General features: G+C 39.6%; 1 protein-coding gene across 1 annotated transcript; it reads left to right on the plus strand.

The window, feature by feature from the left end:
- Positions 1-33247: 33247 nt before the first annotated feature.
- cyp1b1 (cytochrome P450 family 1 subfamily B member 1) lies at positions 33248-50113 on the plus strand. The gene is made up of 3 exons (XM_002933878.5): positions 33248-34025; positions 36443-37524; positions 49142-50113. Exons 2-3 carry the CDS (start codon positions 36452-36454, stop codon positions 49719-49721), a joined length of 1653 nt encoding a protein of 550 aa, XP_002933924.1. The 5' UTR covers positions 33248-34025; positions 36443-36451; the 3' UTR covers positions 49722-50113.
- Positions 50114-52875: the final 2762 nt, after the last annotated feature.

The raw sequence follows: 52875 nt of genomic DNA on the forward strand, positions 1-52875 counted from the left end.
AAATCATAAGTTCAAAATGGACGAGACTAAACATAAAATAGACAGCGTTTTGGGCAAATTGGGTTATCTGCGTGAGTAGACATGGCCGGGATGAACCAGGGTAGTGACCACAATTGCCCTGATTTTTCATTTTCATATGTTTGGAGCTGGTATTATCCCCTCATTAAAAAAAGAGAAAGAAGAAGGGAATATTAGAAGAACAAATGACCCCTACAAATGTTATCAATAAATAGAAAAGATCCCAGATCATGGAGAGCACTAAATGGACAGTTCTGAGAAAAATGAGTCCTCTTGGGTCAAAATGAAGGGAAAGAGGCTGCATTAAATGTAAAAAATGTTGTTATATAGCAATAGTTACAAGGGGCATTTGCATACTTAGCAGTAATGGCGCACATATTTCCAGTCTCCATTTTGTGAGTTTCCTACAGGAAGAGTTCCCTCTCCACCAATGGTGTAAGCACCCTGGGCAGTGCCTGTGCTAATCCTGCAAAAATAAGCACCTCCTTCCTAAGCCCAGCCTTACGGCTCTTATAAAGGGAATTTACTTTATTTGGTCTTCTACTAAGTACATAGAAAAAAAAGTAAATCACCTTTTATAGAAAGGGGAACTCAATGGAAATAATTCTCCTAACCTAGGACAGAACGTACCATATGAAACAATCTCAACATCAGTCTCTGCAAAATGAGTCTCTCAATACAAAAACACAGATGTTTCAAGCAGAATTATACTAATTAACTGTAGTTAGTTTGCTTAAAACCAAGCTCTGTGAACATCCTCCAAAGCTTCAGAATGCAGGTGTTGCTTTAAGTGGCAGTCTGGTTACCACTTTTACAACAGACCACATAGTGATTAAGTGTATTTGCTTGTGAGTATTAAATAATCTCTTTTTTCAAACCTGCTGGCAGTGGCGTAACTATAGAGCAAGCAGACCTTGCAGCTGCGGGGGGCCCAGAGCACAGGAGAGCCTCAACCGCAGGGTCTGCTTCCTCTATAGCTGTAGCGAATCCCCCGGCCACTCTTCTGCTAGAGAGCAATAGGCAGGGCACTCGAGCAGCTGGGTGAGGAGTGGGAACATGACCAGTTGTAGGGGTTGCAGTATGCAACTACAGGGCTGGGGCACTCATGTCATTGGAATAAGCTTCATCTCAAAGAAATAAGAAACTTCCCAGATATAATGGTTCTTCATTGTTCCCCACTCAGCAATCCCTCATTCTAGCCTACTAGTAGTAGTTTTTGATGGACAGATAGCTCTGTTACATCAGCCGTTGTTCTCCCTTTATCTAAGTGATGCTTTAAAGCTTTTAAGAAAACTGACTCCAATATATAGCCTGCATGTAAAGACAGATTGCACCAAGAAGAATTGTGAAGAATAACAATTATTTATTTGTTATGAAAGCAATATTTGTTTATCCCTATTTTATTTTATTTCGCACAGACCAGTTAATGGGTGGAGATCCTGAACAAAATCCAGATAGGGGATAAAAAGGTAACAAAACTTGGTCTAATTGGTTTTGGGCACATGAGAATGCAACAAAGTTATCACAGATTTTTAGGCATGCAACTTATCAATGACATTTAATAGGTAAATCTTATACTTGGAGGACTGCTGAGTGGGCACTCCTGTAGAGAACATGGGACTCCACAAACATATAGAGGGACCAGTCATTGCTGGAGTCCTGATAACCAGTATTAACTATTTAGTATAACAAAGGGGGTCCCAAATGTTGCAAGTTTATGGTCATTTCAGTTGGAAAATGGTTTTCTAGCGGCAGCTCTTCTGCAGGGATATTATAAAGTGAATAATAGACAAGGGTAGCAGAGTCTGTATGGTTTTATCTTTCTATGGATGTCACTCCTGAATAGGATAGCACAAGGGTTTCAGGCTCCCTGTTATAAACCTTGCATTGAAATGATATTTAAATCTATGTTAATGTGACAGATATACATTCTTCTTCTAAACTTCAAGCACAAATTCACATAGTAGTGCCTATGTAAATACCAAGTGCAAAATTCACATGGATCCATCAACAAGCCCAGGCTTACAACCAGCTACTTCTGAGCTGCAAACCATGCTAAATTCACCAAACCTACAAATTTACTCATAAGCACCAGCTCTTCACCACCTGCAGCCTGTAACCTCATATCCCAATGACAGTATACAGGAAGTATGTTGACAGTTTAATTGCCAGACAAACACCTGCACTGGTCTGTCTACAATGAGCACCTTGGCTGATACCATTGATTACTCTTGAGCTGCCCAATCGCAGTGTAGATGATCTGGCAAACATTATGGCAAGCATCTGGCTGGGTTAGTACTGAATAAGGTAAGGGTAGGTAACAAAAATGCAAATATCAGGCAAATTAATTCACAGAATATCTGACAAGACCATGGTGGTTTCTTTGCCTGACTTTCAGAAAACTATGTGAAGAAAGAGATCAAATATGAAGTCTTGTGAAAATGGAACTGGTAGGCTGGGAAGGACATGCCATAACATGATTCAAATAGGGCATATTCATACTGAACTAGATACTTGTGAACTGGGTTAGAAAAAGACATTGAACTGGATCAGAAAAGGACAAGGTTGCAGAGAGGAAAATGATTCAGGCTGGTAGAAAAACCCAGACTACAACAAGGCAACACATACTGTACAAGATGAGGCAAAGGCAGTGGATCAAGACTGAAGTATAGACAACAGGCAGGAACAAAATGGGCACCAGATTGGCACTGCAACACAGAAGAAACTGAATGTAATGTCTTGGGTTATTTGTACGAGGCTCACTATGTTTGTATGTAATGATGAACTGTCTCTTATATATGTATACCCAGTCAGTCACTAAAGAGTGTGTCACTTTTGCCTAGAGGCCATTTGGTATTTGAAAATTGGTATCCCAATTAGTAAAAAATGATAAAAAATCTAGTTTCTTTTCTTTATATATCATACCATGAGTGATATAACTCTCTGTTGCTTATCATGCTCTAAACAGGCTGTTAGTAGCCCAATCCAGAATAGCAACTGAATGAGGTTGTTGTTTATTTTTTTAAGCATCTAGACATTTGCAAAATAAGTGCCTTTTGTTTGCAATGTGTGTTACAGAGGATTTGGAAATCCTGTTCTATTCATTTTAGTGTAGTGTTGAATGGCTGGTTTGAGGCTTAATCCATCCTGGCTTCACTCTGGACTGGCGAAGCCAAGCACCATTGTCAGACTGATGAGACTTAACTGCAAATCATCAAAAAAAGGAAACGCACAGTGGGTTCTAATTTGCATGATAGTTGTGTTAATCTGTGGGAAAACATGGAAGTGACCCCCTAATTCCTCAAAGTTAAAGAATTGTTCTTAAAACTATCTAGTTAACATATTGTGGCAAGCAGAGGTGGGTAAATCATATGAATGTTTGGAAACTTCCTTTTGTGGAGTTAATTGCCATGGTTCATCAAACCTTGTGTTTTCGGTCCAGCAGCCGGTCTTGTGATGAACTAGGAGAACAGACCTCTCATCATTATCCCTCTGTGGAAAACAAAGAAGCAAGAAGCAGCGGGACAGCCACTCATCTGCATCCAAAGAAAATTTGACCCACTGCACTGGCCATGGGTTACTGCCAATGAAAGAAGAAAGTCAAGCTCCAGTAACTTTTAATGACAGATCTTGTTAGGGTTAAGAAAACAGCTTTGTTCTCCTGCTGTGATTAGATTTGAATGGGACACAATCAGGCTTGTGGTTACAGGCTGCCTCTTTGTACAGACTGATGTTAATCAGAATGATCCTGGCCTGGAATACTTTAGCTTGAAGCTATACCCCGATAAATAAGTGTGGCCTTTCGCCTTACTTTTCAAATACAAATTTTTATTATAAATAAATAGAAAAGATTTCCAATTCTTTATTCACACAAATGCAAAGCACACAGATGTATATTAGGGACAACAGAGTTTAGGATGCAAAGATGAAGAAAGAATGTAAAAAGGAAGAATGCAGCGAATAGACTATGTAAGTAATAATATTCTGCTGCTGTTTCTTAGTTGCTAGTATTTATTTACAATATCGTAACTCACATGGTAGTCAAAATGAGTAGAGATGGTTTAGTCTTTGATACCTTTGGTGCGCACAGTATACAGATCTCACCATTTAGGGCTACGACACACAGTGCTACTTGTAGCCAGCTTCTTGTCATGGCTACAAAACGCCAGAAAATATCCTGCCATAGAAAGCTCTGAGAACAAGTAGCTGCAAAGTAAGTGTATCACCCTTAGTGCTGCACACTGCACAGTAAGGAAACTCTTCCTTAGAATACAGCTACAGCTGCTTTACTTACAGAGCCTAGCTATGGACAGATTTACTAAAGGTTGAAACATTTTTACAATAGGAAAAAAATAGTTTCCTCCCAATCTTCACGTACACTTTGCATAGATTTAACCATTTTTGACTGAAACAGCTCACATAACATGTAGAGGGTTTTATGGTGCAGCCCATGAATAAACATGAAAATAGATTGTGACTATAAGACCTAGGCCACATAGTGATGTATACCAGTAATTACCTTCACTCATTGCTACATTGCTGGAGAACAGACTAATAGAAGAAAAAATCTCTTGTGGGAGGCTTTTTACATTTATTTAATGATAAGGGACTTTCTAACGTTTTATTATTTAATCCTTTTGTGTTTTGGGTAGGAATAAGGACTGTTGGTCTTGTCTTAAGGCTTTGGAAGGACATTTAAAGTTATTGCAATTTGTTTTATTAAGTTATCATAATACTGTAGATCCTTTCCTCCAACCATGCTTAGGCAGTGAGGCTACTAAGTTAAAAGTTGGATGGTAAATGTAATGTTACATATATAGAAGTAGCCAGAACATATAGTTTGTCACAAATGGCAATGAGATGATCTGTTATGGCCTGGGACCATCACAAAACCTATAAATAATGATAAAATATATCTTTATAAATTGTTTCTGATCAGTTACATCCAGTGCTTAGTGATAATACTTCTTAGAAATAATATACTTACAAGAAATAATATACCCCAGGGTTAAAATATCAGGATATAACAAGTCACCTTGGAGTTTGTTTTTTTTTTTAATAAAAGCCTTGAATCTTTACATAGTCATAGAACTCCTCTCTCTCCTATTGTAGTTGCTATTAATATTCTTTATTTCTACAATGCAAACAGGTTTTTGCTGGGCTTTGTAGAGTTTGTTATTATTCCTATCAGTCCCAGCACTTAGCACTCAATGGGGGCCCTGATGGGTTTTGGTTTATATGTTATAAATGTCTTTCTTGTACAGGTATGGGATCCATTATCCAGAAACCTGCAATAATAAAACAGTACCCTGTACTTGATGGTAACTAAGCTGCATGAATCCATATTGGTGGCAATGCAATTCTATTGGTTTAATTTAGTGTTTAAATGATTTTTATCAGACTTAAGGTATGGAGATCCAAATTACAGAAATATCCCTTCTCCAGAAAACCCCAGGTTCCGAGAATTCTGGATAATAAATCCCATACCTTATCCCCGTACAAGAAAATCTCTTCAAATACTTTTTCTGTGGTTAAAATACACATTCTTCTTTATCATGTTCTCTGCCCTTTAAAAAGGATAGAACATCTAATATACGTTATATGGAATAAATATCATATTTATAATAATCCTGTCTCAGGGAACACTGCACGCACAGGACTTATGTTGACATAAAGATATGCCTTTTAGGGAGAGACTTATGTTTCAGCTGTAACAGCAGCCTTTTCTAAATTCATCTCATAATAATTCTAGTTTGTACAGAAAACATTTCTTATTGTATCAACTTATTTATATTGGGAGATTTACAGCTTTACAGCTTTATTTTTTTTATAATGCGAGTAAATGACAATATACATTTGTTCCCTTGTATTCAGGTCAATTTGCCCTGTAATCAGAGATACCAGAAAATTCAGTTAGACAGCCTAAATGTTACCAGTGCAATTTAGCACCCTGCATTATATTGGAAATTCTCTGATTTCTAATCATCTAGTAACCCTATTTTGATGAGATATACTATCTTATACAAGAAAAGTTTGTTAATTAAATTAAAAAAACTGAGCTAAGTACACCAAACACTACCAAGTAGTTAAGCAATAAATAAGCAATAGCAGTTATGTTACGTACACACAGGCACTACTGGTGAAGAACCAAAACATTTCATCAGCCTGGTAGATTCCATTGTTTCATTTGGTGCCTTTGGGAGGACTCACCATTTCACAGTAATTTTCAGTAAAATATTTTCTTTTACCTAAACTAAACTATAGGGTTCTCTCAAATCTTGTTAAATATTGTGATAGTGAATTGTTGATATTCAAGTTTATTTGGAAAAAAAAACATAGCCACAAAAAGAAACAGATTATGCTTAGACCAGTAGAACTGGGAGGCCTCAGTGTCCCATCTTTAAAAAATACTGCAAAGCAGCTCAAATCCCATGGCTGGCCCCTACGGCATTCCCACATAAATAGGCAGAATTTAAATTGTACTTCTGCATTACTTTGGATTTTTCCTGGGACACATAAAACTTCATCTATCAAAAATCCAGGTGTGAAAAATACCCTGCATGTTTGGGCATCAGGTTGTCCAAATCTTCAGAACCCAAGTCAGAACTGTTATTTACAGCCCATAATCTAGAATTCCCACCCGGTTACTTCCCCATAAGCTTTCTTGAAGGTGGACATATCATACATTTTGTACATTGAAAGATTTCCTTATGCCCTCAGGCCTAAAGCTCTGCATTTTGTGGTTGTTAGATGCACTGAAATCTCCCATTTTTAAAAGTCTGAGGCAACAATGCCCTACTCAGGAAACGTATTTCTTTGAAAACAAATGTAACCACCGTCCTGATATATCAGATCTAATGCCTTTACTATGTAAAAGTTTAACCTTACTTGAGACTCCAGAATAACAGAATTGAAGCAACCTATTTCCTCAACCTATTTGCCGAAATCGCCTGCGCAGCGTGTGCCATCCCACAGACGACTTTTGCCAGTGGGATGGCAATCCGGGGAGATTAGTTGCCTGTGAACAGGGAGATTTGTCGCGGGTGACTAATCTCCCCGTGTGCCAGAGCCCTTAACTGTTAATGTTTGGACTGGGTCTTTTCTGTTTTCTTTCTTATTCATTACATGTTTGGTTAATAACCCTGACAGTGGAATTTAACATGCAAAACACTGCATTTAAAAAAAAAAATCTGCCTTTAATAAATATGCCCTTAGTTTTTTCACTTACAAATTGGATATATTATATGAAGTATATTTACTTTACACCATTTGCATTTCAAATATTTACTAAGATGGCAAAACAGAAGAATGATCCCTGGAAAGCTGATTTAACTTAGTGATAATAAAGCACAAGACACAGGTTACTTTTACTTATACAAGTATAGGATCCATTATCTGGAAACACAGATATACAGATAGCTCCAAATAACAGGAAGGCCATCTCTAACAGACTCCATTTATTTAGAATTTTTTTTAAAATGATTTCCTTTTTCCCTGTAATAATAAAACAGTACATTGTACTTGATCCCAACTAAGATATAAATAATCCTTATTGGAGGCAAAACCAATCCTATTGGGTTTGATTATTGTTTAAATACTTTTCTTTGTAGACTTCATGCTGATTCAAATTACCAAAATACCCCTTATCCAGAAAACCCAAGGTCCTGAGCATTCTGCATAACGCGTCTGATTTCTACATTGAAACAATACAATTTAGCATCTCCGATATCTTTGATGATAAAAATACTGGCTCAGCGCTCCTGAAAATGGGATGAGAACACTTAATGGTCACTGTCATAATTTTATATACAGGTATGGGATCCCTTATCCGGAAACCCAATATACAGAAAACTCCGAATTACGGAAAGCCTGTCTCCCATAGACTCCATTTAATTCAAATAATCCAGATTTTTAAAATTGATTTCCTTATTTCTGTAAAAAATAAAACAGTGCCTTGTATTTGATCCCAACTAAGATATAATTAATCCTTACTGGATGCAAAATAATCCTATTGGGTTTAATTCATGTTTTATTGTTTTTTTTAATAGACTTAAGGTATGAAGATCCAAATTACAGAAAGACCCCTTATCTGGAATACCCTTAGTCCCGAGCATTCTGGATAACAGGTCCTATACCTGTATATATATATATATATATATATATATATATATAACTGTGTAGCCTCATGCATACCAAAAGCGAGCACTTCAATGCCTTAATATTAAATCATAGCGTGATAACACTTGATTGAGATTTTTTTTAAGGCCATGAAGGTCTGATTGATAAGCTACATAAAGGAATTTTGCATCACTTTTGACAAAAAAAGATGTTGATCATAGATCATGTGTAACAGCATTTTTTCTATAATTTTTTGGGTGGCAAAAACTCAACTACAGTAATTGTGAGTATTTGGCGCATTTTGTAACGTGATTTTGGGGCAATGTTTTTCTCTATTCAAAAAATATAACCCTAAAAGTTACACTTTTTATTGCCCTTCTCCAGTTGATAAATATAACCCTAAGGGGCACATTTACTAACCCACGAACGGGCCGAATGCGTCCGATTGCGTTTTTTTTAAAATGATCGGTAATTTTGGACTTTTTCGTATTTTTTGCGATTTTTTCGGCGTCTTTACGATTTTTGCGTAAAAACGCGAGTTTTTCGGTGTCTTTACGATTTTCGCGTAAAAACGCGAGTTTTTCGGCGTCTTTACGAAAGTTGCTCAAAGTCGCGATTTTTTCGTAGCGTTAACACTTGCGCGCAAAGTCGGCCCTTTTTCGTAGCGTTAAAACTTAAAAGGCGTGAAACGCAAGTTTTAACGCTACGAAAAAATCGCGACTTTGCGCAACTTTCGTAAAGACGCCGAAAAACTTGCGTTTTTACGCAAAAATCGTAAAGACGCCGAAAAACTCGCGTTTTTATGCAAAAATCGTAAAGACGCCGAAAAAATCGCAAAAAATACGAAAAAGTCGCAAAATGTTTGTTTCCAATCGGAATTTTTCCAATTCGGATTCGAAATCGTGTCTTAGTAAATCAGCCCCTAAGGGTGATAGGTATTTGTATCCTTATTTGCTATTTGATTGTTATTATAACATTATTGTATTCATTTTTATGTAGAATATCTATTGTGTAAAACATTTATCTTTATGAGAGATGAACCTTATTAAAATTACACTTAAAGAAAATGCCTGTATTCTGAATTATATTATTTTTCTGTTTGATTTTTATAATAAAGGTTTTTTTACCCTTTGGATTATTTTATAATCAGTGCAGCATTTTGCAGATCTACATGTTGTCTCTGAAGTATAACAAACGGTCCAGTCAAAACTGTTTGTAATTCTTTCCATATGTTGCAGTTTTAGTTGTGTTTTTTCAGCAAATCTGTCTCCCCATGTAGAGTATAATAATCAGAATGATTTTTAGCAAATAAAAATTACAGCTGGTTGAATCAAAAGACATATCTGAAATTGTGAAATCTGAATACAGTTAAAGACCACCAGATACAAAGAAAAAAAAACCATAATATTATCGCACCTTCTGATTTTTTAATTGAGAAAAAGAAATCAGCATCAACCCCAAGTCATTTTTGATTTATTCTAACAAAAATAATTTCAAAACAAGTTAAAATGCTGCTTTCATTTATATTGTATATTTCTGATTAGCATTTTATCCCAGTTAGTATAATATATTGCTTATTAGGTGCTTAATATTAACAAAATGTTCAGCAAAATCAAATGTATTTTTTAAAATATATCATCGTTTTTGTCCCACTTGGGATACTACTAAAGAAAAAGTAAAGATTTAGAATGCAACATGATTTTATAAAAAGTCCCATCATCCAGCTCCCAGCTGCAAAATGCTCATGTTCTATGGGCAATAAAAGAATATAATAATCAAATACATTAAAGGAACATTCCAGCTGGTAACTTTTGTAATGATACAATTGAAAAAGGAAAATATGTGCCTTTGGCACTGACATTTATTACAAGGCATCCCTTCTCTCAAAATATACAGCAATGTGTTCATTTGTTATGAGGATATAACCCTCTTTCCCAAGAGCTGTTGGACCATTTCCTTGTAAATAAAATAGTTTAACTCAGATATTTAAACTTAACAGCACAAAAGTAGAATCATACCCAATAATGTCTATATCTGAGACAGAATGTGCATCACATCTACTCACGAGCAAGGGGCAGATACATTATCCAGAAAGCTGGTATCCAGAAAGCTCCAAATTACGGGAAGGCCATCTCCCATAGACTCTATAATAAAACAGTACCTTGTACTTGATCCCAACTAAGATGTTATTAATCCTTATTGGGAACAAATAACCCTATTGGGTTTATTTAATGTTTAAATTATTTTTTAGTTGACTTAAGGTATGGAGATCCAAACTATGGAAAGATCCCTTATCTGGAAAACGTCAGGTCCTGAACATTCTGGATAGTAGGTCCCATACCTGTATTCCTATACCGTAGCAATACACTGCAATATTGGATCCAAGCACAGTATAAACTTACTTTTCTCTGTAAAAAAATTATAAGGACTTCATTTAAAAAAATGTAAAAAGTTGGCTTCAGTTAAATGTTCATACTCAAGGCTGCTGGTCAAGGTAAAATAGAGATTCTGTAGCTGAAATTGCTTTTCTACTGGCGTTTTCCCCAATGTGCTCCAGCTAAAGTCGCTGTTGGCATTCTACCAATGCTGCTCTACCATTTGTCACGTAGGAGGCGGCAATCTCTACCTTGGGGAATTAATCCATTTTGACTGTCTCGCCTACGCTGTTTAGCAGCCGTGCCCGCAAACAAAAAACTGGATATGCATGATGGTTTTGATTTTACGAATTCATGTGAAAAATGCCCTGGCTATGTCAAAGAGGACAGAGACACCTTCACGGCCTGCTGACTACGCTTCTGAAAAACTTTATAACAGTCCGACAGACAGAGGGGAAAAAAAAGAAAGAAAGAACCCAATGCAGATACCTTAATAGGCATCACATCTGCGAGGTCATTGGAATATTTCAAGCAACTTCCACTCTCATTAGTTTGGCATTTATCACAGGCATGCACTTATCTTTTGTAACTTTGCAGTGAAATGGTCTGAGAAAATTCCAGGAACCAATAACCCAGTGCCTTTGGGTCAGTCTGGTATAATGAGTCTTCAGTGCATGTGTCCTCTTGCTTTTCTGTGCAGTATATGTCTGTGTCAACCTCTACTGATGTGAAACAGCATCTTTTATCCTTCTAATACTGTGCTTTCTACAATGCATTTCTCATTATTCCTAATTAGGGTTGCAAAGCTGTTGGTCACCATTATGTAGAAATCTGGCATTCCTAGAGAAACTAAAAAGCTACACTGCTCCTCCACGCCCAGCAGCTTCCTTCTCTCTCTTTATCCTGCTTTTTCCTTTGTATATACATATAAATTATACAGGGAAATGATACAAAGTATTGTTATGAGTTGTCTTTTTTTTAATGCTTTATTTTAACAATAAAGACAAACAAGAAAGAAAAATAATGGCAGAAATCAAAAGTAAGCAATGGCATACAATTAGGGTTGCCATCTGTCTGGTTTTGACCCAGACTGCCCCGTTTCGGTAGGGCTGTCCGGGTCTAAGCTACATGCCCATTTTTCCCAATTTGGAAAACCAGGCAGGATTCTCTAAGATTGACATGGTGATTGGCGAATTGCTGATCGCTGCGCCATAGCCCCGCCCCATGATGTTGCGGCCTGCCCTTGTGACATCATGCCCCACTACCCTACCGGAGTTCCCAGCCAGGAGAGATGGCAACCCTACACGCGTTACACAGTAACAAGAGTGTAAAGACAGTTGAGCAAAGTACACATGGTATTGCTAATAAGATTTATATCCTGGGGTGTGTCCCTACTAACAATGATGGTAAGAAGGTTGATGTTCAGGAGGAAATAAGGAGACAGAGAGAGGCTTCCAGAGCCCAATTATATCCACTGAGTTTCTATCCAAGATGTCCATATCTTCTCAAATTTGGTTGTCTGACCCCAAGCCTTGAGTTCAATAGAAGGAAGAGACTTATTGACCAGGTTATCCCAGCGGTCGACTATGAACCTTGCCCTTCCCACTACATATATGGTGTAAAATGTGTGCACAAAATAATTTTTTGGCACGCATAGCTGAGATGGAATTAGAAGGAACATTGGTCCCCACATGTCCTCCTACAAACCCCTTGCCTAAAAAAAATTATAGGGGACCTGTGAACAAACTTTTTGGTTGAGCGAACTACAATTAATTGGTCCTAAATACATAGGTGTTCCAGTTACCACCCAACTTACCTACACATACAAGACTGCTCTGGGCCCTATCGTCTCCTCAAAGTTCCACTTTGTTTAAATCTACCTTAAAGGAATACTGTCATGGGAAAACATGTTTTTTTCTTTCAAAACACATCAGTTAATAGAGCTTCTCTAGCAGAATCCTGCATTGAAATCAATCAATTTTTTTATATTTAATTTTAAAATAGCACATGGGGCTAACCATATTCTTCAGTTCCTAGGGTCTCACAACCAAGTGACCTGTGCTCTGATAAACTTCAGTCGCACTTTACTACTGAGCTGCAAGTTGGAGTGAAATCCCCCCCCTCCCAGCAGCCAATCAGCAAAACAATGAGAAGAGACCAAGATAGCAGCTCCCAGTAGATATCAGAATAGCACTCAATAGTAAGAAATCCAAGTCCGGCTTGGGACTCCTCCAGTTACATGGGAGTAGGAGAAACAATAGGTTACCTGAAAGCAGTTGCAATGTAGCACTGGCTCTTTCTAAAAGCTCAGACTCAGGCACAATGCACTGAGATGGCACCTACATGCCAATATTACAACTAAAAATAAATACATATGTTGGTTCAAGAATAAAACTTTAAATGATAGAGTGAATTATTTGGTATGTAAACAGTGTCATTTAGATATAAAAATTACACCATAAAAATTGTGACAGTATTCCTTTAAAGTGTTTTGAAAGACCTGCATTTCTTGGAGATTGAATAAAATAACATGTCTATAAGGTTCAACCTTTTGCTTTTAGTAGCAATAACATTTACAAATACATTTAAAATAATTTACATTTTTTACTTATATTACTTACATTACTTATGTATATTGTAAAGTTACTTTACCACATTTTCTTTCCTAAAGCAAAACATGTTTTATTTCATGATTTGGGTGCAGTTTGCTGGAGTTGGGTGGAGTTCCTCTTTACTCTTCTACTATGTAAACAATTCCAATCGTCCCCAGACTGTTACTATACTAATAATGTCCCTTTTGAGTACTATAGACCAATGCTGCGCTGCACTAGGTCCCTTTTTATCGTGGATCTGGCTTTGTCCCATTTAGGTTGTATGCAGTCTGTATACCTTTAAATCCTAGGGGCACATCAATCATCAACATTGAATTTCTTGTGCCACCCAAATGGCAAGTTGTTTCAAAATCACCCTGCTGCTCCTGGATAGATTAAGTTATTCTACATAATTATGTGTAATCAGCAAACACTAATACAACCACCAAGAATTTGGGTTAAGCCTATTACAAGGTACTCTACTACACTGTCATGCAACACTGGCTCCTCTAGAGAGAAATCATGAAGCACATTATTAAAGCCCCTTTCAACCTAAATATTTTCATTTTTTTAATGGACGCATATGCTAAACCTGTAACTACTTACTGCCCATTGCTAGCGAAGCAGCAGCTTTTTTTGTCTTGTTTTTGCTTTTTGCTTTACAGCACTTGTAATGTTTATAGTACCTAAATAATTTATCTTTTACCTCTGTTAGATGTTCCTATTTATTCAGTTTTTAAAGGTACAGGTATCGGACCCCTTATCCGGAAACCCGTTATCCAGAAAGCTCCGAATTACAGAATGCCCGTCTCCCATAGACTCCATTTTAATCAAATAATTCAGAATTTTAAAACTGATTTCCTTTTTCTATGTAGAAATAAAACAGTACCTTGTAATTGATTCCAACTAAGATATAATTAATCCTTATTGGATGCAAAACAATCCTATTGGGTTTAATTAATGTTTTATTGATTTTTTAGTAGACTTAAGGTATTGAGATCCAAATTACGGAAAGACCCCTTATCCCATTCTGGATAATGGGTCCTATACCTGTACTTAAAGAAAGCAGTTTAGCCTTAAACAGTTGCTGAGATTTTAAAAAAATAATATGTTAAACACATGCTTAGTAGAGAGTGCTTTTTTGTAATTGCTTTGCATAGATCTTCCTATTTAAGGGCAGGAAACAACTATTTTACTGCGGGGGGTAATAAAAAATTGCTTTTCTCAGTGTTCTCAGTGCTCTTTTTCAGAGACAACTGCAAGTACTGTGATTACATTTTACTTCTGTGTTCCTATCTTAGTATGGTACTAATGCATGGGCAATAGGGACAAATTGGAAAACTTTACTCCACAGCACATGTGCACATACCCAAGCCCAAGCTTGGGCAACTGGAGGGTAATTAAATGTTGGCATGGCAGGATGGGAACCTAGATGGACCTCATAGGAAACTGAAGTCTATCTTTGGTTGTGTAAATGCAGGGCTGCCATTGGCTATCCTCCTCCTACTGTCCATCTGGCAGGAACCCAGGACACACCCACCCAGTGGAGATTCCGGGGCTGCTGCCACCCCCAATCTCCTGCTCCACGCTTGCAACTTAAGAGTCAGAGCGGGTCCAAAAGGGGGCTGCATCATTAGTGCAGAGATTGCTAATGCGTTCTCTGCACTGGAAGAGCCAAATTTTTGTTTTGAAAAATGAAAATTCATTTTTTGCCTTATGTTTGAATAAAAATCCCTGATGCTGAACCAAAATACAGAACTGGAAAATCTGTATCAACTGTAGGGAGTTTTGAGTGCTAGCAGTTCAGTATCAATCTTTACTTGTGTGAGTCTCTAGCTTGTGCCTACTTTACACCCTGTGTAATAAATAACTCTATAAATGTATTCTCTAACTTTCCAAAACAAGTTGCAAATTGAATTTCAGAGAATCTTTGAATGAGAATCCCAATTCATCTGTCTGAACTATAAATCCATGTTCTTTGTTCCTGTATCTGGGGCTTAAAGCCTTAAGGTAGCCATACACGCTAAGATCCGCTCACTATCTTGGGCTAATTTGGTCGTTTGGGTATCAGCGTCCATCTGTTCGTGGACCACATCAACGAGCTGATGGGGTACCCGATCCAACTAAAAATCAAACCTGCCCGATCGAGATCTGCCCGATTTCAGGCCAGATGTTGGTCGGTCGTTAGATTTCAGGCCAGATGTTGGTCCGTTGTTAGTGCCCATACAGGGGCCGATAAGCTGCCGAATTGGTCTAAGGGACAGATATTGGCAGCTAGAATCGGCCCGTGTATGGCCACCTTTAATGTTTTTTCATGGCACAGAGCTGTTTAATATAAGTATGTTTGTTTACAGTGTAATTCTGGGAAGCCAACATTTGCACAATAATCTCAGCATGTTTGATAACAGCAAGATGACAGTGTTAATAAGAATGATTCTTATTGGTTAAGCCACTTGATTATGTAATTAAATTAGAGCTGCCTACTTTAGAGAGCTAGGGTAAAGCAGGAATGTTTTGATGACGGTTTACATGCCCTTTAATATAAGAACTATTACCTGGCACACTTTATTCATCTGATGTAATTAGTAATTATGTTGGTAATCAATAACAATTTTGAAATCAGCAAAATAACAACCTAATTGTAGGATTTCTGCAAAGAAGCTGTATCAGTAACACTTGGCAAGGGCATCTAAGGTCGTTAAAGTAGAAACTAGGAAATTATTCTACAGGAATACCTTCAGGGCAGAGGATATTTTTAATAGATTAATCTCTCTGGTTGGCACTGCCGCTGATGAATGTGTACGTGATTAATGGCATAAAAAGCGCAGAATAAACCAGGTCTTACCAATAATCCCTAATGTCTCGTCAACTCGAAGCAATGTAGGACTGAACTGTTTGGCAACCCTATTGATGCCCAATATCGCTGATTTATGAGAATGGCATAATAACATCACAAAACTAAAGTTGGATATTGGTTTGGCTGAAACCTTCATTTAAAAAAATTAAACAATTTAGCAAGTGTATTTATGCAATTATAATTAGTTGCAGTTTTTAGTTATTGCTCGATTTCAACCAATTTGCTATTCATGGTCTATTTGTAATGGGTTACAGCTCCAGGTATCATTATTACTATTATTTTTTATATATTACTGACATGCACTTTACAAAGCATGTTCATCATTTACATCAGACCCTGCTCTAGTTGTTGCAGGACTGCAAATCCCAGCATTCCCCAGCATATTATTAAGGATCAGAGCATTATGGAAGCTGTAGCTGGGAGATGGATTTTCAAAGCAACACTACAATATAATGTTCCCAGTCCCTCCAGGGCCAGTAATGCAATGTATATTAGAGGATACGCTCTCTTTTCCTGGATCCCCTCTAAAGGCACTAATTTTCTGTAGAAAAAGTTTGATTACTGGCAAAGCAAAATTGCATGGTTATTTTATTATCTTCAATTTATGATAGGGTTGATTCACTATAGAGAATCTTCTGGCATCTGGGATGCCACTATAGAGAGCTAGGGGGCACCAAAGAATCATTTTGAGGGAAAAAAATTACAGTTCCTGTTAAAGTGGAAATTCACCTTTATGTTAACTTTAGCTTGTTATAAAGTGCTTAATTCTTAACAACTGGTCTTTATTTTTTATTTTGAATAGTTTTCAAATTATTTGTCTTACTCTTTCCAGCTTACAAATGGGGGTCACTGACACTAGTAGCCAAATAAATATTGTAATTATTACTTTTTATTACTTCGCTTTCTACTCAAACCAGTGTGGGACTGGCCAACCAGGATACCAATAAAACTCCCGGTGGGCCCAGGTGTAAGTGGGCCCTCCTGCTCCTAACCATTTGGCCTGCTTCATGGTCATTCCCTATATCTGAATGAGAATAAAGAGGAGAAATAGATGGAAGAATAGATGCTAGCATGTGAATTAAAGGGACTTGAGTAACTGAGTGAGGAAAGGAGGAAAAGTAGTTTGGAGAATGGGCACATGGTCTAAGGATTTCTGGTGGGCCCTGGGGCCCCGGTACGACACTGACTCAAACCCTCTCCTGTTCATATTTCAGTGTCTCAATCAAACCACTGGCCGGTTGCCATGCCTGTATTTGTGGTGAGGCCACAAAGGCCCAGGCCTAGGGGGGGCACAATTTTAGGGACGGCATGCCGCCCAGCTGCACCTGAACTATGCTCACATACAGAGCACTGGGACGGGACGCGCACAAAACTTCAGCACTACCTGTCCCCAGTGCTCCGTATGTGAGCTAAATGGATGCACATGTGCGTAATCCTGGGTGGGGGTAGGGAGGTGGAGAATGGGGGCAGCCTCTGGGCAACAAAACTGCAAATCTGCCCTTGATGGTTGCTAGGATAATTTGGACCCTAGCAACCAGATAGGTGCTGAAATTCCAAACCGGAGGGTTGAACAAAAAATTAAATAATTAAAATACCACAAATAATAAAAAATTAAGTCCAATTGCAAATCATCTCAGAATATCACTCTCTACATGATACTAAAAGTTCATTTTCAGAATAGACTACACATTCTGTCCCTCACTCACCTCTGTATCTTGTCCCATGAATTATAATTCCCAGTGTCACATACTTGGGGTTCAGGGTAAATTGTGGCAAATCCTTCATTGTCCCACTGATTACAATCCCAGTAAAAATGAAGCCCCCGGATAGCATCTCTGAAATATATCAATACTTTGTGAATTCAGCGTTGTGACCTCTGCAGTAACCTACTTCTTAATCACAAACCATGTTTAAGGGGTATACAAAAGGACATTTTGGAACTTATAAAACTTTACTGTGAATTTGCCCATTAAACACTGCATGGCACAAGCCCCAGCTATACCCTAAGCCTAGCTCCGGCCTTTCTATACAATTCAGCTAAGCCTCATATTATCTAGATTTTAGCTCTCAAGGAAACTTGCCCTTAGGGTGAAGACACACTGGGCTACTAGTAGCAGCTACTTGTCACTAGGAATCCCGGATTCGGTTTTGGATTTGGGCCGAATTCAGCCTTTATTTGAAGGATTTGGTTTTGACCGAATCCGCGGTTCTGGTCGAACCAAATCCGAATCCTAAGTAGCATAAATTAGCATATACTAATTAGCATTCAGAAGTGTTAAATGGTAGGGGGAAAATTTTTTATTTAATTTGAACCCTTCCCAATCCTAATTAGCAGAATCCATCAGGGTGTGTTCAGTTCATCCCTACTTGTCACGGCTACTAAACTCCAGAAAATCCCCTGCCATAGACAATACTGAGAATTTCCTCTGCTAAAACACACGTAGAAACAATTATCAGTAAATGATTAGCATTGTCTATTTTAGTAGCTACGACAAGTAACTGCTGCTAGTAGCTCCATGTGTCTTCACCCTTAAGGTCACCACCATTGTCTCCTAGTCATTTTAGGGCTGTGGCACATGGGGGAGATTAAGCGCCCACGACAAATCTCCCTTGTCACGGGTGATTAATCTCCCCAAAATGCATGATGGCATAAGCAGCGCCGCGTTTGAAGTTGCCTTGAGAGGAAACTTCCGTGATTTCGGGAAATCGCGGTGCCGCGTATGCCATCCCACCGGCGATTTACATTTTTGCCAGTGGGATGGCATTTCGGGGAGATTAGTTGCCCACAAGCGACTAATCTCCCTGTGTGTCACAGCCCTTAGCCATCCAGGTTTTTTTCTTTTTATCTTTCATAAAGCTATTCTACTAATAAAATACACTGACCTAATGTAATCAGAATACCAACTATAGGTTGCCAGTTTCCCTTTCCAGCTTCTTAATTATCCTTTCCATAGATACAGAGAGCAGATCTCCCTCTGTGGTCCATACCCAGCATTCACTTGCCCTGTTTCACAGCCTGAAAATGTTTGTTTAGTTTCTATGTTCTGTGTCTAAGGTTTTAATGTGGTGCTTTTATGGGTGATTGAATATGCCTTAGGGACTTGCATGAAATGTCATCATAAAAGAGGATGTTATCCCCATCATTTTTAGGTTTCAAATTCCACCCTGATTGATATGTGTCCAACTATAAGCAGCTGCCGTTCTGGGGAAATGCCCCAGAAAGACACAATTTGTGAATTGCTCCTCAATGGAATAAAAGCAGGAATTGTTTCCTTTCAGTGCTGATGTTGCTGTCAGAGAAATGAACTATGCTGCAATTAAAGAAAGAGAATAAAATGCAATAATATTATAAAGGCACAATGCTGAAATGTGATGAGATTTTAATCATCTTAGCTAATTTTATGAAGAACTAAAGCTCAAAAGTATAAGATAGAAATGATATAACATCTACATAAAGACTTCAGAACCAGTCCAGAGTCAGTAAAGCTGTAGCTTCCATCAATCCCAGGTACAGTCAGATGATCCCAGTGGAGCCAATAAAAGGGCAACCATTGGGGTTTTTAACCTTGAAGCAATTAAGTTGCAGGTAAAACTCAGTCCTTTAGTTAAAGGAACAGTAACACTAAATTGTTTTAAGTAACAAATCTATTCTACCCTGCTCCAATAATTGCCCTATCCTGCACACAGTTTATTATTTTGAATGCTTTATTAAAACTCTGCTTCCAGTCTTTTCAAATACGGCGATACAGCGTTATTCCCTCTGCACAATCCACCACGCCCCTGGTCCGGACTGGGATACAAAATAGGCCCTGGCATTTAATGAACAGAGGCCCAAACAGCCCCCCACCAGCCTAATAAATAGTAACTGTCTATGGCATCTTACAGCAGCCCCTCTGGCATTTGCCAGAACCCACAGATTGCCAGTCCGGGCCTGATTGGCTCACACAGTGATGGGGGAAACAATAAGGCGCTGTAAGGTGCCCTTAAATATAGACAGTCATTATAAGAAATAGTAATCGTAATAGTAATAGTAATTGTTATTCCAATCTATGAGTTGCAACTCCAAAGAAAATCAAAATATAGTAGAGATATACAGTGTTATATAAGAAACATCTTTTTTAAGTCTGAGTAATATACTATTTACTATGAAAAATTGTCTCTAAATCCAATTGCAATAACAGTAATATCATGAGAATGCAAAATCACTGTGTTATGTCATGTCATCTATATGTCTTTAAACTGTAATACTTACCTTTACCCTAACCCTCCTTTTCTTTCTGTACCCCCAAAAACCTGAAAATTAATAAAAAGTTATTTGAAAAAAAAAAAAAGAAATAGTAATCACTAGTGATTTTATGGCATCTGGTTACACTTGTTTTCACAAGTGAGTGTCTTTGTGCCAGTAATTAAACTTGTGGTGAGCAGAGTTACTACCTATTTGGTCCCTTGAGGTGTCCAGGGTTTTCTGGCAGATGACACTGGAAAACACTGCACCAAAACTCTGCACCAAACATATTTCATCCAGAAATGTTATTATCTAAGGCAGTGATCCCCAACCAGTGTCTCGTGAGCACCATGTTGCTCCCCAACCCTTCTGATGTTGCTCCCAGTGGCCTCAAAGCAGGTTTTCATTTTTTAATTTCTGACTGAAGACAAGATTCAAAGGCATAAAGACCATGTGTATTGTCAAGCAGAGCCTCCTGTAGTCTGCCAGTCATCATTAGGCAATCAAATAACCAATCACAGCCTTTATTGGTCACTCCCTAGGAAATGTTTTCATGCGTGCTTTGCTTCCCGACATTTTTTATACTTAAATGTTGCTCACGGGTAAAAAAGGTTGGAGACCCCTGAATTAAGGGTTAGTTCTGCTGAATAATACAAGGGGTTTCCTTATAATGGGAGCTACATTGTTCCAAAGTTATTGCAGGTAAAGTATATTGATAACAAATTCACAGGTCTGTCTGTTTGGTACAAATATCTGTTCAACAGCAAATTAGCTTCTCATGGCTGAAAATAAAAATTGCCATAAATTCACACTTTTTTAAAACTAGTGGAAGTGCATTCTTCCCTAAAATATATAATTGATGTTACAGCTGCAGTATTGTAATAATCCTTTCCCAGCTTTAAAATACGGGGCTTTTTAAAGGAAGGCTGCACAAGTTTCCATATAGTTTGTTGTATTGGAATGTCAAGTGTACAATATACTGACCTTTTTCCTCAAGTTCTTACATTTGCTTTCCCTCACACTAGACTTGTATTGGCTGTAATAGAAAGGAGTTCTTGTTCTCAAAGTGGAAAGTTGTACTGTGGAGCTGATGGAAGGAATATATGCATGGGATCTGTTATCCAAAATACATGGGACCTAGGGTTTGCCAGATAAGGAGTCTTTCTTTAATTTGGTTCTCCATAAGTCTGCTAAAAAATTATTTTAGCACTAATTAATCCCAATAGATTTGTTTTGCCACCATTATCTATTCATGCAGCTTAGTAATCAAGTACAAGATACTAGATTTGAATGATTTGATTTAAACATTTTGAATGATATGATTCAGCGCTTTCTGCATAATATACATTATATATATATATAAATGAGAAGGTCCCATATTTATTTAAACATATGTTTAATAAAGTGGATTTTGGAAGCTCCTCTGCTTCCATCTTCTGATTTATTGATGCTGTATGGATAAGAACTGAGGCTTAGGTGTACTTTTATGATACTGCTTTCAGTTTTATGAGGCTTTTGCCTCTTGCATCTCTGTGTGTTTTAGTAGGTCCATGTCCAACACATAAAGCGCTTTGGCAACATATGTAGGAAATGGAAAATATGAGGATCAAAGATTGTTTTGGCAGATATAATTCACAAAACAACCCCAGGGATCTGCAATCTGATCTTGATAACGGCTTGTTAAGTCTTGAATTTTACTGATGTCATACAACACTGTTAATCAAGGGATAGTAAATGTGCCACAAAGACATATATATAACAGGCTAATCTCTTTCCTGAGGCCTTGGGACTTATGATCTTATGTGTGCCATGTAATGTACTACTTTTAATGGGTATAGAACTCTATTGAATATGATCTGCAGCTAAATGAATTAAAGTCACTAAATATTCAAGTTGCAAATAATTGCCGTTTTGTGTAAGTAGGAACACTTAACTGTTTAAAAATATACTAGGTGCTAGGGTGCACTTGGAAAGGAATTCCACTCACACTTGATAATTTCCGTGCATTGTGGTGTGCCTTAGAGAAGGTATAAAAATATACCATAAGCCTATTCCCCTGCAGAAGCTCTGGTGTTATAGAGACAGGGGCCCACATAACTACAATGTGGGCGATTCTCCCACAAGAAGGTGCTTGAGGTTCTAATCAAGTCCTATTGTATATTGCTCTCTGTGTGATTAAATGGATGGGTTGCAGGCTATATCTACATCAACAGTTTTCAGCACTGCGGTGCTATGGTAACAGTCACTGACTTGCAGTCCTAGGGTCCATGGCTTGAATATAAAATTCAGATTTTTGTAGCAATAAAGTAAACAAGTTCTAATGACTATGAAAATCCCTATATCATTTGGGATCATATTGGACATAGCTATAGGTTGCCCTTCACCATGTGATTCTCTAGGGTAGACTTCATAGTCTCTGGAGGCCACAGGAATCAGCACAATTCAGGCAATGTTCATGACATAATCCCACCTGTCACATTCTATTTGCACATTCTACACTGCTGGCGGGTGCCATGCACAACCCTGACCTAGGAACCTAGGATTGCCACCTCGCTGGTATTTAACTAGCTTGGTTGGTAAAGCAAACTAAAAGATGGCAACCCTACTGATCTATTGCCAACAAAAACTGCATGGGAGGGAGTAGAAAAATAATTAGAAAGTATAGGCTGCCACTCTAACATACAAACCCAGAGGTGCCTGCTGCCACCTGATAAGATATCAACAGGGGTCATTTACAAAGTCCTCTGCCCTCCCCCCCAAACTAGACCAGTTATATACATTACATTAGTCTTGGAACAAAACAGCACCAGTTTATTGCTTATTCAGGCAGCACTTCTTTCCCTGGTCTGGATGTACTCTGCACCAGGCAACAGATAAAAAAAATCTGGTAAGAGATGCCTTGTTGGCAGGCACAGGCCGGCCTAGCCATACAGTCTGCCATAGGTAAGGACAGGGCACCATTGTTGCCTATGTCTCTGGCATTCCCAAACATATGCATCTGAATACCATGCATATTAGGGTATGGGAGAAGTAGGATATAGGTAGGGGTGGGTAGGGAGCAGATGGGGGGCACCTATGTGCATCTCCCCAGCTGCCCCCCATGGCAATAGTGCTGCTGAACACCGGCAGCATCAAATTCAATTAATTTTGCCAACTGCAGGTCTGCAGCAGGACCAGAAGAAGGCAGTGGGCAAAGTGTAAGTGTAAGCTTTTTTTTTTTTATTTAGGCACCTAAGGGACATACCTTTAAAGCTGCTGCCCGAGGCATGGGCCCATGTGTACCTATATATAACTAAAACTCTGCCCACCCAGTCTGTTGGGATCCAGGGAACATTAGCTAAATCAGATAAAACAGCTAGCAAAAAGAAACTAGAGTTATTTGTAGATGCAGATAGCAAAACATATAATTCAACTGCTTTTAATTGGTGAACATGTTCTGGGAATATGCACATTGGTAAAAGGAAAAAAATGCTTTGATAAATGAACCAGTTCATCAAAAAACGCTTCCTGACTGTCAGGAAAGTGTTAACGAATACGTGAAACTGCTGGAAAAATGACATGAATCTCTAATTTGACTTTCATAAATCATAAATGAACATTTTGTAATAATGCATTTAATACTTATTTAATTACTCATGTTACTGGCACTTGATGCATTATTTAGTGTAAGGGTTAGGTATGCAACCTGTATAACTAAACACAATGATTTTAGTTCAGTCATTTTCGTAAACATGTATTTACTTACCAGGTGCAAAGTGAAAACTGCAACTTTGAATGTTTTTTCCCATAATGCAGTACAGGTATGGGACCTGTTATCCAGAATGCTCGGGACCTGTGGTTTTCCGGATAAGGGATCTTCCCGTAATTTGGATCTCCATAACTTAAGTCTACTAAAAATCATTTAAATATTAAATAAACCTAATAGGCTTGTTTTTCCTCCAAAAAGGATTAATTATATCTTAGTTGGTAAAATACAAGGTTCTGTTTTATTATTACAGAGAAAAAGGAAATCATTTTTAAAAATTTTAATTTTTTGCTTATAATGGAGTCTATGGCAGATGGCCTTTCCGTAACTTTCTAGATAACGTATTTTCCGGATAAGGGATCCCATACCTGTATTTACCCCAGATTTCCAGTGTAATTGCAGCCATGTGGGAAGATGCCCCCCGAAAGTTGCACCTAATGCACCAAAACGCACACAATTGTGTGTCCATTTCTTTTGCAACCAGGTGCAAGTTGCAGCAACATTTTCAGAGTGGGGATTTCCAATGCGCTACTTTAAAAAGCCATTTTTTTATTAACACAACCAGATGTTGAAATGCTGGAAATACCAACACTCTAGGGTTCTTCAGCATCATGAGATGCACTTACTAAAACTCAGCAGCATACCTTTAATAAGTAACATAATGTGTAAGCCTATTTTACCTCGACCACACATGCACTTGCTTTTGTAAATTACCCTTTTATATTTCTTCTAAACAAAATAAGGTTCATTTACAAAGAGTAGAAGTACAAGAGCACAAAACCCATCCACAACTGTACACTTCCATGCCCCCCCCCCCCCGTGCGCGAGGGCGAGCCCTGACACACACGCGCTGACATGTGGGAGTCTGGGGCACAGAGAGTGCAGACCATCACTGCCAGCATTTGAGATCCTACAGGGGCCTGAACTAGGGGAGCAGGTTACATTTGCCACTGTAAGCACAATGACATGCAGGTGCATTGGTGACTGTAGCAGGTTGCTAAGGAGCATGTATAGATACGAGTACCTTTGTGAAAGACACCATTGCTCAGTTTTGTTTTCACTTGTGTGCTATGTAAATATCACTTGATTATGTAACTGAGCCCTTAAGGCTGATGGCCCAAGGGGAGATTGCTGTAGTGGCTAAAAAACTATTCCTATTTATTAGTAAGAAAAAATATATTCAGTTACAATATGGCAGGGCCGAAACTAGGGATAGGCAAAAAAGGCACGTGCCTAGGGTGCAATGATGGAGGGTGCAAGGCACTTACCTCTTCCCTCTGGCCCTGGGTGAGGGAATGTCGCAAATGAAAGATCTTTGTGATGCTCCCCTGCAAGCCCACATTGTGCCACCACACATTAACATGGTAGTAAGTAGGAATTGAGAGCTACTGGCCATGGGTGCTTCCCTGACTTGGCCCGGCACTGCAATATGGATCCAAAAAAACCCATGATCTCCCAATGTGAAAACTTTCAGGTGCATGCTTTTAAAAACCTGGGTCGCCATTTATATTCCAAAAACAAATCAATTTACACTTTTTATCTATGTAGTGATATTTCATAAAAACTTAAATCAAACAAAAAGTTTAACTCTATCCTGCCCCAAAATGTCTTTCCAATTTATGCCAGGTTTGCATGACTTTATTACCGATTTTTGTTCCTTTCAAGTCAACAGCTGCTGGGATATGCATTTTGTACCTTATGTTATGCAGATGGATATAACATGGAAGAGTTGTTGTAACATCTGACTACAAATGAGAAAAGCAGAGATGTGAGTGGAACCCAGGAGCTTTTTGCTTTGCCAAACAGTGACCTCAGCTGGTCAGTAACAGAAGATCTAATTATTTTGTATCGATAGTCAGACACCAGCTGTACCATGGCAAAGGCGTTTCTAGCTTACCCACTGTCAATATTTAACAATATTAACTTCATTACTTTGAAGAGTGTAAAATACATACATGAGAGAGTAAAATACATACAGGTCCATTTCAGCCTAGAACCATCTTTTTGCCAGCAGATTCTGCAGGTAGCTATTGCGTGCAATGTTACTATAACCCAAGGGTTTGCATAAACCAAATAGTCAGGTCATTGGGAAAGAATAGGTATTTCCAGTTTGTTTCTTTGTATTATCCTGCACGCACATAAAAGTAACAATGATCTAAGACAGCCCAGAAGGGAGAGGTGAGAAAAAACATCCTAAACGCTAGTTCTAATCGGCTATTTATCTTCTTGTTTCATCTCTGCAAGGAAATGGGATGTATAAGGTGTTCAGTGAGGCACAGGATAAATTCTGTGTGTGCAGACGCTGGAGATTACACTCATTTCCTATAGCGCACCAGATCAATTTTGCTTTTATCATATAAGGTTGGATTTGTGAATAGCACAGATAAAGATAAATAAAATAATGCATTGATGACTATGCTCTTCATAGTGCAGAAACAGAATGCCTGAACATTGATGCCAAACACATGGATAAAGATTTTTGTAGGAGAAAAAAATAAAGAATAAATACAATGTTATATATGTTGAAATGCTACAGATGCCCTTTCCTTAGACACTCAGTACAGGACTTAGACTTCTTGCAGGGAATGTTTTGGTTCTTGCAGAAGTCCTGGATTAGTATTAATAATAGCCTTATTCGTCCCGTAGCCTGGCTAGGGTTAAAGAGCATGCAGTTTATTGAAGGATTTGGAAAAGAAGCTCAGGATTGGGGACTTTCCCAGGAGTCATAAGGTAATTCCCACTGTCGATATGTTTAGTGCTAGGCTATGAACAAGGAAGAAAAATTTGACTCTGTTCGGTCTATGACTAATTAAATATGTCAATTAAATACGTCAATGGAGGGTGGGAATGATCTTTCCTTTGCATTGGTCCCAATTACTTGTTCTTCTGTTCATTTTTGGGTCTCTACAGGTCACATAGTTTTGTACATTAAGATAATGTGGGACATAATATGCTCTAGAATGCAAACTTTGAGGCAATTATTAGAAATGTAATAAAAATAGCTGAATTTAGGAAAGCTTCACAGTTTGGGAATTTTCAGACATACAGAGAAATATTTACTAGTGAAAATATTTGTGAAACAGGGGAAAAATTTGCAAAACACAACTTTTTTGACACGCACGTCATTTTTTGACACGCACAATTTATTTTGTTTTTACACGCGTTACTTTCCCCATGCCTGCTGAAAAATTTTGCTCATCACTAATATTTACCCATTTTTTGTTCAGCAGAATTCATACTCTCTAATAATATCAAGTTTTCTTACGGGCTCTTATGACATCTAAAACACATGACTTTGCATTAGCCACTTTGTCAAACATGAAAACTTCTCGCTCTTTTAATATTGGGGCCCCTACATGCCACATACTTAGGTAAACATATGCATACTGTGTATATTGTATTTCTGCTACCGTTTAAAGGGGTAAAGGGCTAAATTTCTCATATAAAAATCAGATGATAAACTTTTGGAAGTTGTTTTTTCTGAAGGTTATTCCTTGGACAGGGTTCCAGTTTCCACTTCACCTTAATTCCTACATTCCACCAAATGAATAATATATTGTATACACCTTGTGTACCAAATTCACTGGGTTTGTGATACCATTTTCCTTGTAGAAGTATCAATTAATGTTGCAAAGGACCAACACGTGGTGGTGGCTGTTAGGAAAGAACAAGTGGCTATGGTAGCATTTGATGAGCAAGAGCCCTCATTACACCTACTCTATTGATTTGTTTGCATGGCTATTGTTGTAGTTCTTAGTTATGAAAAAAAGTTGGGGTTGTTTGTGCTAGAGAAGAGGGGCTTAAGGGGGAAATGATAGCTATGTAAAATATATAATAAATCATATAATAATCTCCTCCTTTTACCAATAGGTCCTTCCAGCAGACACAAAGACACCCATTATATTGGTATTAAGGAGGTTCCATCTTAAGATATAGAAAGGGCTGTGAATTTGGTGAATTTTCTCCCTGAACTGTTTGTACAAAGCTTTTCCAGGGACTGGTCCACTTGCCCACTTGGAGTCAGTATGGAGTTTGAATCCCCTTTGAGGCAAATTGGAAAGGCTTTGAATAGAATTTTTCACCTTCCTTTGGTATGGTTAGCAATTAGCTAGGTTCATCTCAATGGATATGTGTCTTTCGACCTTAGTGACTATTTTACTATGTACCGGTACTGCACTGCAAAGCATATTAACAGTTTATAAATAATTGTAATAATTATAATAATAGTTTCCCATTACCATTCATTTAGTGGTACAATTCCAGGACACCTGAAAAAAATGGGTGATTGGGTGCAAAGCTATAAAATTGCAAATCTTTGACTGATGTGTAACTCCCTGCAGAACTTATGGCACCCTAATCTTTTGCTAAGGTCAGTTAGTTATTTACTGCAATTACTTGTGCCTGTTTGGTGGCCAATCAGACACCATCATTAATCATCAAACGATGGGGAACAAATGTATATATTTTCTTTTGTACAGGTATAAGACCCATTATCCAGAATGCTCGGGACAAGGGTATTCCGGATAAAGGGTCTTTCCGTTATTTGGATCTCCATAACTTAAGTATACTATACTATATTCAGAGCGCAGAAAGATCAAAAAGAAAGGAAAGCTGACATTTTATTCCCAATAGGTGTCAACCATCATTTAATTGGTATTTCTTTTTAATAGCTACTAAAGTGACTCCTGCTGCACAAATAGGTCAGCCCTCTCATAGAGGAACATGGGGGGGAATCAGATAGGTAATGTAAAAGCATCGGACAAATACTTTTGTGGCAAAATTATAAATAGCATGCAAAGACAAAGTTATGATAGATTTAAAAAAGGTTTCATTTCTGGTGTCAATACAGGTATAGGACCCATTGGTCCCGAGCATTCTGGATAAGGGGTCTCTCTGTAATTTGGATCTCCATACCTTAAGTCTACTAAAGAATCAATAAAACATTTATTAAACCCTATGGGATTGTTTTGCATCCAATAAGGATTAATTATATCTTAGTTGGGATCAATTACAAGGTACTGTTTTATTACTACAGAGAAATCAGTTTTAAAATTCTGAATTATTTAATTAAAATGGAGTCTATGGGAGACGGGCTTTCCGTAATTCGGAGCTTTCTGGATATCGGGTTTCTGGATAAGGGATCCCATACCTGTACTAGGAAATACGATGCAGGCATAAGGTTTGAATCTCTTATCATACCTGAACATCATTTACTGATTCCAAGTCCTAATAATCTAATAATGCACACAGTGAATTTTTCCCCCCAATTGGCTACTATTTTCACACCATCTTAAGGGGGGGGGGGCTAGTCTCTAGCTAACTATTCATCTCTAGATCTCAACAGCTTTACCCATAAACTGTGATCATTTTCATTTTTAAGATTCAAATGGAAAACTGCAATAGCCTAACCAACTTGGGTACACACTAAGAATTAAATATGTTAGTCTAAAAGATCAATGGAACAACTCTCACAATACCTTGCATGTTTAAATTCTTCTCGGGTCGTTTAATAAGAGAACATCATACTGCGGGTAATATGCATCCTGAAGTCTTGGCTGGAGGTGAGCTGACTACCAATATAACCAGTAGTCATGATAAACAGCAGAGAAATAGTAAAAGAAACACAAATTCTGCTTTCACAAGCAATTACTGAACAATTTGAATGCATGTAGTTCTATTGGAAAGTTTATTTTACTAATTGTATATCTCGCTTCATTATGCACAAAAAAGAAAAAACTGTGGTACAGTGACATTTTGGAAGCCCTTATGAAACTGGAGGCAGCACTGGAAATATATAATTAAAAAAGTTCAACACACACTTACTTACTTACTACAGAAATTTAGCTCACAACTGCGCACCCATTATGCAGAATGATACTCTTCTAGTAAGAAACATGTTCACAGTTACTTTCTGCTGCCCAACAAGTTGCCACTGCCAAGTCCTACAGCTGCATTGTACTGCCAGTAACATACACGAGTGGCACCTTGGAGCCAGCAAACTGATCTATACATTATCTGAATGGAAATAAAGAAATTCCATGACATCATTAGATTTTGGATGACATCACAAAAGTACTGTATCAGATTTGAAGAATGTTGTATTTTAATGTAAGAATAGGAATATCTATGTCTCTTGCCCATTTTCCCTTGCAGCACACAGTGATGACACATTGCCGTTATGTACTGGGTAGTGAGACAGAATGACATTACTTACACAGAAAATCATCAGCTGGATTTTGTATATAGGAACAGGATAAAGAGAACTCAAATCCATTCTATCACGCATAGCAAGGTCACAAGGGCTGGTTATGAGGAGGAGGGCACCCAGCTGGGGAAAATATAAGGAAACAGACACAAATACAGCTGCATAAGGCTCCCAGGCTCCACGGTGGAACAGCAGGAGGGTCTCAGTCTCACCAACTGGGCCACTAGGGTTGCTGTGTGCACATTGCATGTTAGTGCCAACCAGTACTGCTGAGAGCTGCTGGCACAATATATGGGGGTGCAGGCAGAGCTGAGAGCTTGGCACTGAGTGTCCTGTGTCCTATAGCTGCCCAAGGGAGCTGCTGCAATAAGTAAGCTGAGAAACTCACCTCAAGTGGCAGGGCCCCTGAAGTTACCAGGGGTGATAAAAAGCCAATCATGGTAACTTAAAGAGCCAAAATTCTGATTCTGCTCTCTCTTCTGCTTCCTTTTTTTTGTCTACCCCCCCGCCCCCGGCTGTCACACTCCAGCTCCGCCACTCAATTCAGCACCTTCCTGCCGACTTCAAGATGAGAAAATTTACCCATCTGTGCTGTTTTGAGCAACAATCCAATATCACTTGGGCGACTCAAATTCTTACAGAAACTCACTATCCAAATTTTTTTTACTATGCTAAGTGCTGAATTGAGGCACAGAGCTGGAGTGTAAGGCGGGGGGAGGCACAGTGTGCGGTGGCGGCGGCAGCTTGTCCTGGCCTGGGGGGGGGGGGGGCAGCAGCATAAAAATGAGCCACAATCCGGATCAGTTGTTAGCAAGTTTGGCTCTGAAGGATATACTTGCATTGAACTGCATTTACACCCGTTGGACAGCGTTACAGTATGTACCTCTCTTCCCTATACATGCTTTTCAGTTTGTCCAACTTTTACAATTATTCAATCATTTCTATGAACTCGATATCCACTGCCTGCAAGCGGTGGGAGGGCCCCAATACTCTAGGCAAAGGCATTGGCGGGCTGTGTTGGTCGGTACCCCCCTTCCACAGTACAGATGCCCTGATAGCCAGAGGGTCCAACTAGTGTAAATGGTGGGTGTCCTGCCAGTCCTGTGCCCAGCCAACATACTGCCCCCCCCCATAAAAATATAAGCAGTCAGTAACCACATTTTATAGCAACAGCAACCAGACAGGGATCTGGACCAAATGCCACAGGTAGTGACTCCTAATATCCTCTTCCTGGGGGTCATTTAAAAAATCTGCGAAGGGCAGAATTATTCACACAGTGGGCATATTTGCCCTGCCTGTGTTTGTATTTATAAAGCCGGACAAGACTGGTGCATTTAATGTGCAAAAATAATTGCAAAATTTTTATTTGCAGTGCAAATGTCCTTAAAGCTTTTTAAATATGGAAAATTAGCATATTGCGACTATTTATTCGCACATACTGTGTCCGAGTTACAATACAACTTTAGTGGTGGAAAAAAAAAGAAAATTGGTGCTATATTTGTCCATAATAAACGCGCATACAGGGCATGCTCACGCTAACCGCAGTCTCATTTGCAAATTTTTGTGTGAAAGGAGAGTCGGGCACAGCAGGGCTAAATTTAAGGGGAAAACATGCGCCAACAACCATTAGTGAAAAAAATATGCACTACACAAACTTTATATATAACCCCCTCTGTGTTTGTGCTACTGGGAAGGTGCCAGGCTGGGGGTCTCAGCGGTGTCTTAGTATCTACTTCCCTGACTACAGGGGGGATCTGCAACCCTCCCCCAATAAAGTGAACCTACCCCCCAACATCTCTGTAGTTTGGATTCTCAAGGGAGCATCTTGTGTTTGTGTGTATGAATTAGTGTGCATCTTACATACTGTCATCTGCCATATGATGATATAATACTATGTGTGTATAATACTATATCTGTGTGTATAATACTATATCTGTGTGTATAATACTATATCTGTGTGTAAAATACTGTATCTGTGTGTATACTATATCTGTGTGTATAATACTATATATCCATGTGTATAATACTATATCTGTGTGTATAATACTATATCTGTGTGTATAATACTATATCTGTGTGTAAAATACTGTATCTGTGTGTATACTATATCTGTGTGTATAATACTATATCTGTGTGTATAATACTATATCTGTGTGTATGATACTATATATCCATGTGTATAATACTATATCTGTGTGTATAATACTATATCTGTGTGTATAATACTATATCTGTGTGTATAATACTATATATCCATGTGTATAATACTATATCTGTGTGTATAATACTATATCTGTGTGTATAATACTATATATCCATGTGTATAATACTATATCTGTGTGTATAATACTATAGCTGTGTGTATACTATAGCTGTGTGTATAATACTATAGCTGTGTGTATACTATATCTGTGTGTATAATACTATAGCTGTGTGTATAATACTATATCTGTGTGTATAATACTATATCTGTGTGTATACTATATCTGTGTGTATAATACTATAGCTGTGTGTATAATACTATATCTGTGTGTATAATACTATATCTGTGTGTATAATACTATATATCCATGTGTATAATACTATATCTGTGTGTATAATACTATATATCTGTGTGTATAATACTATATCTGTGTGTATAATACTATATATCCATGTGTATACTATATATCTGTGTGTATAATACTATAGCTGTGTGTATAATACTATATCTGTGTGTATAATACTATATATCTGTGTGTATAATACTATATCTGTGTGTATAATACTGTATCTGTGTGTATAATACTATATCTGTGTGTATGTGCCAGTTATATGTGCCTGCTTGTGTGAAACATATTGCGGCTGTGTGTATGCTACAGTGTGTGGTTATGTGCTACAGTGTGTGCATATTTGCGTCTGTGCATATTACATATACACTGTATGTGAATTGTGAATGTATAGTTTGCAGGATAAGAATCAGAGCAGGGCATTATGTATTGTAACTTGGTTGAGGGCAGACAGAGATTTGCCAGTTAGTAAGTGAAGGAGAAGGCAGAGGTAAGGAATGAAAAGAGCTTACACTCTAACAACCAGTGAATTGCTAATGCTCCCGCACACCCTCTCCTACCTAGAATAATTCTGTATGTAGCCATGCCCCAGAGCTAGAGAGGGGCCCGGCACACATCCCTTACTCACAAGCGCAGGCAGTGGTTATATCTCAGTGAGGGGAGTGCATGGAGCCAGTAATACAGAGAGCAGGGTTCCAGTGAAGTCATTTACAACCTGATCCTCAGAAGAGACGGTAAAGCCCGGAGCGAGTGAGCGCAGCGAGTGCTCCCATCTGAGTGCGGGGTTTGTGCCAGAGCCCGGGGGCCAATGGTAAACAGCGGGGCGGGGACCACTGAGTGGCTGCCGGGGAGGAACCGCTCTTACCAAGTGGGAGTCCATATAAAGCACAATTCCCACTTCTCAACACAAATGCCAAGTGTCTGGGGCTGAGCTGCAAAGTTGGGGCATAGTGAAAAGAAGGCACCCTAACACTGAATGCTGGAATAGGGGCATCCCACCCAATCACCCAGCACCCTTCTCACCCAGCACCCCTCCCACCCAGCACCCCTCTCACCTGCTCTAACAATCCCAGTGGCACCCCCGCCGTCAGTAACTATTCTGCCCACTGAGAGTAGCAGTGCCAGGGAGCTCAACCATGTGAAGGTACCGTGGCTTCATCCGTGGGATCAGCGCATTGGCAGCATCACCTGAGCCCTGAGAGGAACAGATTGTCAGTGGCGGGATCCCAGCCTGTCAGGTGCTTCCCCTGTGCCCCACAGTGAGGGGAGGATCCTGCTGCCCCTGTGCCCCCCCAGCTGCACTGACTGAAGCCCCGCACCTAAGCGCAACCGGGCCCGGCAGGTTAGTGACACGTCCTGAGCCTGTGAGTCCCATTCCTCTGACAGGGGTTTCTGCAGTTTCCATTCTCTTTTATATCTTTATGGCAGCAAGGAATAGACCCAAAAGGTTTGATTGTGGCTGAGCTCACTGCTCTACCAGTATAGTCTATACCAGTGCTGCAGTCTATACCAGTATAGTCTATACCAGTGCTGCAGTCTATACCAGTATAGTCTATACCAGTGCTGCAGTCTATACCAGTATAGTCTATACCAGTGCTACTTCTATACCAGTATAGTCTATACCAGTGCTGCAGTCTATACCAGTATAGTCTATACCAGTGCTACTTCTATACCAGTATAGTCTATACCAGTGCTGCTTCTATACCAGTATAGTCTATACCAGTGCTGCTTCTATACCAGTATAGTCTATACCAGTGCTGCAGTCTATACCAGTATAGTCTATACCAGTGCTGCATCTATACCAGTGCTGCAGTCTATACCAGTATAGTCTATACCAGTGCTGCAGTCTATACCAGTGCTGCAGTCTATACCAGTGCTGCTGCCCCCAGGTCCATGTTTTGCAGCCCAGCCAGGACCAGTGAATAAGTGCAGTTTAATGTAAGTATAACCTTTAGAGCCAAACTTGTAACAACTTATCCGGATTGTGGCTTTTTTTCATGCTGCTGCTCTTCTGCCCCCCCACTGCCCCCCAAACCCTCACACTCCCGCTCCGCGCCTCAATTCAGCGCTCAGCGTACAAACACTGATTCGGAGAGTGGGCTTCTGTAAAGGTTTGAGCCGCCCAAGTGATATTGGGTTGTTTTATATCACCTGGGCTCTAAACTTTTAAAGAAGCGCAGATGGGCAAGTTTGTTATGTTGAAGTCGGCAGGAAGGGGATGACTTGAGGCGTGGAGCCGGAGTGTGAGGGGGGTGGGGGGCACAGTGTGGCCCAGGGGTCAGAACAGAAGCAGCATAAAGTAATAGATGCAGAATGAGGCATGGGGGGGAAATAATGTGATTGTAGAAGAGGTGAATGGATAATAAAGATAAAAAAATAGATAATGGAATGGAGAAGAGGGGAAGTTATAAATTTTAAAGAGAGAGAGAGAATAAAGGGGAAGCAAAACACACAGAAGAGGAGAAGAAGGGAAATAAACAAGGTAGGCAGACAAAATAAAAAAGCAGGTTTTCCCCTATTTCCACAGCACAGAACATTAACTCCTCATTACTCTTCCAGGTCTGTAATTTTCATTTAGTCTCAGTAATATTCACTTTTTTTTTTCCAAAATGGAAGTGTGAGGTTGTCAGGGAATGTTATAACATCTGTGGGTCTTACACTTTGTTTCTCCAAACAGAAATGTTTGATACATTTGTCTCAAGAAATATTTGCACAGTGTAAGTGGGAGACCAAGAGCATTAGGTAGGAAACATGAGCAATATAATCTGGCCAGTAACCAGCACAGGGATGGAGTAGTTTGGGAGCGCACTGCTTGCTAATGTTACCAGTGAGCTAAACACCAATAACCACAGTCTTCTGACAAATAAACTGGAATATGCTTGCCCTGTGTTCTTCTTTCACTGCTTTGCCTTTATGGTTGTGCTGTGTGCGTTCAAGGCAAGAATACTTTTACACTGGGAAGCAGAGTTTTTAGTTTAATGGAGAGGAATTGTAACAGAACAGCATTCATTCTCTGCCTGATACCTTCTCTTCTGTGATTTCTGTTAAGGCAAAAGTAGGTGTAAACATAGGTGTGGCTTTAAAGGGCTTGATCCCCTTTGATATAACTTTTAGTATGATGTAGACTGTAATATTCTGAGACAATTTGCAATTGGTCTTCATTTTTTATTATTTGTAGTTTTTAGTTATTTCATTTTTGGTTCAGCAGCTCTCCAGTTTGGAGTTTCAGCAGTTATTGGGTTGCTAAGTTCTAAGTTACCTTATCAACCAGAGAGTGGTTTGGATGAGATAGAGTTATATGAATAAAGAAAGTTACAAGAAGTAATAATAACAATACAACTGTAGCCTCAGAGAGCAATAGTTTTCTGGCTACTGAGGTCTGTTATCCCCATTTAAAAACTGCAAAGAGTTGAAAGAAGAAGGCAACTAATTAAAAACTATAACAAACAAATAATGAAGAGCGACCGAAAAGGTGCTTAGAATAGGTGATTCTATAACCTACCAAAAATTAGCTTAAAGGTGAACCACCCCTTTGAGGACATGGTCAATTCTGCATTCCATTACCGGCCCTCTACCGCTTAGGCCAGGAAAATTCCAGCCCTCTGTACCAAAGAAGTTGGACAGCCCAGATCTATAGCGTTCTCTCAAGAAGCTTGTGAGGCACCGTGGACAATGAGTTGCGCTGGTTTGCTTAATGCAATTTGTAAAAGAGTAATTCATTTGAGCCATTAACACTTTTCTTATTTTTTCTGATTTTAGAACTCAATCATGAATTGGAAGATATGGGAGGACCTTGGCCAGTCCTCTGTACCCAAGCTCCTGCTCTCCTTCCTCTGCGCCTTGACTGTTGCTCACATCTTGAAGTGGATCCATGAATGGATAATCCCTAGGTGGATCAGATCTTCTCAACCCCCTGGTCCTTTCCCCTGGCCGCTGTTTGGCAATGCCTTGCAGATGGGCAGTTACCCTCATCTGGCCTTCATAGATTTAGCCAAGCGCTATGGCAACATCTTTCAGATCAAGCTGGGAAGCCAGAAGATAGTGGTGCTGAATGGAGACTTGGTCATTCGCCATGCCCTGCTGCACAAGGGGGAGGATTTTGCTGGGCGCCCGAAATTTACCTCCTACCAGTTTGTGTCAGGGGGCCGCAGCCTGGCTTTCGGGTGCTATACTGAAAAGTGGAAAGCCCACCGCAAACTAGCGCACTCCACTGTGCGAGCATTTTCCACTGGGAACCCTCAGACCAAGCGATGTTTGGCGGAGAATGTACTAAAGGAGGCACGTGACCTCATTGCGCTCTTTAGTGAGCTGGGGCAAGGGGGCAAGTACTTTTACCCCGGAAGACACACTGTAGTGAGTGTGGCTAATGTTATGAGCGCAGTGTGTTTTGGAAGGCGCTACCAACACGGGGACCTTGAGTTCCAGTCCCTACTGAGCAACAATGACAAGTTCACAAGGAGTGTGGGGGCTGGCAGCTTGGTGGATGTGATGCCCTGGCTCCAGCGCTTCCCCAACCCGGTCAGGAGCGTCTTCAGGAGCTTCCAGCAGGTCAACTACGAGTTCTACGACTTTGTCTATAAAAAGTTTTTGCTGCATCGAAACACGGCGAATCAGGCAGTCACCAGGGATATGATGGATGCCTTCATCCACATCCTCATTACCAAGGAGGGAAAGGTCAGGGCAGATGATGCTGATGGAGGAGAAGAGAAAGGAAAGAATGGACAATACTTTTTTCACTCGCTGGAGGCCGAGCATGTGCCATCTACAGTCACTGATATATTCGGTGCCAGCCAGGACACTCTGTCCACAGCTCTACAGTGGGTCATATTCTTCCTGGTCAGGTAAGGAACCCTAATTATGGCATAATACCCCAGGGCAGGAGTTAGAATAGTAAGTGCAGCAGCACATCATTGGGATTTTGCCTCTAGTTGCTCTCAGTGTAACAGCACAAGAACCTCATGCCAAGTAGTTGCCTCAGTTCAGTAAAAGGACCTAAAGCAGTGGTAGATCTTTATTTGGTTTACGCCACATTTGGAGGTCTAACCTTTGGTCAAGGCACCTCCTATAAAGAAGTTTATAGATATAAGAAAGAAAATTTGGTGCATCAGTCATTCTTCCCCCAGTTACAAGAATACTATATCTAGGACAGCAAGTAAACGTTCACACCAACAGTCACATTCAGGATGGGCTTTTGGGGTGTGTTGGAGAGCAAACAGGAATTATTCCCAAAATTAACTCCCCCCCCTGGCCTTTGGGCTGATTACCTACCATTAATGGCACCAATACTTGACAAAAAGAACAAAGTGTTACAGTCTGGGCTATCCCTTAACTAACATCGCCCCTAGTTTTTGGACTCATTATGCAGATGAAATCAGTGCCTGTAAAGGCATACTGATGGTAGCATGAGGAACTAAAAGCCATGATGATGCAGGAAGTCTTGGAAAGAATAGCTGGCAATTAGCATTGTATTTGAACAATCGACACCTGATGCAACAAATCTTCCCAACCGCAACTTTTCCAAGAACAACAGCTGTTAACATTGTTCCAGGGCAAAGAGTATAAATATAATTTCAAATATATACCATTAAAATACCATTGGCAGAGGGGCTGTTGTTCTAGAATTTACACTTAACCTTGTGTATCATGCAATGAGCAGCGGCTGCTCCAGAGCCTTTCCCTACGCAATTGCCCCATATTATCCTCACAGAAACTAGCGCTGGTTACAAAGGATGCCACCTGTTTTTTACCATTTATGTAAAAAGCAGAATTTAAAATTTAAGCAACATGGTCATGAACATAACAGGTTAAGCAGTAATATAATCAATGTAATATGTAAAACCAGTTGCCAACCAGTAGCCAGGGCATAAAACTGCAGCTCTTCCTTCTTACAGCTCACATTTTAGAACACAAGTTTGGAGCAGTGTGCCATGCCTTAAAAAAGGAGATTTATAATAACACAAGACTGGAAAAGGTTAACAATCATTTAAAAAAAAAAAAATTTGGACTCAATCAATTTAAAGTAGAACTCTGGTTTGAAGAATGCAATTTTATGTTTGGCAAACACAGCATTCCAGTATAAGCACTTTAACCCATCTGTTAAAGGAGAATTATACTCCCAGGCGCAAAAAGCCCCCCAAACTAGACTAGACTCCCCTCACCTCTCCCATATTGCATAGTTTTTAAGTTTAAACTCTGTCCCTATCGCTAACCGCTATCGCTAATGCAGAGTAGCGCAGCAGCGTACGTACCCGACATCTTCTTACCGACTGAAGACTCTTTGGGTCTCTCCGCCGACACGGACTTGTTGTGCGCAGTGGAGGTAGCAGGAAATCTGCTTCAACTGCACAAGCAGGGTCCGTGTCGGCGGTGAGACCTGAAGACTGTTCAGTCGGTAAGAAAATGTCGACTAGGTACACTGCTGCGCTGCTCTGCATTTTTAGCTAGCTATGGGGACTGAGTGTAAACTTAAAGACTATGCGATAAGGGAGAGGTGAGGGGAGTCTAGACAATGATAGTTAAGGGGGATTTTTGCGTCCAGGGGTATAGTTCTCCTTTAAACATGGTGGTGACAGTATCATGGTTTGGGCCTGCTTTGCTGCCTCTGGACCATGACAGCTTCATGATGGAACTATGAATTCTGAATTGCATCAGCAAATTCAGCAGGAAAATGTTAGGATATCCTGATCATGTTTAGGTCATATTTATGCAGAAATATAAAATTCAAGAGGTTGACAAACTTTTAAGCACCATAAATGCACATATGGATTTAAATGATGATCTTGTATATGTGAATGGGCAACAAGTATAAGTAATAGCTGCTTAACTTCCTGAACAATGATGAAGAAATGATACTTGTTATTGCTCTACAAACAAAAAAACAGAGCCAAGGCAGGCTATGGGGAGACATGCGCACAAACATAGAGTTTAGGAGTAGGTAGAAGGCATTAGGATGTATGTCATTTTTGTTTGTTATGCAACATACATGAAGTAATATAAAGAGACTTTATAGAGGGATGTTTGGTAATGGTTTGGAATAATGTGATCCTAGCAGGTAATGAGTTGGAAACATTACAGCTATTATACTTGTAGCAACCTGTTTGCTTTGAGATACGATAAGGTTCTTTTACACACTTTATAACAGGGTTAGCCTGTACTAGCCTATCACATAATGCCTTCCCTCTGGTATAAACACCGCACACTTTATTTTAATGGGGTGTCAGATGGATGAAGTTGCAGGTTTTATACAGGAGATTGCCTTCCGGTGTTCTTCCTTTGGGCAAAAGGCATCACAGAATCAATCTTCTCGCAGTGCTTTAAGTAATTTCCAGCAGTGCAAGGAGACAATAAACTGCTATCTTCTATCTAATCCATTCATAAAATTAGTCAGTATCACTGACAATCATCAACAAACGGCATTTCTCCTGGAAAAGCACATTGGTCAGATTTATACATTCCTTTACTTGTTTGAACATTTTCCTTTTTTTGAGAAAAGTAAAGGCATATCACGTGGTTCTAGAACCCAGGAGGTTTATATAGACCACATAATTCCACTAATGCTGAAAATAGACCCTACTCCCATGGGAAAATTTTTCATTCCAAATTCACGTTTTCCATTGTGGCAAAATACAAATGAATTTTTTTTCTTTTTTCAAATTCCACATTTTCAATCTTAAATTTTGCAATAAAATCTAAAAAATTCATTTTTTTTAGTTTTTTTTTTTTTAAAATCACATTTTTAAAGACTTTTAAAATGGATGGGAAAATTAGATTTTTGTTGTCATAATTATTCTTCTGTGAATTGTTTCCTAACTATAGCTTTTTGGAAATATGCTAGCGATTGAGAAAAAAAACTTGCTATTGCAAAAAAAATTGCTAATTGGTAATCACATTTTTTCCCAATCAAGATTTAAAAAAATGGAATTTAAAAATAACTTTATTGGCCTCCCCATGTTTATTGTGGAGTAGAGACCGTGGCTTTAGATGCCACTTTAGCACTTAATAAGGATCGGCACAATAGACCTCTGGGTCACGTGCACTGCTCTAGGTGGGGATGTGTGGCCCTGCCAAGGGCACATACAATGTTGGGGTTCTCTTTGGAGGGCCACTTGTGATCCTGACCTCTTTGTGCAGAAGAAGGATTGGTTGTAAACAGCAAAATACCTAAATACAAGATCAAATCTTTATCTTATTTATTATTGAATTATATTTTACCTGGGTGTTAATAATATGAAGTAATTTTATTCCAGGTTTAAAGGAAGATTTGCTGAAATATTGCATTTTTTCTTTATTTCACTTGCTAAAATAAAACAGTTTCTTGTATTTTCCCCAGACCATTTGTTCAATTTTCTTAAGCATGAAAGTGCCAGGGTTAATTTTTCTCACTTTGTTAGGGTTACATTCACTTTATTCATGAATCAACTCAACAACTCTTGAGAATCTTTGAGTAAGTGGAATAGCAAAATTCAGACAATGATGACATGCCCATTGGTTTGAATCCATCTTAGAAAGTTTGAGCTTCTGATAAAAAGAATTGATAGACAGAATAAAATAATAAAAATAGCTTGTTTTCCCTTGAAATAAACCAATTTGCACCTTGACCTTTAATAATCCTCCCTTTATCTCTCTGAAAAGCAGCCAGCTCCTTCAGTCAGTATATGAAAAGCGGAATTGGGGGAGATGCAGATCTTTAGGGGCAAATATACTAAAATTCAAAGTTGTTTTTTTTCTTGGTTTTGAAAAAAACCCCCAGCGAAAAATGATATAGTGAATAGAGTGTTGGACTGGAGTGTCCAGGGCCTACCACCAGGATGGATCTGCTGCACCCCCTTCCTCTTCCCAAGGGAGGGGGAGTACTCCCACTTCACAGTTATCTGCGGGGGGGGGGGCAATATATGGTATAATGGATCAGAATCTTTCATATGAACCGTGCTTCCTTGTTTTCCAATACACTGTATCCTGTAGTTGCATAGTGCATAGGTAGATGAGGGCTAATGATGCTTGGACTCCACTCCTCCTCTCAGAAGAAATAGCCAGGCCCAGACTGGCTATGTGTGGGTTCTGGCAAATGCCAGAGGAGCTGCTGTAAGATGCCATAGATAGTGACTATTTATTGGGCTGGTGGGGGGCTGTTTGAGCCTCTGTGTGTTTAAAATGCCAGGGCCTATGTTGAAACCAGTTGAGACCTGGAAATAAGGACTGGACTGCTGAATATGAACTGAAACTATATATGAGCATTTCTAGTGCCGCCAGGAAACACTTGTACTGGCTTCTCTTTGCAAAGGAGAATGATTTGTAGATTTGCCTTGAGCATGAAACACTTGGTTGTCAGTGCAAGAAATATTGACACCAATCAGCAGTTGGTATCCCTGTCCTGGGGGGGAAAGTATTTCCAGCAGTACAGCAGTTTGAGCTTCCAGCCCTGACATTCTTCAGAATGGTGGACACTGGGCTACTGACCATGCAGCTTTACCAAAAACAAAAAGTAAAAAAAGTGTCATGCTCAAGAGATTCAATCTTTGTCACCTTAATTATGCATATGTTATTATAATTATATTTAATACAATTATTAAAATGTATTCATAAAAAGCCAAAATAATCTGCAGCGCTGTACAATTAGACACCCTGAATATGGAAAATATGCAACCATACAAAAACCCTTCTTTGTGGGCTAAAAATGCAACATTTAAGATTGATATAATATATAGGGTACCCCTAGGACCCCCATGTATGAAAGGAAATTACAAATGATATATTTTACTGAATAATAATTGTTGGCTGCAGGAGGGCCATCTCTAATTCATGTCATGCCCCCATGTACTTGGGGGGGCAGGATTGGCAGCCCCTCCTTGTCTGGCCGCAGTGCTGAACATACTGCAGCGGACCTGCACGTGCGGCGTGCTGACAGAAAGTTGCCTTAGTAGTTTAATGTTAATTCTGGGATACAAGCCAAGGCCTGGATCTTAGGATGCAAAGCTCACCGCAATTTGGCTTCCATTCACAACACTGCTCCCTTGGGAAGAAGACAGTAAAATACCTAAGCATCAATTTACCAATTTACAAATGAATTCTCACCCACTGAGGCGAATGTGTGCTGCTCTTTTATCTTAAAAAGCAACAAATGAAAAAGAAAATGTTAAATCCATTTTTTCACTTCAAGTTTAACACTTTCTTGGGGTTAATGTTTAGAATTTTCTGTGGGACTTATAACCAGTGTTTATATAACATTTACTGTCCTTAGATTATTAAAAAAAAATCAGGACATTCCATATCTGCATATGAGTGAGAGCGTTTCTCAGAGACATGATTTATAGGGAACAAAATGAGTCTCTGGTGGTTGTAAATAGACTGAAGCCTAGGAAGCGTGCCTGATCCAAGGCAAGCAATAGCATGTGTGCAAACATACAGGTTATGCACAGCAGTACACACACATGGCATAAATTGCCAGACTGCCCCCCTCCAGAATTCCAGTGTAATTGCAGGCGCACACTTAACTGCAACTATTGGAACCCTAGAATCAGTGCCGGCTCAAATATGCCAAAAGGCAATTTGATTCCTGGATTATTTGCTCCAATGTGAAATAACAATCAACACTGTCACTGCAAGAAAAATGGAAACATGAGGCAATGGAAACAAAAGTATATGGATTTTGTTGTGTTTATTTTGCACCTTTTTAACCATATATGTGCAACAAATAGGCACAAAAGTACTCACACTTGGCCCATTTTTGTTTGGATTCTCCCCTTTTTCATTAAATGACTGTTTACTACATTATCACCAAGCAAACCTTCTCTTAAGTTGAGCCTGCAAGCAATTTAGCCTGAATAGCTGCAGATAACTGACAGTGACCATAACTATGACTGTAAAGCAGAATTGGAGCAAAAAAGCTCAATATCATGACAGCTGCCTGCAAAATGCTGCATTCTTTTTTTAACATTAACTTTACCCTTTATCCTTGCTGTGCCTTGCAGAAAGGAACATTCATTATTTATACTTGAACTGAGATCTGCCTTTATGATACATTAATACTTTCTATGATTCATATGAGAAGAGGGACACTATTGTTTCCCCATAGGTCTCATGTGTGCCCGTTAGAGTCTCTTGCAGGGTCGTACAGGTCTGCCAGGTTTTCCTGGAGGGGCCCAGCTCTAATGAGCCTCAGCCAAGAACAGTTCTATCAGCTCTTTCTTATTTCCACTTTTTAGCTCTTGGGTGATTGGGTTACCAAGGTGCTGTATGCTACAGAAACAAAGATAGATTATATTGGAGTTGCTGTTTAGCCAGCTTCCACTCACCACATTTCATACTTCTAAATTTCATGTGAAATTGAGGAAATCAAACAGCTTATTATACCATATTCCCTGACATATACACCTGAATGTTTTAACAGTCAGTCTTGCAGAACAAGCTTCTGTACAGAAATCAAGCAAACAAGCTTACTAGGCAGTCTGTTGTGTTTGCTTTCTCTTGGGTTTACCCAAGGAAAAGCTACACGGCTTCATTTGCTTGACACAAATGCATGGCAGTTAGAACAGGGCTACTGCATTGCTCTCCGCTCACAATTTCTGTTTGGTGCACCCAGCCATGGAGCAACCCATGCAGCTCTCAAACTGATCTTTGCTTTGTTAGTGGCCAAATCCCCCAGAAAAATAAACATGGTTTAACCACTTAGGTGAGATTTCTGCTTCAGCTGTACTGTAGCTCTGCACCACCATTTTCCCCTATACTTTTTATTGTGTTTATATTTCTGAATTATAACAGCAAACTTTAATTTATAATAGAATATAAAAAATATTTTCTGCATAATAATTATTCATACAAATAAGTGTGGCCCATGTCCATTATTCTAAAGAATAATAAGGTAAGAGAAACTTAAAAGCATGTGTGTTGTTATCAGAAATGTGCTTCCATATCAGAGCGCAACCTTTGTACAAATAGGCTGTAACACATGGTTTCCAAACAGACCGTAATTTATGGGGTGTGGCACAAGGGAGAGTTTGATTGGCTGCATACACGCTACAATTACAATCTTTCCCATGCCCATTAGTTGTAGAAAAGATTGTTCATCCTCTCTAGTAACGTTAAGAGCTGAATTATTAGATATGCGGGTAAGAACAAAGAAATTCTTTACCCCTATCTGACAGTTCAGCTTTAATGTTACAATGTTCGGGCACCTTCAAAGGCCGGCTGATCAAAATATTCAGTCCTGCTCGACTGATAAGACGACTGATATCCAAGGCTCTTACTGGTATCGGTCGCTTCATCTCTCACCATACATGGACCAGTTATCTTCTTTTCATACAATAATGTTGGTGCGTTTATAGCCACCTGCAACGGTTTCAAGAAAATGAGGCAGTGTAGTGCCAGTTTGGGTCGGAGGGTATTCATGTATTCCTTTTTATTGTAGCCAGTGCAAAGTCAATGACTACTGCTGCTGGTCCGGGTGCCAGCCATTAAAAGGGCAAAAAATGTTCCTGTATGCTATAATTATATTTATATTATATTTAAGGTGAGTTATAAAGGAAGGGCAGTATTGGCTTTCATGTTCCATAAAAAAGAGAGCGTTTTTCAGCATACACAATACAGAGGGGCGGCCACAGATTCTACTGGTGCATCTGCCAGTATAGGGAGGGTACATGCACCACTAAACAGCACTGGCTTGGGTTCAAGAGCTATGTGATTAATACTGCGTGGCATTAATGTTACAGCTCCCCAGCAGTTTAGCAGTGCACAAAAACACTGCACATTGCCAGTGCTAGCACCAGGGATTTCTATTTTTTTATCAAGGGGATCCTAACTGAAATATGGTATGTACCGGTGACATGCTACAACAAAGCACTTTGCATGTGTTTGAGGGGATTGTAAACATTTACAGATAAAATTGTTGTGCAGAAAGCCTTGGCTAATGGGAGATGAACCCTAAAAACGTTTCCAGTAACCACAGAAAGAATATGTGCAGAGGGATGGGGTGAATTTGATGGAGGGTCTATGCCAGGGCACAGAGGGATGGGGTGAATTTGCTAGAGGGTCTGTGCCAGGGCACAGAGGGATGGGGTGAATTTGCTGGAGGGTCTGTGCCAGGGCACAGAGGGATGGGGTGAATTTGCTGGAGGGTCTGTGCCAGGGCACAGAGGGATGGGGTGAATTTGCTGGAGGGTCTGTGCCAGGGCACTGAGCAAGGGAAGAGAGAGAAGGCTGGCCTAGATTGGCACAGATTTATGTGCTGGGATTGCGTGACATGCCGAGAAGCTGTGAGAATGGGAGGACCAATTGTGTTGCCTGTTTGTTGCACGCCCTCAGAGGAAGTGTGCTTTGACACAAGAGCATGTTGTTCTATACACAATGTTGACTTAAGAGTGGAAGTGGCATTTGTAGTGCCAGAGGCTGAGCTGCTTTTTTTGTCAGTCTTTCTCGGCAAGCCTTTATTGACATGTGGCTGTTCAAAGAGATCCAGCCACACACCTTGAGAAACGCATACGTCATCCTTTCTCTGTCTGTCTCTCTCCCTTCCTTTCTTTTAAAGTTGTGCACATTGAACAATTGTTGAGCACCTTTCATAGAAATAAAAGAGCAGGCTCCATAAGCAGACTGAAACCAGGATTATGACATATGTACATTAAAGGGTACAATATACCTGTCAATTGGAGATCTTCCTGTGAATTAACTGCCATGCACATTGCAACCAGAGCACAGGATTTAAAATGATTGTATATGCTGTTTGTACCCCATAGCTACACTGAGTAACAAAAAAAGAGCCTTTCCTAATCCTAAAGAGTACCTCCTCTGTTTGCCTTTCTTCTTATAATTCTTTTAACCACTTTGCTTTTTGGGATTACTGCTCCTATATCAAACAATACATCTCTCAAAGAAATGCCAACACCAGAAATTACATTTCCATCTATCATAACACTTTGCATGCTATTTATAATTTTGCCATAAATGCATTTGGCTGATGCGTTAATATTACCTATCTGATCCTCATGTTCCTCTAGTTCAGTGCTGTCCGACTGGCGGCCCGCGACCCCCCTCTGTGCGGCCCCCCACCTGTCTGGCTGCTTTGATGTCTTACTCTTGTGTAAGCTTTAAATGGTATCAGTACTGTGATTAACTGCCCCCCTGCATGGTTCTCACCTCAGATTCAGGCTGTAATCAGGCTGTATTGTTTAAATATGTAATCTCCTGTGTTGTTCACACCTTTTAATCTCTGCATTGTTCACCCCCTGCAGTGTTCACACCTCCGGCTCAGGCTGTAATCACCCCCATTGTTCCCCTGTTCACACCTCAGAGCAGGAGGAGCAGTAGAAACCCACAAATAATCCCTGCACACTACAAAAAGAACATATACTGTGGTGGTACTGCAATTAAAATGTTTTTTAATATATAGTTATTGTGCAGACTGTAGGAGCAGTGCCAGCATTCACTTTATGCTGCCTGTGTGTCCCATACACACAGGCAGCATAGGGCAGACAGAGTATGGCACACACAGGCAGGGTAGGGAAGGCAGAGTTTGGCACACACAGGCAGGGTAGGGCAGGCAAGTATGGCACACACAGGCAGCATAGGGCAGGCAGAGTATGGCACACACATGCAGGGTAGGGCAGGCAGAGTATGGCACACACAGGCAGGGTAGAGCAGGCAGAGTATGGCACACACAGGCAGGGTAGGGCAGGCAAGTATGGCACACACAGGCAGCATAGGGCAGGCAGAGTATGGCACACACAGGCAGGGTAGGGCAGGCAGAGTATGGCACACACAGGCAGGGTAGGGCAGGCAAGTATGGCACACACAGGCAGCATAGGGCAGGCAGAGTATGGCACACACAGGCAGGGTAGGGCAGGCAGAGTATGGCACACACAGGCAGGGTAGGGCAGGCAGAGTATGGCACACACAGGCAGGGTAGAGCAGGCAGAGTATGGTACACACAGGCAGGGTAGGGCAGGCAGAGTATGGCACACACAGGCAGCATAGGGCAGGCAGAGTGTGGCACACACAGGCAGGGTAGGGCAGGCAGAGTATGGTACACACAGGCAGGGTAGGGCAGGCAGAGTATGGCACAAACAGGCCAAGTATGGCACATACCAGCCAAGAATGGCCCTCCACCACGTAGGTCGGAAAAATTCCGGCCCTCTGTACCACAGAAGTTGGACAGCACTGCTCTAGTTTATTAGCATTAGAAGCTGCAACTGACAGGCTGAGAAGGGATAGTCAGGTTGGCAAAACAGTCAGGTTTAGGAAGTAACAAATAGTTACAAAAGCAGCCGTATCAGTGGAAAATGATCAACATCACCTATAGGTAACTGTTATGGGCTTATTTATGAATTTTTCGAGTTTGTGAGTTCGGGTTTTGCTTTTCTAAATCAAATAAATTTGCATATCGAATGCTTGCTTATTTATTAATAAGGAAAACTCATTCCAATAAAAGAACTAGAATACCTTGAATTTTCGAATTTACACACTTGAAAAAACTGAAAAACGTGAATATCTCAAATTACAAATATGGTTGACTTTGCCTAGGACAACGCCCATTGACTTCTATAGAAACTCGCCAGCTTTTAGATGGCAATTTTTTTTTTAACCATAATCTTAATTTGAGTTTTTTTTAGCACAAAAATAGTCAAACATTGATCAATCTCCCCCTAAATGTACAATCATATTTTGAACAGTATTTTTTTAGTGTCAGTATCACAGTCATTTCTGTCACTAGTTCTGATTGTATATTGTGGTATATACAATATATGAATGTGGGTATATACATTTCTTAAGTATATATGAATGTGGTGTCTGCCTTCTGCATCAGGATACTTGTGTAAGGCAAACCATACAACATCATTTATAGCCTCTTGCCTACTGTGGTCTCTGTGAGACTTGTTGTTGGCCCCAGTTATATATACAGCATGGGGCAGCATGCTATTCTGAGACAATTTGGTCTTCATTTTTTATTATTTGTGGTTTGTCAATTATCTAGATTTTTTTTCAAGCAGCTCTCCAGTTTGGAATTTCAGCTGCTATATAATTGCTAGGGTTCAATTTAACCTAGCAACCAGGCAGTGGTCTGAAGGAGGAAAAAGGAATATGAATAGAGAAGGGCCTACATAGAAAGATAAGTAATAAAAAGTAACAATGACAATAAAATTGTAGCCTCACAGAGCAATCATCTTTTAGCTGTTGGGGCCAGTAAACCCCATTTGAAATCTGGAAAGAGTCAAAAGAGCAAGGCAAATAATTAAAAAACTATAAAAAATGAAGATCAAACAAAATAGAAATAGGCTATTCTATAACATACTAAAAGTTAACCTGAAGGTGAACCACCTCATTTAATATGGATACTTACATTGTATGGAACTTTACCATATTATTAGATTTTATGCTAGTTAAAATGAACATCATAGGATTATATTAATGATATAACTGTGCCTTGTGGAGCAGTTTTTTAATTGACAATATCATTTTTTTCCTTACCAGATACCCAGAAATTCAAACTAAGCTGCAAGATGAAATGGACAGAGTTATTGGTAAAGATCGCTTGCCATGTATAGAAGACCAACCAAAATTACCCTACTTAATGGCATTCCTTTACGAGTTTATGCGTTTCAGCAGCTTTGTTCCTATCACTATTCCCCATGCAACCACAAAGAATACCACTATAATGGGCTACCAGATTCCAAAAGATACTGTGGTATTTGTCAATCAGTGGTCCGTCAATCACGATCCACAGAAATGGTCCAACCCAGGAGAATTTAACCCTTCTCGATTCCTAGATGACAATGGACTCATTAATAAAGACCTGGTAAGCAACATCATGATCTTCTCAGTTGGCAAACGAAGATGCATTGGCGAGGAGCTATCAAAGATACAGTTATTTATGTTCTCCTCAATCTTATTGCATCAGTGTATATTCACAGCATTGCCGGCAGATAATCTGAATCCCAAGGGTGACTATGGACTAAGCATTAAGCCCAAACCTTTCAGAATCAGCATGACACTGCGGCACGGCAGCATGGACTTGCTGAATAATAGTGTGCTTAGTGGGATGGCCGAGTAACATATTGAACATCAACTGGCCCTGAGACTGCATTATCATTCCCATATCTTGCCATTTTTTATTTCAAATTATTTATTGGTTTTGAAAACTTTTTTTGAACTTTATGAACTTGTTTTTATTTGACTACTGATGCACTGATACAGAAATACAAGCCTGGGTGAGAGTTCAATATAGAATATATGTATAGTATGGGATTTGCTGCATAATCTGTTTAGGCAGCTCAAATTGTCTGCCTTTAGTACACAACATATTGACCTCTTGACTGCAGGTGTGTGTTCAGTTGTAGTAGAGATACTACAACTTTGTGTTATGGGATTTCAGGTATAGTAGGGAGAGATGGTGCCTATATAGCAGTGGGATAATAGTCTCTGGGAAGGGATTGTGGCTGTGGGATAGCAGGTATAGTAGGGAGAGATGCTGCCTATAGTAGCAGTGGGATAATAGCCTCGGGGAAGGGACTGTGGCTGTGGGATAGCAGGTATAGTAGGGAGAGATGGTGCCTATAGTAGCAGTGGGATAATAGCCTCTGGGAAGGGACTGTGGCTGTGGGATAGCAGGTATAGTAGGGAGAGATGGTGCCTATATAGCAGTGGGATAATAGTCTCTGGGAAGGGATTGTGGCTGTGGGATAGCAGGTATAGTAGGGAGAGATGGTGCCTATAGTAGCAGTGGGATAATAGCCTCGGGGAAGGGACTGTGGCTGTGGGATAGCAGGTATAGTAGGGAGAGATGGTGCCTATAGTAGCAGTGGGATAATAGCCTCGGGGAAGGGACTGTGGCTGTGGGATAGCAGGTATAGTAGGGAGAGATGGTGCCTATAGTAGCAGTGGGGGGGGGGTAATAGCCTCTGGGAAGGGACTGGGGCTGTGGGATAGCAGGTATAGTAGGGAGAGATGGTGCCTATAGTAGCAGTGGGATAATAGCCTCTGGGAAGGGACTGTGGCTGTGGGATAGCAGGTATAATAGGAAGAGATGGTGCCTATAGTAGCAGTGGGATAATAGCCTCTGGGAAGGGACTGGGGCTGTGGGATAGCAGGTATAGTAGGGAGAGATGGTGCCTATAGTAGCAGTGGGGAGGTAATAGCCTCTGGGAAGGGACTGTGGCTGAGGGATAGCAGGTATAATAGGAAGAGATGGTGCCTATAGTAGCAGTGGCTCCCACTGACCTTGGTGAGTTTATACCATTTATCTATATAACACAGATAGCACAAATATCATGTTGCTGTATGACCCCTGTCTCTATCATTTTTATGGGTATGGCGAATGTGCTCCCTTTTTAGTTTGCCATACTTGCAGTCTTAAATGAGGCTTTATGTTTTGTTTTACTAAATGCAACAATGATCCATCATAAGGAAGCTTGTTGTAATGTTCTATAGTTCAGCAGGCAGGCAGTATTAAATGTATTTAGCTTAACATGAGCCTGATAATCAAGATTTATAATGAAACTGAACTCTGCCTTCTACTTTTAATCACAAAAAAAAAAAAAATAAGAAAAGAATAAAATATATTGGAATATAAAATATATTATGGTTCTGCTGTATAAAATAATGTATATCATTGTTAATGAATGTATCTAGAGCACCTTGCTATAATTTTTATGATCTTTGTAACTCCAAACCATATCTTTATTTATAGCAGCACATTTCAGAACACTTTTCATACCAAGGTGCCTTTAAAGGAGCCTATGATTAGGTGTACCTTGGTTTGAACCGTGCAAGGCTTCGGAAATTCTGTTGATATAAATAATTATATTGGTGGCCTTGTGAATTCTTGTAGTGCCCATTTACCCAATTTTGCTGTTGACAGTTTCTTGCTTTCCTACACTGAGGCTCTGGGCCTGCTCTGGACCACATCTGTAATTTGGTGAGTTTTTGCTTACACGCTAGTGCCCTATCCTCTTTGTATACCTTCTAATCCAGCCAATGAAAACAAGCCAACAAATCAAGTATTTGTGGCACTTCCTATTGATTGTTTATAGTAAAGTAAAAAATAGCTTGATGTACCCCAGAAGATCTGCCATGACTAGATCCTATTTGTATTTAGCAATGAAGGTTTGGGGCATTGAAGCTTAGCACAGTCACAGTTGCCATGGACTGAGGATATTGTGCTTGGTTATATTATAGATGTTGAAGTACAAAATGTAACAGGGCACCACCAAACATTAGAGCACATGATGACAAAGTGATGAAGAGTAAGAAAAGACTCCCACTTAATAATAATGCCTAAAAAGCACATTCTTTCTAGAACTCAATACATGAGGGGGGGATTACTAAAACCATGTATATTGTGAACACATCAGTACAAAATGTTTGGGAATTTGTATGCATCTATTGTACTCTTCCTAAATGAACATACTCTCTTTGTGGTATATCATTATATACATATGATCATTAATATGCTTTGAGCTTTTTAGAAGAATCTGTCAAATAATTTAGGGCTTTTGTGCTTTTTGTTACAATTAAGTGTAAAGGGTCTGCATATAATGATATTGTAGCTGCTGTACTCCTCTGAGGAACAGCTGGCTATCTTGATTTTATTGCATAGTGTAGTATAGTCCGGGGAATGTTTAAATAATAAAGCTACGGGGGGGGGGGGGTTTGAAGTGTGGCACAGTTCCTGTCACTGATAGCAACATGTCAGTATCACTTTAATGTGTACATACTATGGAAAGCTTAGTGTCTGTATATACATACTAAAGATCTTTTCTAAATCTACACGTGTTATACAAACGACAAACTGTAGCTAATATATTTTGTCTAGCAAGACTAGTGTTTGTACATAGCAGTAACTTTGTAAAAACTATGGTGTAATCCCTTTCTTAGCAGCTGTTTATCTTGGAGGGAATTTATGAATCAAGTCTAATTTTTCTTTTATTTAATAGATTTTAACTTTAGGAACAAATCTTTATCCTCCAAAAGTTTACTAAATTTATAAAAGTCTTACACTTGCTTTCCCCACCCGCGACCTAACACTTCCGGCCTGCATCTTCCAGCTTCTGAATTTAGAGGCGCACAGCTGCCACGCCCCACCCCTTTTGTGATGTCATTGCGGGGCGGGGACGGGTTTAAAGAGGAGAGAAGTGGGTAGGGTTCGAGTTGGGAGTGGGCGGTTAGGGTTGGGTGCAGATTGAGTTTTTCTCGACCCACACATCACT

This window comes from Xenopus tropicalis, chromosome 5 (assembly GCF_000004195.4).
Source record: "Xenopus tropicalis strain Nigerian chromosome 5, UCB_Xtro_10.0, whole genome shotgun sequence".
Taxonomy (NCBI): Eukaryota; Metazoa; Chordata; class Amphibia; order Anura; family Pipidae; genus Xenopus; species Xenopus tropicalis.

What these genes read in the sequence shown, in the direction of transcription:
- cyp1b1 (XM_002933878.5), top strand. Translation starts at nt 36,452, where the DNA reads ATGAATTGGAAGATATGGGAGGACCTTGGCCAGTCCTCTGTACCCAAG. An exon ending in GTCATATTCTTCCTGGTCAG is followed by an intron (nt 37,525 to 49,141) that starts GTAAGGAACCCT and finishes TTTCCTTACCAG; the next exon opens with ATACCCAGAAATTCAAACTA.